Below are 72,089 nucleotides of genomic sequence, written 5' to 3'. Positions count from 1 at the left end.
GCAAAAATCATCCTGAGTGAGGTAAACTAGACCCAGAAAGACTAATATAATATGTACTCTATTTAATTGGATATTAGACATTTAGGAAATAATAACAAGTACACAGTCCACAACCTCAGATAACCTAGGTAACAAAGAGGACCCAATGACTGACACACATTTATCTACCTAGGATGGGAGAAATACAGACAGGATCTGAGTAAACTGGACAAATTTAGTACATGGAGAAAAGTAGAAGGGGAAGGTGATGAGGGAAGGGGAGTAGGGAAAATTATACAGCTCAACAAAAGCAAGTTCCAAAAAACGTAAACTGTTGTTGTAATTTTTGACTTTAAGTTTGGTTTCCAGTATGCATGTTGCAATCATTTATTAATTGATTGTATATATGTAGATATACAGATAGATATGTCTGTGTGTGGGTATGTCCTATGATATGAATTTGGATGAAAATTTGTTGAGTCTGTTCTTCCCTTTAGGTTTCTTTGCAGTGTATTTTTTTTTTTTGTTTGTGCTACTGCCTTGATCTTTCAAGGCAAGCTGTCTGTATCTGGAATTTTCTTTGTCCCATTCACTCCTGCCGGACTCATTTATCTCCCTCCCACTACTTACCAAATAACCACTCTAGGATTAATATTAATTATAAACTGTTGTGCCTATATTCTAAGGTTTATTATTAACTAGTTCTTGCAACTTAAATTAATCCATTGCTATTAATCTGTGTATTTCCATGAGGCTAGTGCCTTACCAGTGATGCTCATACATTTTTCTCCTTTGATGGCTGGATGGCATCTCTCAGACCCTGCCTTCTTTCTCCCTGCATCTCTCCTTGGATTTCCTGCCTGGCTCTATTATACCTGGATATTGGCGAAATCAATTTCTTTATTAACCAATGGTAATAAACGTATACACAGCATATAGAGACATATCCCACAGCAGCTGTCCTTGAGCCTCAAGCTGATTTTCCTGTCTCTGTTGCTTATCTTGCCTTAGAAGTGCTGTGATTATAGATTTTCAGCTGATTTCTGGAGGACAAATTCAAGAATTCAGCATTGAATAGCAAGTGCTCTTACACACGTAACCATCTCCTATGTGAGTGTGTGGTTCATCAGAAAAGCAGTATAGATTACAATATTTTGTCATGATATTAAAAGGATTGGCATATATATATACATATATATATATAATAAACTAGAGGCCAAGGAATAATATAGAAACATATTCCTGCTGAAGATTGCTTTGAATGTTATCACAATGAATGGAACTTGCAAGGATTATTATCATTGACAAACAACCTAGATAGATGACTAGTCATTCGCATGATGCTGCCTTGTGCTTGCATACATATTAAATTGATTTATCTACTAAAATAAAGGAAAACAAACATCTGGAATGTGCAGTTCATCGGATCTGATTTTCATATTTATTATGTCACATCATTAGGAGATGTAAATACTTTCTTTCCTCATATATCCTATGCATACTGCTACATATTTATAGACATATCTCAGTAGGAAAATATACCTGGAGAAAAAATATAAATTTCATTATCCCATTAAATAAATTCAATCCACTTAGATTTGTCTGTAGAATTATGTGTGTTTATGTATGCATTTTCAGGGAACATTAGTAAAGGCATTATAAATAAACTTATCCCAATATCAAGAGGAAAAATGGTACTGGAGTCTGGAGGAAACAGAAAATGGAAACTGCTCTCGGGTGGATGTAAACATTAATTTCTGAAAGATGAACAATTCTCTATGTCTACTCTCTCTTCAGCATTGTATAGATTTTGAACAATACTATGAACATTTCAATACTGGTAATGAATATGATCTCAGGAATGTTTTCAATCCAAGTAATTGATGATGAAACATAGGCATGATTTCAGTAGATGAAGTCCTAAGAGAAAAACCATCCATTCCATCTTAGATGCCAGTAAGTAGTAATATGATTTTATCCATACAACTTTGATTATCTAAGCTTCAGTATTCACATGCACATCATTATGACAGAGAATCCTTGCATTTAAAATTCGTGGAGGGGCTGAGACCTGGTTTAGTGATTAGCACAAGTTAAGTATTAGACACAAGAATCTTATTAACTTTAAAGAATACACACATTTTATATATTATAAAGAAATAGATGCACTTTCATTAACAATTCTTCTTATTGTATTCATTTAAAAACTGTATCTTCACCATGTTTACATATAATAAATTTCAGGACTATCACTCATTGATTTGCTTGTGTCTTCTGCTTCTATTTTGCAGCAAACATAAAGCAAAAGGCCTGGGCAAAAACAGAGCACATTAGAGTTAGAATTTCACAATCTTTCCCTTTAGGGAGCTCATAACATCCCACGAAAGAAACGCAGATCATTACATTCAACCAACTCCATGTAATGGAGGCTTTGCAGTCCTACCCAGAGGCTGCACTGGGACCCACATCCTGAGGAACTATAGAGTTCTGCAGATGAAGTGATTCCAGCAAAACTCATGTAGGAAATACAAGAAAATCGACTTTTAGAAAAACAATTCTGTGATACAGAAATATGTTAAAGACTAACCTGAATGTCTGGAAGCTAAAACAGAAATTAGAAAGAACAGTGAAGGAAAATACTGAAGTTCTACATAGGCACCTTTAAGCAGAGGCTTCACGTCAACATTTTTAAATTCAAAATTGTAATGTAGGAAACAAAAGATGATGGTGTCTTAAGCATAAGTTATATTTTTAAATGTAAAATACTTATTTTCTATTTTTATGCAATATTTTTACTTAACTTTTTACACATTACTCTCAGTTCACTCCCCCTCCCTCCTCCCCTGAGCCCCATACCTCCCAAACTCCCACCCCACACCATCTCCCCTCCACTCCCCTGGGAGGGTAAGGCCTTCCATGAGGGATTTGCAGAGTCTGTCATATATGTTACATTTAAAAATATAGAAAGACTGCAAGGGTCTTCTGGGTGTAATATTTGAACACTTGAAATTTAGACTGGATAATGAACAAAGTGTGACCATTAGTATATCACTACCTAAACACTCATAATTTCAAATGAAAACCTCAAAATCTTCTCTTCTAATTCTTATAATCATGTGATATTTTTAAATACATTTACTCTACTCTCTAATACAACACCACCATTTATAACACTTACCAATCTGCAACTGTGCTCACTGACTACCTGCTCTCTTACCACTTTTTTTAACCTTTCCAACCTCCCAGTAAGTACTCCTGTGTTCTGTACTTTATTAAAGCCCCTTGTTGAATGAGGAGTTCCACACTAAATATGTGAGGTTATTTGGTGTTATTCTTTTTGATACAATTTAAAACGTTTTTACTTAAAACAGTGGAAGCTCATTTTCCTAGGCCCTATGTATAAAAAGATGGTCCTTTACAATTATCTCTGTGTGTTTCTGACTGCAGATGAAAATGCCTAAAATAATGGAGTCAGTATACCACAAGGTCCACTAATTCCACTCTTAGGCATATACCCGAAAGATGTACACACATACAATAAGGGCATCTGCTCAACTATGTTCATACCAGCATTATTTGTAATAGCCAGAACCTGGAAGCAACCTAAATGCCCCTCAACTGAAGAGTGGATAGAGAAAATGTGGTGCATATACACAATGGAGTACTACTTAGCAGAAAAAATGGAATCTTGAAATTTGCAGGCAAATGGATGACACTAGAAGAAACCATCCTGAGTGAGTTAACCCAGTCACAAAAGACAAATATTGTATTGCTCACTCATATATGGATTTTAGACATGGAGCAGGGCATTGGCAAATTACAATCCCACCACCAGAGATTCTGAGAAGCAAGAAGGACTCTAAGAAAGATACGCATGGTAACCCAGAGAGGGTTATGAGATGAGATGTCCTAATTGGATTGGGAGAGGAGGACTTGGGAGACCAGAAAGGTTGATCCAGTGTCAAAATAGAGGAGAGAACAATGAGAGATACCATAATAGAGGGGGTCATTATAAGTTGAAGGAGAGATCTGGCAGTAGTGAGATCTTCGCAGATCTACATGAGTGACACCAACTGGCATTAAGGATACCTTAAATTCCCTCCCATGATAATGAGATTGATGACTACCTTATATGCCATCCTAGAACCCTTATCCTGTGGCTAATGGAAGCAGAGGTAGACACGCACAGCTAAAAACCAAAGTGAACTCCTAGAACCCAGTTGCAAAGAGGAGTGATGAACTAAGGAATCAGGACCCATCAGGAGAAACCCACAGAGGCAGGTGACATAAACAAGAGGGAATGCATGGACACCAGATTTATGACTGAGAGGTCTGCATGATACTGATACAGACAAAAGCCATCTCCCCCTGAACCTGGGTGTCAGAGAAGAGGCCTTAGCAATCTATGGGACCTTGGAGAGTAGATTAGTATTTATTCCTGGCATACAAATTGTCTCTGGGAGCCCATTTCTCATGGAGGGATGCTCTCTCAGCCTGGACACATGAGGAGGACCTAGGCCCTGTTGTGGGTGATATGACATTCTTTGAAATCCCTCAGAGAAACTCATATCCTCCCTGGGGTGCAGCAGGGGATAAAATGGGGTGGAGGGGATAGGAGGATTTGGAGGCCAGGGGAGGAGGGGAGGGAGAGAGAACTGAGAGTAACGTGTAAAAAGTTAAAGAAAAAAATAGAATGGAATTTTATAAAGGTTACTTTTGGACTGATAAACATCATAACAAAAAGCAACTTGAGAATGATAGGGCTTACTTGACTTACATACCCCAAGGCACAATCCAATGAATGATATTAAAACAGAAATTCAAAATTGTGAGGAACTTGCAGTTACTTACTGGCTTGCTCACATGGCTAGGCCAATCTGCTTCCATAAAGCACCTAGGACTAAAATTCCAAAGTTGGCAACACTCACATTGGGCTGCTACATCCTGTACGGCAAATTAATAAAGTGTTTAACAGGTTTGCCAACAGCCATATTTTATGGGGTCAATATTACAATTGAGCTTCCCTCATCATAGATGATTTTACCAATTACAAGTTCACATTAAATTACCCAGTGTAGTGATAAAATTCCTTGGGTTGATAATGGTTTCTCCAGAGTGGGTTGTGTTAGTCAACATTCTCTAAAGGATAATAACTAAGACAATGAATATATATATATATACATATATATATAATGAATTGATATTATGAATGTATGTGTGAGGGCTGGCTGTGAGTGTTGTGTGTGTGTGTGTGTGTGTGTGAGAGAGAGAGTGAGAGAGAGAGAGAAAGAGAGAGAGAGAGTGAGAGAGAGAGAGAGAGAGAGAGAGAGAGAGAGAGAGAGAGAGAGAAAGAGAGAGAGATCTCATAGACAAAAGAACAGGATGATAATCCAACAATTAAACCAACTTTTGGTCTCACAGAAGAAAGGGGGAAACACAGTACTTGTTCAGTCCAAGATACTGGATTTCTTTGCAGAGATAATCTGATGCAGGAGTCTGTATCTCCCTTGGTATCCTGAAGTTGTATTTAACCAGTGTCCAAAGCAACAAAATAGATGCATTTGCTAAAGAGAGAGAGGGCAAGCAGGGAAAAAATAAAAGTTTCCTTTGCACTCTTCTAAGGAGACTGATGTTAGAAGGTGTGGTCCACATTTAGGGTGGGTCTCTGAACATCAAATAACATATTCAACAAAATCCAACAGAGGTATGGCCATCAGCTAGAGTTTTAGTTGTTTCTAGATATAGTTGGAAACAATCAAGTCACCCATCACATGTGTGCTCTAATAGATGTAAATAATTATTTTAAAAATTGGGTTTACTTTTTATTAAATTGTCAACAATACAATGAACAAGTGTGTGGTGGAGACATGGGAGAAAAGAAGAAGAAAAACAGAATCTTTACTATGAAAAGAGGTATAATTGAAGATGAAACGGTGGTGAAATATAACATGATGTGAGTGGAATTGCCTACATTTTCACCTGAGATGACGAAGCTTTCTGCTACCAAGATCCATGACTGGGTGAATGGTGCTGTAGTAACAGTGACCTGGGTAGATGCTTATGGACAATATCACTAACAAAGGCTATGTTCCAAGGCTTCATAAGCCCCATCCCTTAGGTTCCATCCCTCACTAACTTGGATACTCCACTCTAGAAGCTGTCCCAAAACCTCAGTCTGAGCAGAAAAGAGTTGGACCTGAGTAACATGCAAGCAGGCCAGATGACATTAACCCACACTGGCTGCATCTCTTTGGAGAGCTTGCCTGTACCTTCACTGGGCAGCAGAGTAGAACTAGTTCTGGTGATAGTCCTGAGTTTCTGAGCTTCAAGGGGTTGACTTTCTTCATCATCAGTCATGTTATCATGTTTATGAAGGAGAGATCCCCACCTCGTCCCTAAAAAGCTACAGTGCGAGACCTGCTCTTTGCCTGGTATGGGCATGGGAGAACCATCCTGAAGGTATGGGAGCAGGAGATTCAGTCCTGCCCCTTGTTTGCTACAGCAGGTAGGAGAGTTGCTCCCATTCTTCACCTGAGCAAAGCTAGAAACCTAGACCTGTTAGAGTGGGCAGTTACAACACAGGAACAGGTCTAATGCTTTGAACTGGACCATCTCAATATATCTTCATTTACGAACTGCTGGAGCACATGAAGAGGCCGTTACTGCAGAATCAAAGCTATTCAATACCAGACCATATTACACTTAAATAATGATTATAGTCAACTTGAAAAAAAAAAGATCTAATACACCCTAGACCTATGAACTAATTAAAACATTATAGAAGTTTAATAAGATATGTGGAAGTTGTGTCTATTCATTTTGAAATATGCTGTGTATTCTTTGCAAGTTTCTTATAATTAATTTTATTTTTAAAAATTTATTGCATTAAAATTCCCCTGTACAAGTATGAGATCATAAACACTCTATAGACAAACATTGTCATCAGTCTTTTCTGAGTACAGTACTTACAGTAGTGTAACATTTTAAATTTAGACAGTTTTAGAACAAAAGTAGTTTTTAAAGCAAGATAATTTAATTTACCTCAGAAATCTTCCTTGTGAAAGCTGTATTTTCTGTTACCTCAACACACACACACACATACACACACACACACACACACACACGCACACACACACACAGACTTTACCAATATATTGATATAAAATTTTTAGTGTCAAAAAATGACTTTGTGATAAACACTGCAAGTATTAGACCTTTAGAAGTGCTGACATTTATTTAAACTCCCTCTTAGAGGTTTCTCTTTTAAAACGTTAAACACTTTTGGCTTTTATAACAGCTGGATATCAAGTCAAAGAGATCCCATGGTGCATGTGGTATCAAATCTATCACTGGCAGGTTTGCTGTCATTTCTGGCATTCTCAGTTTTAGTTATGATCATCCCAAGAACAGGGAAAAGTTATTTACAAACTGAATGCAAACCACAGTGTAATGAGACTGTACAATACAAGAGTTATCATGTAAGTGTTATTAGATTCAGTCTTTGGCTATATGATAGTTTTTCACACGTGTAAAAAGATAGGCAATAGAATATATTCAGTAGAGTACTTCTTTTGAAGCTAGAAAACTGGAAAATTTGCCAGACTTCATTGGTCTGAAAAAATTTGTAGCTCTGAAAAGAGATAGTCCTATAGTTACATACTGCCTGTTATTGACTTGGTGAAAGGACCACATGTAACATTAGTAATTTAGTGATATTTAAGTGTATTGCAAACTTCAAAGTGACACAGTGTTTAACATTTTAAAATGTGTCTCTAACTCTTTGTAAGCAAATGTTTGTCTTTTCAATAAGAATAATGTCAGAATGATATACTTACAAAACCTTGTACTTTTATTTATTTTAGGTGTATCAAATGAAGTCATAATGTATTATCACTTTAAAATACTCCAGAAAGAAAGCAAAGTATAGAAATATTCACTTCTAGTTAAAGAGATATGTTTCCAACAGTTTTTTGGGTTTGGTTTGATTCCAATGGCTAAGCAGCAAGAAGCAGAAAAGAATCCACAGAAATACTTTAAAACCACTGTGTTAGAAAACTAAGAACTTATGACAACACTGAAAGGTAAGTTCACATTTACTAAATCAGTTATTGGGACACAGTAGAAGATAATATGGGAAATGAAAATAATGGGAATATTTGATTCTCTGACAACCTCTAGGAGAAAAGCCTTTTGAGACCTATTTATTATGAGAGAGGGATATATGGCATTGTTTGGTGTATAAATATAAATTTAAAGGACACATTATTGAGATTAAACTTACAATGATTTGTCCATAATGTGCTCCAAAAATTGTCCACTGACACACTAGAGTTTAGACTCAGTAGAGTCTGGGAAACAGAATGAATATTTAACACCTACATTGTCGACAAGACCAGAGTCACTACTCAGACATGCTAATGACATGGGCACAGACAGTCGTTCTCTGGGTCCAACAGTCAGTCCCAGGGTGAGTCTTATGACCTAGAGCTGATTTGTTTGTTTATTGTTTGCTTTTCCCTCTTTTACATGTTGAGGCTAAAAAGTATGTAAACAGTGCTGTTCATTCTATGATGAGGAGTGAGAAGTGCCTTTCAGAGAAGGGGGCTTGAATTAGATTAGAAATACATGCAGAGTTATCTCAATACCAGTGGCATTGGAGCATCATAACATAAAATAAGTTGCCTTAGTATGGGTAATATATCAATTGTTACATACTTAACAGAAACTAGTGTATTGAAGAACAGTTACACTCAGTAAAGTACTTGCCACATAAGTGTGAAGTGCCAACTTCAGATCCCCAGAAAATTTCAGAAATGTATGCCAAAGCAGTACTTGCTTTCTATTAGCAATGATATAGAAGTAGAGGGTAGGATAACTTAGGATATCCAGTGATACTAAACAATTATGTGCTCAAAATAAATTTGGTAGGATAATGGGAAATTACTTCTATAAGTAATTTAAGGTTTTGATATACTCAGAAGGCTACTTGGTATTTCTAATAAAAGAGATAGGAGTTATATCAAATCTCAGTGGGAAACTCAACTTTGAGGAACGTGATAAAGTAGAAGAAAACAAAACAGATGCTGACATCAGAGTTTATGGACTATACTAATAAATGAGTCAAGGACAAGTCTTGTGACACATCAGTATAAGAAAACACTTAGTTTGTACTTTGCATTTATCTAAACCAACATAGCATCAGCCATCAATCACTCTAGATGGCTATTCCTATGTAGCTTCTCATATATTGCTTTATCCCCCAGAAATTCTACTGTTATCAAGTATATATATATATAAACAAACTGTAATACTCTCCATTAACTGAAGTTATTTCTTCAATAGTGGGGGAAGAGAACACACACATTCAGCGAACAGAGGTAGTTGGTAGCTTTCTTGTCCGTATCTGTACTTTCTTTTTTGAGACAAGGTCTAGTGTTATAATAGAATTTCATTGATTTAGCTGGAATAAATGTGGAAAAAGGCCTAGGGATCTTCCTGTCTCCACATCCAAGTGCTGAGATTACAAACCTGTGCAACTCTTCTTAGCTTTCTTATATTTGTTCTCAGGATCTGAACACATATACTCATACATTTGGGGAAAACTGTATATTGCTTAACCTAACTTACCAACAATAATTATCTATTCTATTCCATCTACCCCTGATTTATAGCCTGAATTTTATATTATGTTACATAGCAATCCATTTTAATATTCTTAATTTCTAGCTTATAAGGGTTAAGAAATTATCATAACCACAAAAAACAGAATCCAATATAAGGTGGAATAATTTCTTGTTTTGTTAAATATGAAGTTGAATTCAATTTTCTGTACTAATTACTAATGTTTAAATGTGTTTTCCATAAGAAGAGAGTACACATCTGGTGGACTGAAGATAGAAGAAATCTAGCAATATAGATAGATTTCAGATGTCAGACAAAATTCAATGAGTTCACCAGTTCAGAGATATTAGACATAACAAACCTCAGCTGCATCATTTTAGAGCAAATTTTTCAAATCAATAAAACTTTGAGTTAAAAGTCACTTATATTATATAGCATATAGTGATATTTTGGGGAAATACGAAAGTATAACTGATAGAATATTGGTTCAAATATACACATTAGAATCTCCTAAATGTTTCATGCAAATCATTACATCAGGCACATCATACTATAGAACTGAGTTTTGGTTCACTGAATTTCATGATCTTAACTGACAAATTTAAAAACCATTTATATTATTCACTAAAACCAAGTGATATCCATAATAGAACTCTTCTGTAGGTTTCAGTATAGATTTAAATAAATCTTAGAAATAATTATAATGTCACTAGCTGGTATGGCATAGATCCTGACCAAAAGAAAAAAAACCCACAGGAAAATATGTATAGCTTTCCTTACTCAAAATGCAAATATTTTATTTAAAAGGTGAAATTAGGAATATCTAGTAGTGACAGAGAATCCATTTATCCTTTGACCATTACATTGCCTGTTTGATGTATTTTTTTATGAAAGGTGGCAATCATTAAAACTTTGCTCAAATGTTGAGTGTGTTGTACATGCTGAAAGGATCCTAAGTTTTAAGATTTTATTAAGATTTATCTTTTTATTATCATTTATCAGAGACCTTGTCATTACAAGTATTCACTCAATTAAAAATATATTTATTGGTCTAGTTTGTCACCATATTATAATCAGAGAGCAATCGCTTTTCTATCCCTTCAAATTTGGAATGAAGAGTAGAATATCTGGAGTCATTCCTAAAATCTGAACTAAATCTCAGAAACAAGGCCTGATAAGGACTACCAAAGCATGGAGCACCTGTAACTACAAAGGAAGAAGAGGAAGGAAGGTGAAGAAAGAAAAAAAAGTAGAAACACCATAGTTAGTAAAATGGCAGTCTCAGGAATTCTCTAATTTGAAATTGTTTTTTATTCTTTCACTCAAATATTTCTCTATTTCCTTCCTCTCCTATAATGAGAAAAAATCACATGTCTTGCAGCACCATTAGTTAAAGTTCCAGAACAAGAATCAGACTTTATAGCACTCAAAAGATTGACAAATCTCAGGGACTTGTGATAAATTTTCAGGCCAAAAGGATGTTTGTGGTTACAGAGTGCAGCCTTCCTGCCAGCCTGGCTCCAGAGCTACATCAATCCCAAATGAACACACAGGAGGCTATATTACTTATGAATCTGTTGGCTGTTTGCTTGTTTCTTACTGGCTAGCTCTGACATAAGTATTTAACCCATAATAGGTAATATACGTATTTCTCTTACCGGAGAATAGGGTCTGGACCTCTTATTCCTATGGCGGCAACATCATGACAGGCTCTTCCTCTCTTTCCCAGAATCCTCCTTGACTCCTAGTCCCACCTATCTTGCTTCCCTATTAGCCAAAAGTGCTTTATTTAACAACCAATACGAGACAGATTTACAGAATTACAACTCCCATCAGGTGGTGGTAAGGACAAGACAGAGTAAACATGATTCAGACTCATGGAATTGTACATCCTTCAGCAGATTTAGCAGAAATGTGGATCTATGGCGGTAATAGATCTAATTTTGTATAAGACTTACAGGTATTGTGGAATATTCCTTAAGACTCTATGACGATGTGTATCTGGGATTGGTTTAATAAAGAGCTGAATAAACAATGGATGGGTATGAAGGGGCTAGGTGGGGCTTTTGAGTAAAGAAAGTACTGAGAGCATTCATGTTACAGTCTCAATGCTATCTCAGGGTCCATTCTCCATGCAAGACAGCAGGCAGGTAGTTTTTCTAAAAGGATTCTGAGGGTGAGAGTAAAATAAACTGGCTCATACATGTTCCTTTCATGGCTCTTTATTCTTTAAGAAAATGTTCTACCCCCCAAATTTCTCTCTCAAAAGCTCTCTTTAAGATTTTTCTCTACAACCTATTTTCAAAAGTTCTCTCTCTAAAAGCTCTCTTAAAATTTTTTTTTTGCATTTTTTTTGAATTTTTTTTTATTAATATTTTTTTATTTTCCATTTTAAATTTAGATAAGAAACAAGGTTGCTTCACAAGTCAGTACGAGGTCCCTCTCCCTTTCCCTCCCCTCCTCCCGTGCCCTCCCCCCCATCCCCCCCCGTTATCCCCTCATTCCCCCAGGGAGGGTGAGGCCCTCCATGGGGGTGTCCATAGTCTGTCATTTCATATAGGGCAGGGCCTAGACCCTTCCCCAAGAGTTCAGGGTGAGAGTGCACCTCACATTGTTCTATGGGAGTCCAGAGACCGTGTGTATACTTGGGATGGGTACTGATCTGCTGTCCAAGGCTCAATAGATTACCTAGGCCTCCTCACTGACACCCAGATTCAGGGGTCTTTTGAGACATAAAAGTTCCTTCTAAAAATTATCTTGAGTTTCCTATAAATAGTCTTTAAAAGTTTATTCTTCTAAAACATCTCATCAGGTCTCTCCTATCCCACAAGTCTTCTAATTTTTATACCCAGAAGTATATATAAAAGTCTCTGACAACAGGGCATCCATATCTCTTAGAACCATAAAGAATGACAGATCTTTAGAAAAGCAGGTGCCTCATATCTCTACATGGATGTGACTTACAAAGAATCCTGGCAAATTTAAGTTTCAGGCGAATATTTCTCACTGTTATTGTCTTAATAAAGATCTGTATGGGAAACAGCTAGGCAGGAAAAGATAAGATAAGACTTCTGGGGTCAGAGTGAACTCAGCAAGGAAAAAAAGATGGAATCATCATTAAAATACAGAGGAAGCAGGACATGCAAAAGGAAAGATAAAACCTATAAACCATGTGACATCATGTAGACTAATAAAAGTGGGTTAATGTAAGTTATAAGAGCTGGTTAGAAAGAAGCTTAAGCTGATCCTGAGGTTTTATAACAAATAATATATTTCCATATTCTTTTTTTTGTGACCTGGTGGACTGAACATAACAAAATTCTGCCTAAACACAGGTCTTTCTCACTGTCATAGTTGCATACCTCGTTGGGAAGTCTGAGGTGACATAACAAAATGCCTGACCCTTAGAGTGAGACAAGCGATCTAACTTCTTGCTATACTTGGCAGTCTTAAAAGTCAGTCACCTACTATGAAATTATGCACTCCCTTAATGCTGTATCTCCATTGAATACTGCAAAAGACATCACTAAAATTAAAAAAAAAGATTTTAGTTTTCAAATACATTGATTTAGATGAGAATGGCCACCATGAAATCATATGTTTGTATACATGATCGCCATTTTCTGAAACTGCTTAGTTATAATTGGGAAGTGTGCATCCACATGGGTATCACTGTGTCTAGATTCTGAGGGTTTAAAACAGAGCTTCCTTTCCTGGAATATACCTTCAATTCCGTTTTCCGATTGTGATCAAATTATGAGCTCTCACCTTTTCCTAGCATTATGCCTTTGTTCAATTATCATAAACTTTGATCCTCTAAAACCATAAGCCCTATTAAACCTGACCTTTTATAATGATTTCTGTGCTGTGTTCTGAAACATCAATACACAAAAAGACAAAAAATCAAAAGCAAGAAATAAAAAGCTTAAACAACGAACTAGATCCTGATATATAAATACCAGAGTAGAAACAAATACAACATGGGAACTGGAAAACAAAATCGTGTGTACTTCATGATTACCCAGTTCTAGAATAAGGGCACAAATGAAATTGGAACAACATGGCTGAATAAACAAGTTGAATGAAAATGAAGAGAGTATGAAGGGACATTGTCATAATCAGTATTCTACCGATGTGATGAAACATTAATACCAAGGCAACTCTTATAAATGAAGCATTTAATCAGGAACTTTGTTACAGTTTCAGAAGTATATCCTCTTGGCATCAGAGTGGGAAATGTGACAACATAAAATCCATTGAAGAGATAATTCTAGACAAATAGTTGAGTCTATAACCTGGTAATCATGGGCTTTTGAAACCTCAAATCTAAACTAAATGTCACACTTTCTCCAACAAGTCATAATTTCTACTATCTCTTCAAGTAGTTCTGCTTACATATGATTAAACATTCAAATACATAAGCCTACAGGGAGCATTTCTTTTCGAACCATCACATTCCACACCCTCACACCTTTGATCTGCTAGCCATAACATAATGAAAAAAAAGAATTCAGTAAAAATTCAAAGGTTACCATAGTCTTTCACAGTCAATAAAATTTAAAAGTCTAAAGTTCTTAACTATAACCATCTGGAAAATCAAAACCACGTGCAGATTACATAAGTCCGATATACAGTGTCACAGAATATATATTACTATTACATAAAGGGAGGAAAGAGTACTTAATGGGGAAAATCTGGGTCAAAAACAAACTCAACCTATTGAGAAAACTCAAAATTCTATATCTTTATGTCTAATGTCAAAGTGCTTTTCCAATATCCAACTCCTTGGAGCATGTTGAGAGAAAAGCCCTTCACTTTCTTGGTCTATTTTGACATGCTAATAGTATATTTCCTTTTCATTCATCCCATGTCTCTGGCATCTACCAAATCTTCATGTCTCCAAAAAACTTCAAATTTAACATCACAGCTGCAAACAAGGGCATCTCTCTGGGGCTTAATGTAGGAAAACTCCTGACATATATGATTTGTTTTAGTCAAAGAGGGAGATTTTACAACCCATTTATTCTGTCCTCTGACTCAAAAGCCAGAATACCATGGCTGAAATTTTCAAGGCTTATACTTGGACTTCTCTTTCAATTATATTTTTTTCTTCCAGCTTTCTGTTATTGATTATTACATTCCCAGCTTATTCTTTCCATTAATTACTTTTTATAAGTTGGAAGTTTAGCTGGAAAAAGACTTGCCCTGAGGTTACAACTCTGAGATTCCATTTAGCTTAGGGTTTTCTTTTTTCCTTTTTTTTCACTAAATGGTTAAATTTAGCAATTTTAGTAACTGCATGTAGTTATGCAACTAATAACATGGATAATTTTTTCCTTTTTTAAATATTTAAGTTAGAAACAAGTTTGTTTCACATGTTAATCCTAGCTCCATCTCCCTCCCCTGTTCCCCATCGCTCACTCCCAGGCTCCCCAGTCTCCCACCCAAACTTCCCTCTGATCTCCAGGGTTGATGAGGCACTCCACGGTGGATATCCATAGTCTACCATGTCATCCAGGGTAGGGTCTATGCTCTCCTAAAGAGTCCAGGCTGAGGGAGCATCCCTCACTGTGGGATAAGCACTTAAGTTCTATGTGTTCACCAGGGACAAAACTACCAAAGGCCTCATAAATTACCTAGGCCACCTCACTGAAACCCATATTCAGGGGGTGTGGGTGAGTCCCATGCTTTGTACTTGGCCATCAATTCCCCCTTGTTCAGGTCAACTGTTTCTATGGGTTATACCGGCCCAGTCTTAAATACTTCGCCCTTCCTGGCACTGGATTCCAGGATTTCCATTCAGTGTTTATCTGTGGGTATCTGCCTCTGCTTTCATCAGTCGTTGGATGAAGATTCTGCTTCCCAAACTCTCTGGGAATGGGATTCTATGCTGGCACTCCACTGATACATGACTAAATCCATAAGTGTGTGAGTACATACCATGTTTCTCTTTTTGTGACTGGGTCACCTCATTCAGGATAGTTTCTTGTGGTGCCATCCATTTGCCTGCAAATTTCAAGATTCCATCTGTTTTTTTTTGTTTGTTTGTTTTTTGCTTTTTTTCAACGCTGAATAGTACTCCATTGTGTAAATGTATTACATTTTCTCTATCCACTCTTTAGTTGAGGGACATCTATGTTGCTTCCAGGTTCTGGCTATTGCAAATAATGCTGCTATGAATTTAGTGGAACAAACATCATTGTAAGAATGTGCATCTTTTGGGTATATGCCTATGAATGGAATTGCTGCATCTTGTGGTAGATTGATTTCCATTTTCCTAAGGAATCTCCATAGTGATTTCCAAAGTAGGTGTACAAGTTGGCACACCCACCAGTAGTGGTAGAGTGTTCACCTTTCTCCACATCCTCTCCAACATAAGCTGTCACTGGTGTTTTTTATTTTATCCATTCTGACATGTGTAAGATAGTATCTCAGAGTTGTTTTCATTTGCATTTCCCTGATGGCTAATGATGTTGAGCACTTTCTCAAGTGTCTCTCAGCCATTTTAGACTCCACTACTGAGAATTCTGTATTTAGGTCTGTACCCCACCTTTTAATTGCATCATTTGGTGTTTTGGGGACTTGCTTCTTGAGTTCTTTTTAAATTCTGGAGATCAGCCCTCTGTTAGATATGGGGTTAGTAAATATCTTTTCACATTCTGTGGACTGACTTTTTTCTTATTGACTGTGTGCTTTGCCTTACAGTATCTTCTTAGTTTCAGGAGGTATATTTTTTAAATAACATTCCCTTTTGCTTACCAAGAAGAGAGTCATCAGGGGAAAGTTTTCCTAACACAATAGCCATTTCATGTATGTTTCTAAGAATGTGAAACTAGAACATCAATATAATTTGTGTAGGTAAATGACAGAGAGCAAGCATCACCTATGCTCCTGAGGTCATGCCCACACTTGTACAACAAACTGCTCATTGGCCTTGTCAAGAAAGGGTTAAATACTCCCAGGCCTAGCCAAAAGAAGAACTTGTTCATAATATTTGCAGGCCTTGTACCCTGAAGAAATCACATGACTTCCAGCAAGTATTTATTTACTACATTTTTAAAACAATTTTGTGTTTTTGAAACATTAAATAATATATTTAGATAGCCAAAAAATTGATCAGCCATGTATCAAAGGAAAATATATGATTGTCTATGAAGTATATTAATAGTTGCTCAAAATCAAGTCATTATTAGTCATGTAACAATTTAAGAATTAAAACAATACATTTATTCCAGTTCAGTATTTGTTGTAAAAACCCAAAAATCATAAATTAAATTCACAATATTGAGGAAGTGATCATCTGTTTCACTGAAATAGAATTGCAATAGTTCAGTAAATATCAAGAAACCACGTGGATATATTTAAAAAGGAACTGAATGTAGAATTAATGTACAAACAGCCACTTAATTTCTTTGGAAAAATATTAAAAGTAAAGATAATTAGATAGCTAGATTATAATGTTTACTGTGGTATTTTCATTAATATGAAGATATGAAATGAAACACAGTATTTGACCCTGAAAAAATGATCAAGGACATTGTAAAGTTGTACTTGATATTATCTGTACCTTTTGAACCTAAGAAAGATAAAAATACTATCATTTGTGCCATTATACAGAAATATTAATATTACATATCTCCTAGTAGAAAAATGCAGATGGTTAGTTTTAGGGTTTGGAGGAAAAGGGAAAACGATCTCAGAAAAATCAATGAGACATTTGCTAATATAAACATGACTATTTAGTTTATTTGAGAATATGGGTCTATATGTTAGGAATTGTCTTCACTGCAAATGCTCTCAGGTTGAAATGAAGATATTGTCTATTTCAGAACCAAAAAAAAAGTCCCTGAATTAGACTTTTTAACCCTCAGCAGTCTCCTCTATGCACTTTGTCCCACACACTATGTTGAACTAAATCCCATGACATAAAATTCCCACTATGATGACAAGGTTATGAAAAGTAAAACTTTGCTTTTAGCTTGGGAAACTGTTGCAAGATTTCTCCCAGAAAGTTATAGATAATATGTTTTGAAAGCAGATACAGCAGTGACATCTGGCCTCCCCTGTCACCTCTATCAAGCAAGTTGTCTGTATCTTGTGCTTTCTATCTCTCTCTTATTTTGACTCTTAATGGACCTCTTTTGCAGGATTTAAAAAAATGATAATTGCCTTTGAAACTTCATTGTGTATAGGTCTCCATATATACCTTCATTTAAGTCTAATATGCCCTGCCTAAACTCAAGTTTCAGTCATAGCTTTGATGAGTTTTAATTTGAATATGCCTGATATTTGAAGGAACTGAGAATCATTTGTCAGTATCTTTTCCTCCACAACTACCACAGATCTGTTTTATTTGTTATTAGAATTTGAAATAGTTTGTGGAATGTTACTGAGTCAACTGATTCTTTGAGATTTATTAGTCTCTGTAATACAATTTACAATTGTCCTAGAAATTAAAATTGACAACTTTAGTTGCTCAATGGAAAAATAACAGATCACACAACCTTTATCTTTTGGCAGCTGCCATAGACTATGAAAATATATGGAAATATTATTATTGGAAATGAAGTTCAGCAAGTAGTCAGACATGACTACAGAAGAGAAGGCCTTCAGAGAAAGAGTGCCTGCACTTCCAAGACCACAGGAAACTATTCCTTACCTTTGGCATGTGACTGATAATTTGACAAACAAAAGTGTTATATTGTAGGAATATTGATAAACCTGGACATCATAATATTTAGCAAAGAACCCCAAACATAGAAGGTAAATAAAAATGCATGAATAATTGTTTTCTTATGTGGATCTTAGTCTAAATATTAAGGTATAGTCTCATAAAGAAGAGTCATTGTGTATTTAATGTAACCCTTAGAAAGGAGATCAAGCCAGAGTAATAAATGGTTATGGGGAAGGACAAAATGCAGTCAAAAGGTTAAGTGTCATGAACGTGGATTAAAGCTACTTTTCCTTGTTTAAAATCCATAATAACTTCGGTTTTTTATTGTGTTAAATAGGTGCATAAAATGTAATTAATTGTGAAACTGTGAAGCCCTAACCAAATTAAGACTAGTCATTCTCACTATATAGATAATTGTGACTATAGACTAATGGGTAAATATTTTCGTGACCTTATTTCTTCTCTCCTTTTACCGAAAACAAAAAAAATTTACCTCTCACAATATGTCTTTATTGCAATTCCCCCTTCCTCTACTCCTCTGTTTCTCTAAACTTATCCTCACATTGGGGTCCCCATTTTGAGTGGCATTTTTAATTTAGAAGTGTGATGATTTTATTTTAATTTAAAGAAAATTATATTTACAAGATAAGAGAGCAAAGCTACTGAAATAGAAAACTCAATGGGTAGACAGTTTATTGGTGGTCAAACTCTTAAGCTATCTCATGAAAGTAGAGAGAATCAGCTAGAAGGAAAACAAGTGGATATTATTTGACAGTAAGCAGGTTAGAAATCTTTGAGCCACATGTTACCTTTGTCAGTAGGCTGTCAGAGAAAAATATAGGAAGTAGCAGCTAGCATGAAAAACAGAAACATACATTGTGTGGTTTCTTAGGAATTCTAGGTTTAGTTTATTTAAGACAAGAATCATTCTGTTTACTGGAAAGAATCAATACCTACTTATCCAGTAAGAATCTGCCCTTGATTGAGTCCTGGTCATCATCTATTTTTTTTTTTTTTGGTTTTATGAGACTGGGTTTCTTTGTTTTGTTTTGTAGGCTGTCGGTCCAGCCTGGCCTTGAACTCACAGAGATCCGCCTGCCTCTGCCTCCTGAGTGCTGGGATTAAAGGTGTGTGCCACCACCACCCGGCCCTGGTCATCTTAAGATATTGTTAGCAGCACTGCCACTGTGGAACTGCTCCATGACCTAACTATTTTATAACAGAGAAAAGAAAGAGTGACTTTTTAATATAATCGATTCTTTGTTTAGAATTACATAAAGTGATTATATAATAGTGTTATTTAACATGAAATTTGAATTGTATATATAAAATAAACTATGATATGTTTAATTTAAAAACAGGAACAAGAAAGAAAAGTAAAAAGTCAGAAATGTGGGCAGGCTTCACAGTAGACATTCCACAATGGTGCTTTCCATGTGACTGAACCTAATTGATAGTGGTTCTGGAAAGCAAAGGGCACTATGTTGCTAAGGATGTGAATATCTCCCTAACCTCTGTTTTTGTAATTTGGATGTGAGGCTTCCATATAGGGATAATAATTGAACTTAGAATAATATCCCGATACCATCACTTTTCTAAATAATAATTTAAAGTACACTGAATGTCATAACTGAAGTTTACAATTTTCCCTTATAAAGAAAAGAGTAGGTGGAACAAAATCTTCAGTAGCCTGAGAGAACTATAGCCTTTTGTTTAAAAAGACTAATGATTGCTGTAAGTAGTGCTTAGTGATTCATGACATTAGGAGATATGGGCATCACAATATTTAGAGAAATATAGACAGTGGTAACAATCTCATGAGATTTCATTGAAATATAATCACCTCATTAGAAATTGCCTACTACCAATGACATAATATTATAGAGAAAAAAGGACTTCATTCTGTCTATGATCTGAGCATTTCACTGAGGTTGATTTAAAGATAATTGACTAAATTTTTGGTGGAAGTAATTTCCAGACATGATAACATTCAGGATATGTCATGATTGCTGTTCACTGCTCTCATGCAGAACAAAAGTGAGAAAATGCAGGAAGTGAAAGAGAAAGATAAGACACTGTGAAATTTCAGTGAGGGAATACGTGAGAGCAGTTTTAAAGTGTCAGACAATAAGAGTGAAGATGATTATGCATCTATAGATCTCTTTTTTTGGTTTTTCGAGACAGGGTTTCTCTGTGGCTTTGGAGGCTGTCCTGGAACTCGCTTGGTAGTCCAGGCTGGTCTCGAACTCACAGAGATCTGCCTGCCTCTGCCTCCCGAGTGCTGGGATTAAAGGCGTGCGCCACCAACGCCTAGCGCATCTATAGATCTTAAAGAGAATAGGTACTCAGAAGATTATCTTTGACCTTTGCATTTGGACAAAGGGAAAAGTTTCCTATGAGCAATTCATAAACATTTAAGACTATAAGTAGTAAAAAGGAAAATTATTTGAAATTCCTGTTTAAAAACAACTCACTTAGTAACCATTTCACTAGGGTTAATATATAAAGAACAATAAATATGTAGTCTATGAGTATCAAGTTCCATTTTCATTTTGAAGGTATATCTACATGTCATTATTTTGAAATCATGTAAGATGTAATATGTAGGATGCCATTTAATCCCTCATCATGGTTCTAGAAATCTTTGAACTCAGATTTTGTGTGGAGTACTTGTGTCTCAGTAAGAAGACCCTCAGAGACTGCCCTTTGACACATATATAACTGTGGGAATATATGTCTGTTCATGATTTCAGATTCATAGGCTAGCCATCAAGGAAATCCAATGGCTTGGAGTTGAGCCAGACCAAGAGAGAAACCATGCATGCCATGGGAGTTAGAAATATGTAGGTGATTCCAAGCAAGTATTTTAGAGTCCTGAATGGAGCTGCTACATGTTTGTGTGTGCCTCTATGTTTGCTTTCAGTCTTGCTTTAGTACAATAACTGATTAGTGTTTTCCTAACCCCCATTTTTAATGAGTATGTTTATCCTATGCCATTGTATGAATAATATTTATTTTTTGCTTTATCTTTCATATATCCATGAAACACAGTGAAAATGTTGTCATTAGTCTTAGTACTTGGGCTTTGGAATTTTAAATAGTGTTGGAATTGGTGAAGACAGGAATTTTGAAGTAGGACTGAACTAATTTTGGAATTTACAACTTTGCAATGTGCCCATGGTGACATGTACTAGGATATCATGGCTTAAGAATGTTTCATTGGGCTATCAAGTTTACAAGCATTGCAGATGTCATGATATATTAATGAAGGTTCTCCAGATGAAGACAACTGATAGTACAGATCTGTGTATATTATAGGTGAGTTAATTGGAGTAACTTATGAGCTGGAGTACAGATATTCAAACAATGTTCCAAATGGAAAAATCTAGAATTTTCTAGTATTTTTCAGTCCATGTGTCTAGATGTTTAAGCTGGTCTTCAGTATATGCCAGTATCACTAAGATGAAAAAGATCTCTTCAAACTAAGTTATAACTGATGGGGAAAGTTAATATACCCTTGAGGTAAAACTGTAAACACTCACTCTGGCTTTGACAACTGAAAGAAAATTGCTTCTGGTACTCTTTATAGATACTGCTTATGTTCCTGAAAATAAAAGCATTTGTAGAACAATAGCTGCATACCATGACCAAGAGATGTAATAATTAGCTAATGTAAGGACACTAAAACTAGTGCAGATTTGATCTTGTCAATTTCATGTGATTTAAACTCACCATGGAAATAAATCTCTTCCTCAAATACGGAAGAGATTATGTAGATCAGGTTTATTATGGATGGAAGACCCATGCCAAATACCAATGGTTGAGGTTCCAGTTTTATAAAAGGGAAAATAATGAGTGCATGCAAATGAAGTTCTTTGTTTCTTACCTGTGAACAAAGAGTGACTAACTCCCTGCTTCCTTTCCTGACCTATACCTTACTTGCCAGGGTAGGCTGCATTCCTTAAAACTAAAAGCTGAAAAAAATCCTATTTTTCTGAAGTCACAATGTTCAGGTTTTATATTTTTCTCCCTATTATGAGAAATGTAACTAATATCCCAAGATTTCAATAGTTTTTCATTACTGTCTTTTTTTCCACTGTCAAAATGTAATTAGTATTTTGTAGTCTTCTCCAGTTTCTGACAACTACTTACTCATTTCTTTGGAAATTCCAGTGTTAGACTTAAATTATTTAGAATATTTTTTTGTTTTTTTGCGTCAATATATGTTTTTACTTAAATTAGAAACATGAATGCTTTACATGTCAATCCCAGTTCCATCTCCCACACCTCCTACCTTGTCCCTCTACCAGCACCCACCAGCCTCCCACCCCAACCCCACATCCTTCCCCAGGAGAGGGTAAGGCCCTCCTTGTGGGGATCTCCAAAATCTGTCATTTCATTCAGGGCAGGACCTAGGCCCTTCCCCATGTGTCCAGGCTGAGAGAGCATCCCTCTATTTGGAATGGGCTCCCAAAGATCATTCATACCCCATGGTAAACACTGATCTACTATCCAAGGCCACAGATATTTCTGTGACCTCCTCACTTGCACTACATTCATGGAGTCTGGATCAGTCCTCTGTTGGCCTCTCAGCCATTAGTCTGGGATTCAAGAGTTCCCCCTTTTCCTGTTAGCTGTCTTTGTGGGATTCACCATCATGGTATTGATCCCTTTGCTCATCACTCCTCCATCTCTGTCACTATGTTCTAGGAGTTCAGTTCAGTGTTTATCTGTGGGTATCTGTCTCTGCTTCCATCAGTTACTGGATGAAGGTTCTAGGATGGCATATAGGGTAGTCATCAACCCTATCATCAAGGAGGAGCTACTAATATATTCTCTCCACTATTGCTTAGTTTTCCGGTTGGTGTTATCCTTGTAGATCTCTGGAGAACTCACTAGTGTCAGCTCTCTTCTCAAACCTCTAATGACTCCATGTATCATGGTATCACTTATGCTGCTGTCCTCTATTCTTACGCTGACTCAACCTTCCTCCTCCCCCATGCCTTCTTGTCCCCTCCTCTCATCCCCCTCTTTTTCCTGGTTCCCTCTCCCCTCCCCCGATGTTCCCAATCTGCTCAGGAGATCTTGTATCTTTCAACTTCTCTGGGGTATCATGCATCTCTCTTGGGAACCTCTCTTTTTCCCAGAATCACTGGCACTGGGATTATAGGCTGACACTACTCTGATCCATATCTAATATCCATATATGAGTGAGTATATATCATAATACTATATTTGTCTTTTTGTGTCTGGGTTACTTCACTCAGGATGGCTTCCTCTAGTGCTTCCATTTGCCTGCAAATTTCAAGATTCCATTGTTTCCTTTTTCTGCTGAGTAGTACTCCATTGTGTAAATGTACTACATTTTCTCTATCCATTCTTCTGTTGTGGGGCATCTAGGTTGCTTCCAGGATCTAGCTATTTTATATAATGCTGCAATGAACATAGTAGAACAGACAATTTAGAATAATTTAAGTTTGCCTGGACATACTAAAACTAGCACACATAGGTTCAAACCCAAACATTTTGAGAATTTCTACATATATTTTCAGAAATATGTACTTATGAATCAAAATTGTTTTTCTTTTATAAATGGATTGAATATAAATGAGTTCATAATTTTACAAAATACATATAAGGCTGTTGCTTAAACGGCTTGCCACTTATATTGAACTACCTGATCCTATTTAAATAAATACTATTCTTGGTAATACACTTACTATATTTGAAAAGATAACAACTATAAATCCCTTTATAGAGAAATTTCTAAAATGATTTCAATAAAACTGAGAAATGATGAGTAATCTTTGTCTCTATATTATTGCTGTGAAGAGACACCCTGATAAAGGGATGTAAAATACAAGAAAGCATTTTAATTGGGGCTCTCTTACACTTTCAGACGACTAGTCCATCAACACGATGACAAGAAACATGGCAGCAAGATGAAGACATTATCCTGTAGAGTAGCTGAGTGTTGTGTATTCTGATCTGCAGAAGAATTTAGCAATTCTGTTCCCATTGTGTGCCTCTGAATCTTCAAAACTCACACTAGTGACACTCTTCCTTCAACAAGCCCACCTTTAAATTCCTTTCCAAATAGTACCACTCCCTGAGGATTAATCGGTGAAATACAGAAGCATGTGGGAGTCATTCTTATTCACACCTATTGTGTGATGTGTTGATTGTATTGTGACACTTCTGATACTGACAATCAAGTGTACTTTAATTAAATGCTGGAGCTAACTAATAACTGAACAAATTATCCATAGAAGTTTTGGATGACTGAAGACATACAGTGAAAAGCAGGAGGTTGTAGAGTGGGTCGTGAAAATATTCTTGACCCCTTGGGATCAAGGAAGGAGTGGAAGAGGAGATCACTGGTTATTTTTCTTATCATTTGAGTTCTTTCCCTAATACCTGACTCCTGATTATTTATTGATATAGAAAAAATAGCTATATGCTCCAAAAATCAAATAGATGGCATGATGAAAATAAGTGGCTAATTTCAACACATGTCAGTATACTTTTGTTTTCTGTTTAAATAAGTCCTACATTTAATAACTTTATATCACATGAAAATTTTAATATAATGTACCTAGTGATAATTATATCACATATAATGCTATTTATAATGAACTGTTTTGTGAAATTTAAAGGTATCAATGTCTCTTAAAAAGACCAAATATTCCACTGAAAATGTAAATTACTAAATATAGCCAGGTCAAAAATACATAATTATACACCATATGACAGATTTGAATAATTATAGTTCGTAATACCACATTTTGAGTCATCTCAAGTCCTGTTAATTATAAAACATATAAGAGCAACCAATGCAATTGATTTAGTTACCATTATATTGGTGGAAAGAGATACAATATTGAAGGCAACTCTTGTAATAATATGTAATTAGGGGCTTGATTAGATTATTTCATTATCATCATGGTGGGGTACATGGTAATGTGCAAGCAGTCATGGTGATGGAAAATTAGCTGAGATCTTTATATACTGATTCACAGACAATAAGCAGAAAAAAAAACAAGTGAGAGATAAATTAGGGTGAGACAGTGAGAGGGAGGGAGAGGAAAAGTGAGTGGGGAGAGAAAAAGAGAGAGGGAACAGAGAGAGTGAAAGAGAGGGACTGAACTTGATATGGGTTTTTGATGTCTTTAATCTCACCCATAGAGACATACTTTCTTCAACAAGGCCACAACTCTTTGTTAATTCTTCTAATCATTATCAAATGTTTCTGGGGACCAAATATTCAAACATAGAAACATATGGGTCTATGGGTGTCAGAAGGTTTTTTCTTTCAAACAATCTCAGTAATTTACCTCACTACAATAAAAAAACCGAAGTTTGATAGTTTCTTAAAGATTTATTTTCATAAATATGTAGATGTTTGTGTCTCTGAAAAGGATTGCCACATGTGTATATGTGTCTATGAAGTATGGAATAAGGTGTCAGGTCACTTGGACCTGGCACTACAGGAGGATGTGAAAATCTTGAGACAGTGTTAAGAACTGAACTCATCTTCTTTCCAAAAGAACCAAATATTTTTAGTAATTGAACCATCGTTCCATGTCACCATCATGTGATGTTTAAAAAGATTGCCTAAACAGATATAGAAACACACAACCATATCTTTCATTTAGAGTAAAGACTTTGGAACACTCAGTCACAAGGTTTGTAGAACAGCAAGGAAACAGAGTCCTCTAAATCATTACGAGCAAATCTCATATTCACTCACAGATTTAAATGGGCTTCCACAAGTCCTGTGCTATTCTGCATCAACTTCTCAGAAAATTTATTATGGCTTCCAGTTTAGTTTTTTATACGATTCCTGACTGTGCAAAAAATTTGATCTGATTCAGTGCCTTTTCTTAGTTTCTTTTTCTTCTGGTGGTTGGTCTTATGCAACTTTATTGTGATAGTTTGTTTCATCTTAATATATTTTATATTGTTATACATTTAAAACAGTTAAAGAAAGAAAGAAAACCTAGCCAATAGGGTAAACATTAACTCCTCAATTATCACTTACACCTACTGGAAATGGGAAAATTGTTTTCTTTAATAGAGTGACCAACCAATGTATGCCAGTCCTCATATGCAGGAATAGTTGACCAACATATAATGGAGTTCATAAATTTTTGTCCATGTGTATGTTATATTATTTGGTAGATAGTTTTGTCTTGTTTTGTTGTTGTTGTTGTTTTGTCTTTCCTTTTGTTATTTTATTTATTTATTTATTTTTGGTTTGGAGATATTTTTTGTTATTTGTTTTTGCCTCTTAATTGAGAAAGGATTTAATGTTTGTTGGGTATGAAGGGGCAGAAAGGATCTAAATAACATTTCAGGAGTGGAAGAATATGATCAAAATTATTTTACCCAAAAATTGTTTCAAATTATAGAAACCTAATTAACAATGAAACTGAACATTATGTAGAGTGAACTTGTGACAGTGTATAATGCAGGAGAGTGTAAAGGTTTCTTAATATTGTTTCTTATTCAAGCCATTTTAAGTCTGTCTACAATTTGACCTCCTTGATAGAAAACACCATGTAGTATTATCCAACTCTGTTCTAGGAACCCAAGGTCAAATTTCATCAGCTAATTTTTCTTGGCTTCTGTTAAACTATCTGCTTATGCAAACCTCACCCTCTAGCTAACTGCTTATGTTGGCTTCTCTTAAACTGCTACATTGGACAAAACTTTCCCTTTCAACATCAGAATAACTTATCAAGAGCTAGATTTCTTTGATATTAACAGACACTCAGTCTAAATGATGGGGCTAGAATACCAGTTTAATCCCACCAGCCTGGAAGAAATACTTTCATTTCACAAGAAAAAGAAAATATACAGATTTGTTCTTCACTAAAATTTGTCATTTTCAAAAGATAAGTGCAAATAAACACTCTAAATTTAGTTCATATGAATAAGGACTCTTTAATTAAGCTTTAAAATATATGTTTTTGTAAGGTAGAATTTTCATTCAAATAAGTTTTGCCAAAGTCTCCATTTCTCCTACATTTCAGAACTCCATAAGGGAGCAATTTTGGGTGGTAAGAATTTTCATAATTTGTTTTAAATATTATATGACTAAATTTTCTCATTGGCCAAAATCAAGTTATAGCCTGTGTAGATCAACCATTTGCAACTGGAAGTAGGAATTAATAGATAGTTGAACATGATCACATGATTTCTGGGCATGTCAACTAAAACAAAGCTACGAAAATGTAATAACTGAAAATCATTGATATATTTTAAATGTAAATATATTCATGGGAAGCACAGAAATAAAAGTTACAATGCTTCATCATAATCTTTTTTTCTATAAATTTGAAATAAGCTTGTTTTAGAAGTCAATCCCAGTTCTGCCTCCCTCCACACATTCCTTGACCCCCACTATTCCATTCCATTTCTGCTCCACAGTGAGGGTGAGGCCCTCCATGGGGGAATCTTCAAAGTCTGGCATATCATTTGGAGCAGGACCCTCCCCCATGTGTCTAAACTGAGTGAGTATCCCTCTATGTGGAGTGGCCTGCCATAGTTCATTATTGTACTAGGGATAAATACTGAGCCACTTCCAGAGGCCCCATAAATTAACCAGACCTCCAAAATGAAATCACATTCAGGGGGTCTGGAACAGTCCTATGCTGGTTTCCTAGCTATTAATCTGTACAGGTCAGCTGTTTCTGTGTGTTTCCCCAGCCTGATCTTGACCCTTTTTCTCATTACTCCTCCCTCTCTGCAACTGGATTCCACAGCTCAGCTCAGTGTTTAGCTGTGGGTCTTTGCTCCTGCTTCCATCAGCTACTGGATGAAGGCTCTAGGATGGTGAATAAGGTGGTGACAAATCTCATTGTCAGGTAAGGGAATTTAAGGTAGCCTCTCCACTATTGCTTAGATTCTTTTTTTAAGATATTTTTTATTTTTAAATTTAAATTTAAATTAGAAACAAGGTTGCTTCACGTGTGAATTCCAGGTCCCTCTCCCTTTCCCTCCCCTCCTCCCTTGCCCTCCCACCAAACCCCAATATCCCCTCATTTCCCCAGGGAGGGTGAGGCCCTCCATGGGGTGTCCATAGTCTGTCATTTCATCCAGGTCATGGCCTGGCCCTCCCCCAAGAGTTCAGGGTGAGAGTGGATCTCTCATTGTTGGACGGGACTCCAAAGTCTGTTTGTGTACCTGGGATAAATACTGCTGTACTACCCAAGGTTCAATAGATTACCTCATTGACAGCCACATTCAAGGGGTCTTTATCAGTCCCATGCTGGGTTCCCTGGCATCAATCTGGGACCCAAGAGCTAACCCTTGTCAGGTAAGCTGTTTCTGGGGATTAAAACAGCGAAATCTTAATGCCTTTGGTCATCAGTCCTCCCTCTCTGTCTTAGTTGTAGATCTCTGAACATTTTCCTAGTGCCAGATTTCTCTTTAAACCAATAATGGCTCCCTCTAATATGGTATCTATTTTCTTGCTCTCCTCTATTCTTCCCCTGACTCAATCTTCTTTCACTCTCATGTCCTCCTCTACCCTCCTCTTAGCCCCTTCTCTTTCTCATAACTCCCTTTCCCCTCCACCTATTAGCTCAGGAGATCTAGTCCTTTTCCCCTTCTCCAGGGGACCATGTATGTCTCTCTTAGGGTACTACTTGTTTCCTAGATTCTCGGGCAGTGTGGATTTTAGGCTGGTAATCCTGTGCTGTGTGCCTAAAATCCATATACGAGTGACTACATACCATGTTTTTTTTTTTTTTGTGACTGGGTTACCTCATTCAGGATGGTTTCTTCTACTTTCATTCATTTGCCTGCAAATGTCAAGATTTCACTGTTATTAGAACATTTCACAAGGATTTGTATATAGCTCCTCAGTTTCCTTAAGGCACAACTATACAGACTCAATTTTCCAAGACGATTGACAGTCCTTAACTCTTGACACAATTTTAAAAACCTTTTTGCTCTCACACTAAGGAAAGAACTTTCAGATAAAATAATAATTAATGTTTTTCCAACAGTCTTACATACTTTCTATAAGTCATATGTCATAGTTTGCACACATAAAATTATCTACAATTTATGCTTAAGTAATTTGCACATATTTTTATTCTTATTTTAATGTGTACAGGTACATGTCAGTATGCAAGCATGACTAAAGGTATGTGTGTGTGTGCATTTATATATATGTTTACATATATGCATTCATGTGTGAACATGTGAATGTATGTATGTGTGTGAGCATGGAAATGCTCTTGCAAGGATGTTCACATGCCAATATTTTTGCACGTGTGTGAGGGAATGTGTGTATGTGTGAGTGTCTGTTTGTTTGTGTCCTAGTTAGGGTTATTAGTAATATGATGAAACACCAAGAACAAAAGCAAATTGTGGATAAAAGTATTTAATTCATACTTCTACACTATAGTCCTTGAAGCAAGTCAAGAAATTAACTCAACCAGTTCAGGAACCTGGAATCAGGAGTTGATGCAGAAACTATGAAGGACTGCTGCTTATTTCTTTGCCCCTTATAACTTGTTCAGCTGCCTATGTGTACCACCCAGAATTACCAGCCCAGGGTTCATTCTACCTGAATCCTCCTCCATCAATAATTCCTATTTTTTCTCAACCTATTTTAATTTCAGAAATAGGAGATTGTGTTTTGACTTACTTAATGGGGTTTGAGAAGCTTATATGATGTTTGGTACCAATCATATATTCATGAATAATATGTAAATTAATCAAACATAAATATATACAATCTGTAACTGAAGATGAGAGAAGAAAACATCCATGCAGATGTGTAATCTGGCCAAACACAAATATCAGAATAAATATCTTGTGGATAATAATAAGCTTATTTTGAAGCTAAAAAGTAATTTTGAAATAAATAAAGAAACTAAAGCATATTGCAAGTTTATTCATAATAATGTAAATTCATACTATGAATGGATTGAAGCTGAAATGTGATTCATTAAATATTATCTTTTAGAAACTAAAGAGTGAGGAAGATTAATTTTCATTGAAAGGTAATGAAATAAAATTTGGTTCTCTATTTCAGAAAATCATTCTTGACATGAATATTGTTTTAATTAGGATTCCCATTGCTGTAAAGAAACACCATGACCAAAGCAACTTTTATAAAGTAAAGCATAAGATTGGGGTGACTCACTTACATTTTCAGAGTTTTAGTCCATTATCTTCATTTCAAGGTGCATAGCACATATGCAGACAGACATGGTGTTGGAGTAGTAACGAGGGATCCTACATCTTGCAGGACACTGAAAGTCAACTGACTCTTACACTGAGCAAAATTTGGGCAACGGAGACTTCAAAGCATGTCTAATACCAGAGTCACAGACTTCCTCTAGCCATGCCATACATATTTCTGTGTGCAGGTATGTTTCTGTGTGTTCCTGTGTTTCTGAACAGATTGGATCAATTTAATTTGCAGGTTTGACAAACACGTTAGTGGTGCCATATATAGAGATCATCTTCCTTCTTTACCAACTAAATTGTTGTGAAAATGATCCATATAATTTAAGTTAATCCATCAAAACTTTCTCAAAGCACATTAGAATAAGACAAAATAACACTTAATCTCAAATAAAGAAGTAAAAGTTCATGTTTTTATATGAGTGTCTGTAAGGTCGGATTCCCATCTTGTGTGAATGTATGTTCAACTGGAAATGAATGTGAAAGTGTTTCTTCCAGATAATAGGCTGGTTGCATTTTTAAAAAAATGAATTATATTAAATATTGAAGTATTTTAGTTGGAATGTGCTGTCTATATCCCACAACTCATCTAAATCATTGTTTTATTTTTCTCCAATTAATATGTTCTCTTTCTCACACACTAGGTTTACTTTCAGTCTCTTTACCTATGACATCATTGTCCGCAAATCCTGTTGTTTTCTCCATTCCTAATGACCCTGATCTCACTCGCACTCTATAGGCTTCCTTTGTCAATGGCAATCTATGCTCAATCTTTCCCCTGTAATACAAAAATCACCAGTGAAATTGGTATGTTAGTGACACAGTGATCAATTGTGCGTTTCATAGTCATTTAAATATACAGAAAACAATTTAATATGATAAAATTTTGTTTTGGAAAGAACTGCTAACCTAATCTTTTTTGTAGATGAGCAATGTTCCTTTTAGTGGATAAAAACTCCAAGTACCATCAGCATCAAGGTTGCTAACTTACTGATCATTGCTCTGGCACAAGGTTACATTTCAAATTACTGTTTTAACAGATACTTAAGATAAAATAAAATGGGAAATAAAAGTTTCATATGAAGTAATTCATTTTTCAACTAGATTACTTTCTAAAGTTGGTTTCCTATTATAGGCCTCTAGGGCAAATTTATGTGATCTTTATAATACTTGAGAGGCTTCCAAAAATGATAAATAATAATACCTTTAACACACAGAAGCACAATACATTTCTAAATATATGTTAAAGTTTTGGTCTTGTATGCTTCATATTATCTAAAATATTGTCTTTAAATCTATGTCATTTATAATCAATAATCAATTTATCTATCTACCTATCTGTCATCTATCTACATATTTATCAGCATCTTCAATGTATATATCATCAATCTATAGTAATATAAAATATATATAATATATATATAATATAATATCTACATAGATATATAATTGATTCAAAAACATGTCATGTGAATTATCAAAAGCTAAGTCTTTATTTGCTAATCATTATTCTGAAAAACGTAGGCAGAAAAAATGACTGCCTCTATAAAATTAAATTCACTTTTTAATGGACAAAGTAGATTAACACTAATTTAATAGTATTATTTTCCTTAAAAGTCTTCCTTGGTTTCTCCATTTTCCTCAGGAGCCATTTGCTATATACCCAAGAAGACCAAAGGAGTACAATCATGGAGCAGTATTCAGATATCTGTGAGCATGATGGAAATGACTTTCCAAGTGAACTTCAGAGAAACACCTCCGTTTGATTAAAACAAGGGGGCTTGCTTTTCTAGCTGAGTAATGATGGAGGGGAGAACAAATAAACATGGAGGGAATACAACTGATTTGCTTTTGCAAATGTTAAGGATGCATCAATTCAAATACCACAGGCATGGGAAGAAAGACAGAAACATATATGCTGAGTTATACAGCATTTGCAGAGCCATCCTCCAAATAATGTCAGACATCTGAGCTTGGGAACACTCTCCAAATAAGTTTAGACATAGAAAGTGTGTCCTATTGAGAAAGGGAGTTTAGTATTTTGCACTTATTTCAGAGTGCTATCTGTAGACAGTGAATTGCAACCTTAAACACAGGGTTCTCTAAAAGTTTTCCACTTAATTACAATTAAATATCAATTTTTAATACACTCAAAAGATTTCTTCTGCGTTTTCTGCTTTTAAATAACACGTACTTAACTATGAGACTGCATGCAGAATGACAGTATGTAACTGTGTTCGCCTCTGTAGTTTGTAAATGTATCTATCTATTGTACAAAATGCATATAGCAATCAAAACTGTTTTAGTTTATGTTAATATAGAAAGTGATAATTTACAATAAATTTCACATTTCAGGTGTTATTAGTTCTTTCTGTGCATGCCTTTTAATATGCCTCTTACTAAATATTTGAATGAGTAACAAGAAAACTTTCAAAATACAAGATGTAACTCTCAGATGTTCAAAGAACTACTTTTGGTGTGTGGAGTGACTTTTACAAAGTACATTAATGACTAGTTAAAACACATACCTTGTTAAGAAGAGGAATATGGAACCAAATAGGAACCTATCTAAATTCTATTTTTTCACTGAATGTTCCTTTGTAATCTGTAAATCAATAAATGTGTATGTATTTCAAACTCAAATTTAGTGGAAAGTATTTTAAAGGTACAGTGATAGCATGATGGACATTTGATTTTTACTTTTGGTGGTTGAGCTACAAAGCTAGTTACTTCCTTAAGTATTCATAACATGTTTTTAGGAAGTTATACCAGAAGCTTAGAGTGGAGTCTGCTCTTGTTAGTGGCTTGAAGAATTTGTCTTGTCTCATTCAAGTCCTCTGCACTAACCAGTGGTTTTGGTCATGTCCTACATGCAAGAAGTTCATAATATGGACCTAGTGTCCAGAAGTACACCTTAAATATGTAACTCTGAAAAGTTCTATGATATTTTAGAAAAAGCATGAGGTATAAATGTCTTTTTATGTTAGATATCCTTCATGTTTAAATCTTCACTAACAAATTTGCTTCACATTTGTAAAGGAGTTAAATAGTTCTTATTAGCAAGGGAAAATAGAGAAAGAAAATAAACTAAAATAAAGTGATTGTAATCTTTGTATTAATGAGTATATACATACAAGTATTTCAATATTGATGAGGATGAAATACAGGAAATATGGGAAATGGGCAATTCTTCTATACCTGAGCTACATTATCATGTCTCTGTTTATGTTTATTAATGCATTAATTTCCTTTTGCCTTTCTATACATGTACAAAAAAACTATTTTGTACTGTTCTTACCTACTATTTTGACACATTATGACTTAATCTGATTTTAAAATACTTTGCTTATCATTACCTAATATATTATCATTTAATTGATTTAATGCAAACTGCTGGAATATTTAATGTTTACTTCCATTTCTTGGGAACAAGGAAATTCAGCATACAATGAGCAGATGCAGTATTCTTTAATGCAAAATGGAGTATATAAAAATAATTGTGTTTTGAGAACTATGCGTTTGTTTGAAAATGGGCATTTAATGTGCTATGGACTGGAAAAATCTATCTTAAAGGAGTTTGAGATAAGCAGTTGATCAGCAAGTAAAAACCCACAACCAGAATCTCCAATAAACAATAAAAATAAAATAAACATTCCCTTTTTTATCCATTACATAGAATGGAAACCATACAATATATAAAGAACTATTTAACATTCCTTATTGAAGTAAATAAACAAAAAGGACTGAGAGTTGTGGATACTTTATATGTGTGTATTGATAACTTCAATATTAGTTGAAGCCATCTTCACTAAGTCTTGGACTGAATAATATGGATCACTAAAGAGTTTTGAGTATTAGGAATGACCACAGCTTTTTTTCCAGTACATGTTGAACAAATTGTATTCTTATCCATTACTCTTTCTATCTGTAATCAATAATGACAAGGTAAAAGCTTCTATACATTTTTGAAACTTTACTTTGATACAAAGCAATTTTTGTGATACTGTAAGAGATTAAAATATTTAAAGTAAGGTCACTCATTTATCAACAATATCATATTGCTCCACAGATGATTTCACATATATAGTTAAAACTACTATATTGATTTGGTGTTAAAAATATTGGAAAGTAGAGAAAGATTTTTGGGGAGATTGGCTTGATTATTCCCAGAAAGATAAACCTCTTTATGGAAATGACTACGTTTCTTGCTTGCAGCTATAACCACCTAAGAAGTTAGTTTCTCAGGAGTGTGGACCTTCTGTAAATAACAAATTTTCTTCAGAAACAATTGATCTCCAATTTCTCTTCAACATTCCTTCCAAATGTATCTGGGTTGTGATTTCTTTTAAGCATTTCTCAGTCGTAATGGAAAGTTTTCTGTTCTTGGAGCAACTACTCATGTTGCCTTCAGAGATTCCCTTTAACCTCCTACATATTCAACATTTAATAGCTTTGTGTTTCTGTCTCACATATATTTCTGTATTCTTATACTAAATTCTTAATATTTCTCTTTTCCTGGCTTTTCTCCCATCCATATTCTTTATTCACATTAATTTCTTTTCAGGAATTTGAGTGAATCTTTTCATGTTAAAACCTGTGTACATTCAATTTTAAGGAACATTTACTTTATTCAAGTATCTACACTCTCATTAGTTAAATATTGTACTTACTTTATATCTAAATTTAAAAGGTTTTCTTGACAATTATCCGAAACTTACAATATTGCATACTTCATTGTCACATTCACAATAACAAAGACTAAGTCATTTCTGAATATTTTCAATCAAAATATCTTCCTATATTGAGCTAAGCAATCTCCTTGTTTTCCATCTATCACTGTGTGTGTGTGTGTGTGTCTGTTTACATGCATAGGAGTGAATATATATATATACATATATATTCTTCATAAAGTATAAAATAAATATAAGTCATTTGGCATCATTATTAAAACAAAATGAATACCACTGAGCAGGTTAATTGAAAATTAAGAGTACTAATTAAAAATATATGATTATTTCCAAAATTTTCTGCATAATACTAATAGAATATGGCATTTGTATGCATATGTGTATACGTATAATATATAATGTAAATATAAGCACATACATTGGATGAGAAAACTTCACTATAGAAGTTTCTTGACAAAATGTCACAACATATTACCACAGAGAAGTCTCTGTATTTATACATTTGAAAGACTGTTTTGTCATTTTGGTGGTTGTTGCTAAGATAATAGTATACCCTGGTTAATTCAGCACTTACAGCTTGATACACTGACATCACTTTTAAGCTTCAAGATTTTATCCTTTTTCCTGTTGGCTTATGATCATGATAAATGTAGTATAACTTCAGTAAAACCTCATAAATTCCAGAATCCTTTAGAGTCACAATAAATATAAAAAAATCCCCAGCTTCTTAAAGGAACTCGTATAAAATCCAAAAACATATTTCATTCTTTCAACACAAAATATTACTCTGTAGACATTCTTACTCAAAAATGGGAAAACAGTGCTTATCAAGGATGATGACTGAACTTAAGCATAAAAAATATAGAGCAGAAATAACACCAAATGAGTAAGTTCAGTTTCCTTTATCTGTTGTTCATAATGTAATCAACTGCCTCAGTAATGGATTAGCTAGCCTCAACCTTCCATCTATATATATATATATATATCAATAGACTTTTGTCTTCAGTCAGTTCTGTTACATACATAGAGCTTTCTTCGGCAAGTATCCAGGACTCTGGCATTTCCAGCATCTTAGTGTTTACAAAGGGAACTACCCGTTGGCTATAACATACAGAACACTTGTCTGGACTTCTTTGCAGGTCCTTCCTTGTCCTCAGTAGTTCTTTGTAAACATGTAGCCAGATCTACTCAACCTCCTATCTTCCCAGCTACCAAAACCAGTAGCACATTAATGTTGCTGTCAAATTTTGCTACAAGCTCAAGTGGTAGCCTGTTTGTCTTGGTTGACACCTAAATGAGATTCTAAAACAGACCTGGAGAAAATTCTTTCATAGCTCGTTTCTTTGAGGAGATATGAATCCTTTCACTTTATGCTTTCTTCTCTCAAATGAATTTCAAACTTATCAGACTCTTATGAGACTCTGACGGGTGGGTTTCACTGTTCCTTTTCAAAACTTTTTATTGTCCTATCCAGTAATATATTTTTTTCAGAGGTGATGATTTATTTACCAATGATAGCTGCTTTCTTAACACCACTCTGAGTGATCTTCTGTTTAGACAAATTTATAAATTATGTTTAAATCAATTTCATATAAATTATCAAAATACAGGCAGAACAGAGTCAAAATGTTAACACCTAGTTTCTGGAATAGTCCTTGCTTTTTCTAGCTCAGAGTTCCACAATCATCTAGATGTTTTCCACAACCAGTTTTTGTAGCCTTAGAAGCATGTACAAAGTGTTAGTTAGTTTTATATCAACTTGACATAAAGATAAATTCATCTGAGAGAAGTGAACCACAATAGACAATGAGCCTCCATGAAATTGGACTTCAGGCATTTATATATGTCCTTTTTAAAATTAGTGACTAATAGGAGAGTGTCCAATACATTGTGGTTGTTCCATCCCTTGGATGCTGGTCAATGCAAGCCATGGGGAGCCAGCCTGTAAGCAGCATTCCTCCATGGCCTCTGTATTAGTTCTTGCCTAATTGAGTATTGCCTAGTTCTTGCCTGTTGAGTACTTGTCCTGACTTCCTTGTTAAAAAACAATGATAAGGAAGTTCAAGCTAAATAAACACTTTTTCTCTCAACTTGCTTTTTGATCACGGTGTTATATGGTAGCAATAGGAAACACAACTAAGCCACAAAGCAACAGAGCCACCAACAATTTTCTGTTTCTTTGTCTGTAGTGATTACATTCTAACAAAAGCAATTCAAAAGAGGAATTTTTCTCAGTTTGTACTTTGGCAGGGAGGTGGCAGACCTTAGAATACCAAGAATAAGTTTTCCTTGTGGCAAGACTTTGGAGAATCTGACACATTTTTTGCATGGAAGATGAATAGTTCACTATGTAATTCTGGGTATGACACAAGGATCATGTTTGCTAATTGTTCTCCTTACTTACTTTATGTAAACCATATTGTTGTTTGCCTCTAGATTCATTTTCTCAGAGCTACAGATAAAATAGCTTTTACAAGAGAAAACTTCCCGTGATGAGTCTCTGGATGAGCCAGAGAGGATGCTGTTATAAATAAAGAGTAGATCCAATTCAACCCTGAAAACCATTCCTTTTTATTCACTGTAACCATTAATTCAGGCTTATTAAGAACAGGATGCTTCCATGGCAATGTAACTGGTGAGTAGTCTGAAGAGTCACAGCAATTCATGACAATATTCATAACTGTTCTGGAGAAAATGATTTTAATAACAAGAGTCCAGGGGAAATACAAATATATAGATGATATCAAGAGTTAATGTGATCATTCTAGGAATAGAGAATGAAGTGGAATCCTAGAAACACACAATCTCATCATTTCTAATAGCTGTGCCAATGTTGTAGGATGGTGAGTAGAAGGGGACATGAAAACAAAGGGATAAGCTGTGTGAAATATTAAGTAGAAGGTTTTAAGTCATGTTGCTTACAGGATTATAGGAGAAAATCTGGTATATTCCTCACAGAAGATAGAGTAGTATAGAATGTAGTAGCAGCATCATAAAACTATGAATCTAAAACATTTCCCTTTCAATAAAATTTTAAAATCAATAAACAATTTCTTAATAAGTGTGGTTTTCTGTATTGTGCAATCATTGAGCCTAGTTCATCATAGTTATACTATCAAAACAACTCCTGAATTTATATGCTTTGACAGTTTAATTACAATTGTCTTTCCTAAATATTTACATGACATCATCCTTCATAAATATTTCACAGGCCTAAAAATATTCTAGCCACCACAATCCACAAATTCTTGAAATGTACATTCTCCTAAATGTGTACAAGAAAGGTAATCTACACTACACACAGATTTCAAATAAACAAGGCTACATACCCTAGACACAACCAACAAATAAACTTTGTGTTTAAATTTCAGTTATTGATATTATGATTATATTCATGGAGATTTCAAAAATGAATAACTGGGGAACTTCTTATAGATAAAAATTGATATCATAATATATATCTATATCATATCCAATTAATAGTAATCATGCTTTGTAGACATACATATTACAAGCATATTTTATTTAAAATTTTTAATAAAGTATCTACCACACAAATACTTTTACTATGTGTGAAGCAATAGCACACATGTGGCTTAGGATTTAGGTGAATAGTTATAACACATAAAATTTAAATTATAAGACATATAGTAAGAAGAATACCACATCTCTAGTTATAAAAAAGAAGATATTTAAACTTATGAATGAAAAGTAAAGCATTATAACCAATTAGGAGTCATAACACCTCATAATAATAATAAAATATAAATATAAAATAAAATAGAAAATTAGTCAAAGCCTAAAACAATGAAATAAAAGGTTAAAGTTGCTATCACCAGAGGCCATGTTGAAATCTTGGTACTACACTGTTGTTGGGCCCCTGCTGGTATGTGATGCCTATGCTATGACCCAGGGACATGGTGACATGTGGGAATAAGCTGCTGCTGCTATCCACATCTGGATCTGTGATCCTGCTGCTGAAGGGTTCTGTGTTGATGTCCAACATTATCAGGAGAGACATTGCAAATCATGTGTTGAACCATGTGCTGAATTAAATTCAAAGGCTGGGCTAAGCTGTCACTGATCCTCCCTGACCTGAGCAGAGCTGCCACCCTCACAAAAGGGATGAACTTACCCCTTACTGGGATAACTCAACCTACTGACCCAGGTACTGGAGAGCTCATGCTACCCCTCATATGAAATCTTGCATCATACTTGGAAAATTGGGCCTCACCCCTTACCTGAAGGGAGTTGTCCCAGCAGTCCAGACTGACCAATGCAGCTCCTATCCAGGCACACATCCAGGCCCCTGAGTTGGCACTCTCCAGCATCTAACCTGTTGTAGTATCATCTTTATGTACACTGTGAAGATATATCTTGGAAAATGACCTTCTACTTGGTTTAATAAAAAGCTTAATGGACAATAGCTAGGCAGTAGAGAATACATAGGTGACCCAGACATAGATAAGAATTTAAGGAGTAACCCAGTTTTACCAAAAAGAAGATGAATAGTCAGACATACAATATAGAGGAGTGGTAAAAATCCATTTGGCAGAATGAAGATTAATATAAATGGGAAAATTTAAAGTTTAAGAATTAGTTGGGAACAAACCCTAGCTAAAGTCAAGCATTAACAATGTTTGTCTCCATAAGAAGTCACTTATGTCATTACTTGGGACCTGGTGGTACACAGAATTTCCAACTGTACTACCCCATTTGTGACCTTCTGGAGCATGTAAAGGGACTGGTATTCTAGAATCATAGTTTTAGGTTCTCCATGGCTCAAAATAGCAAGATATCTAACAGAAGTTTAAAGAACAATTCAGAACTTAATCTGTACCAGAAGCCTAAGACTTTGAAAACAATGAAAGACATATTACAAAATAAATATTTGCAAGCAAACATGTTTAGACAAATAGTATTCTATATGATAGACTCCATCATCCAGTGCTACTAAGATGAGTGAAGAGGTGATGTAAAGGCAATAAAGATGAAGGAGAACAGTGTATTTGTTTATTTATAAAATTAATATTCTTATTTGCTTTTTTATTTTTATTTAATGTTTATAATTTTTAAGTTTTCCTTTTTTAAATGTGGATCCAAAATGAAAGGACAGATACAGGGGAGCTGGGAAATTAGTGGCATTTGGGTGTATATTGTGTAACTATCAAAGATTCAGTAAAAATTTGTTTAAAAATCAGATTATATAATTTCTAATTTGATGCTAGTATTACACAACTTATGGTAACATAAAAAGTTGCACTAAGATAACAAATGGAGATCAAGGGAATACAGATTGGAAAAGAAGAAGTCAAACTTTTACTATTTGCAGTTGATATGATAGTTTACACAATGGGACATACCAGAAAATGCAAAGATCTTCCATGCTCTTTGTAGGATCAATACAGTAAAAATGTCAATCTTGCCATAAACAATCTACAGATACAATGTAATCCCCATCAAAATTCCAGCACAATTCCTCACAGAGTTAAAAGAAAAATAATCAGCTTTATAATGGAAAAAAAGACAAGGATAATAAAAACAATCCTATACAATGAAAGAACTTCTGGACGCATCAAGCTCTATTATAGAGGCATAGACCTGAAAACAGCCTGGTTTTGGTACAAAAAAGACAGGTAGATCAATAGAATCAAATTGAAAACCCTGATATTAACCAGCACACCTAAGAACAAATGATTTTTCACAAAGAAGTTAAAACCATACAATGGAAAAAAGCATCTTCAAAAATTTTTGCTGGCATAACCCAATGCTGTCATGAAGTATAGTGCTGACAGATCCATTTCTATCACCATGGACACAATTTATGTTCAAATGGATCAAAGACCTCAATATAAAACCATACAAACCATACCTCTTTGAAGAAATAGTGAGAGGTAACTTTAAAACCTTTTATAAGAGAAAATGGGAAGTACCCTTGAATGAATTGTTACAGGAGATTGCTTGCTGAACATAACACCAGTAGCACAGACACCAAGAATGACAATTAATAAATGGGACTTCCTGAAACTGAAAAGCTTCTGTAAAGCAAAGGATAAAGTCAATAAAACAAAACAGCAGTCCACAGAATGGGAAAAAATATTGATCAAACTCACATCTGACAGAAGGGTGATCTCCAAAATTTACAAAGAACTCAAGAAGCTACTCTCCAAAATAACAAAGAATCCTATTAAATAGTGGAGTATAGAACTAAATAGAGAATTCTCAGTAGTGGAGTCTAAAATGGCTGAGAAACACTTAAGAATGTGCTCAACATCCTTAGCCATCAGGGAAGTGCAAATCAAAACAACTCTGATATTCCATCTTTTTCCTATCAAAATGGCTAAAATTAAAAGCACCAATAACAGTTTATGTTGGAGAGAATGTGGAGAAAGGGGAACACTCCTCCACTGCTGGTGGGAGTGCCAACTTGTATAACCATTTTGTAAATAAATATGGAGATTCCTCAGGAAAATGAGAATCAGTCTACCACAAGACCCAGCAATTCCACTCTTAAGCATATACCCAAAACATACACATCCATACAATAAGGACATCTGTTCTCTGAAAATGAGAGCCAAAATGGATCTTGCAAGAGCATTAGAGGTAAGCCACAATCTTTTTGCAATGCTTAGTATTATAGAAATGTGTTAATAATAAGGGGGAGTTAGCCAATAAGAAGTTTGAGCCTTCAATTACACAGTTTGTAATTAATAAAAGCCTCTGTATGTCAAAGTGACAGGAAAATGAATAATATAATACACATATATTTGTAAACAACTGTACAATTTCATCAAAACTAAATGACTTAATAGAAAAATGTACAAGGACAAAAGAACAGTGAGCCTCAGATGAGAAAAATAAACCAATATACGAGAACCAGACATACCAACATAAAAATTGACAAAGGTTTTTTATGGTTCCACTGTCTAAAATTTTCTGAGTTGTATTCTTCATTACTGAAACTCTCCAATGCACTCCTTTCTCCTTTTCAAATTTATGGGGTCTTTTCTGCATAGTTCAAGAACCCTGCAGAATCTTTCCAAATTTCAGCATAAATAATTAGCATTTTCTGTCCACATTGTTGAAAACATGTGAGGAAGGGGTATAAAAAGATGGAAATTATAAATGATGTAAGTATAACCAAGCAACCCCAATCCAACACTATCTGCCCTCTCCACTCCTGTGAGGACAGAGCATTTTTCCCATGGAAATATGAAGAGGAATCTATACCAGGGCCAAAATATTTCTATCAGTAAAAGTGCTGGCTTCTTTAGACTCTTGCTCTATTTCCCAGTGACATGAAGCAAAGAAGATAAAGCAGAATCTTCTATGGATTAATGTCAAGTACCAATGGTTATTGTTTGTACCAAAATTGGTGGTGAATATGATACTGTAGCTAGGACCACTGTGTATAGTTTATTTAACAATTCATCAATACACAAAAATTTTCAATCAGCTTTATCTTAATATTTCTCAGAAATTATGCACACCTCTGTTCACTTTCAATTTTATGACATTTTTTAAAATAGTCATTAAAAATAAACAGATAAATGCATGCATAAATATGTATAGAAAAAATATATTCTGGTCCAAATTCCTAAATGTATAAATAAAACCTGCTCAGTTCACACAATGTATGTATAGGATCTCAGAAGTGACCACTTGTCATAAATAACCAACTGATAGGATGGCTTTAATTTTTATGTTTCTAAGAATGAGGTTTTTGCCTTTATGTATTTAAGTGTACTGTGTGAGTACCTGATACCCAGAAACATAAAACCTAACCAGATATCTTGCAGCTGCCATTATCAAAATTCTTATATAATATGTAAGTGCTGAAAAGTGAACCAGATTCATGCAAATACATTGTGTTTTCTTAAAAGCTAAGACATCTCTCTGACTCCTTATCAATAAGCTTTTAATACCAAAACATTCAATTTAATGAATAATCTGCAGGAATCATCAGATATTGAAAAATAGTCCAAACAAACAAATGAACAAAAATTATACAAAAGTCACAATATAAAAACTAGTAAGTCATTCAAATGATTTATTTATACTATTTACATAACTTAGTAATTGGGAATATTATATGATTAGGGACATAAAAACACATACTTAAATCATATCCTTCATATAAATCATGGAAAGACTGGTAATATTTTCTATTACTACAAAGTACACTGCAGTGATATTTTTTGTGAAGACTATAGTCATTATGATCTGTTGGAATAATGACTCATAAAAACATTTTTTCTGTTTTTACATGTTCATGTTATCCCAGAGTGGGGCATTGATATTTAACTGCTTGCCTTGTCATGCTACATCATTTAACTTCATCCTTCAATCTTCTGTAACATGACAACACAGAAAAATACCACTGAACAAGGCTTCACTCTTAGTTTCCTTTTTACTTTAGGTATTTTTGCTTAAGGGAAAATTTTTTTTCTCTTTGTTGTATGTTGTTCTAGTATCCTATAACCTGTTTCTGATTAAGTTTTCTTTCCACTTCAATGAGGAAGTGGGAATGTATTTCAAAATAATTTAGAACTCTTACCCTAAAAGTTTCCCATTGTTATTGTCAAATTGCAAATAATATTTATTATTTTAGACATGTTATTCCCATCACAATTTTACCATAACAAATTTTTCCACACATTTGTTCAGTGTTTAATCGATGAGTTACTCTAGTAATATGTTATAAATATCTTTAAAATTTTCCACAAATATGGATTTTATAGCCATGATTGTCATTGTAGTTCTTGCTAGGGCTGTTAGTTCTTTGTCATGTTTCAAGATTTCACGGCACCTTCTGGAACCATGAAAACTAATCTGCTGACTCTGCTTTCTTCTTCTGGATTCTGAATCTAAAATCTATATTCAGTAAGAGGATTATAACTTGGACTTCTAGGGTGCAACCAAGAACTGTTAGCCATTGCCTGTCTTTTAGAGATCCAGGACAAACAAAGCAAAGTGGCCTTTCTCATGCTTCTCATTAGGGCTTCTACTGGATAATCTATGACTCTTCTGGGAAGCATTGTCAAAACAGTTGAAAAAATTATTTAAACTTAAACACCAGCTTAGAGATGTTAAACCTATTTCCAATAGATAGATAATACTATGATTCCTTGTGAGTTTCTCAGGCATCCTTAGTGTTATTTTACCCTCCTCCCATATTCTTCTGTATTTACCTGAATCCTCTTTAATTAGAACCTCCACATTTTAATCATTTACCTGTAGTCATTTGTAGTCTGATCTCTGGCTCCATTTGTTTTTCACTTATAGATCCATTTTATTTTCCTTGTTTGTGCAATTATTTGATGTCATAAGCTTACATCATGAAACTTTAACCTTGGAAGTGAAAGTGTATATCATTCTGGGTTTGGGTTAGATAAATCAATACTCTCTTTTCTAGTTCTACCCTTCTGCCAACGAATTTCATTCTCCTCTATGACTAGTCAGTATCATGCAACATACTTGTACCACATTTTTGTCGTCCATTCACTAGGTAAAGCCATTTATATTTTCTTTTCACATTACCAAGCTGTTGTAAATTGAGTAGCAATGAACATGTGTATGCAAGGAACTATAGAATAGAATGTCTAGCACATTTTCTAGCTCATATGCAGAGGAAGAGCAAAGCAATATCATATGGTATATTTATTTTTATCTTCTTGGGGATTATCCACAATAACCTCTACAATTTCTGTAAAAATTTTACCATCATACAAACAATGAATGGGTTGCCCTTTTTACTCCATCTTCTCCAAGGCTTGTCATTAGTTGTTCTCTTGAGTTTGTCATTATGACTGAGGTAAGATGATATATCAAAGGACTTTTGAATTACATCTCCAAAACTGTAGGAGAAAGTGAAGATTTTCTTCTTAGATATTTCATGACTACTTTTAGTTCTTTATTTGAAAATTCTTGTTTCAGAACCTAGGCCCATTTTCTTGAATGAATCTTTGTTTCTTTGAATCAACTTATTTGAATTTTTATATAACTGGATATCAATCCCCTGTCATAAGCATATCCTGCAAAGAATTCTTTCCCATTTTTTGGGCTTCCTCTTCACTTGATATGTTGTTATTTTAACTACAGAATATTTTTAATTTTATGAGGTCTTGTTAATAATTGGCCTTAATTAATTGGCAAAACAGATCTAGTCAGAAATTTCATTCATATAGTTGTATCATCTAAGGTAATGCCCAGGCTTTCTTCTTGCAGTTTCAGAAATAGCATTGAGTTTTGACCCATTTGTATTTAGTTTTTGGTAGGTGCTAGATATTTGTCCGGCATTCTGTTTAGCTTTATTGAAGACATTTCCTATTCTCTGATGTTGCATGTGCTCATGAATCAATTTTTCTTGTTGTTCCATTTATTTATTTGTCTGTTTGTATACTACATATTTTTATCACTGTGTCTTTGTAAGGTATCTTGTGATCTTTGATGTCTTTCCTCTAACATGATTCTATTGCTTAGAATTGCTTTGGCTACACAGTCTTGTTTGTGATTCCTTCTGAATTTTAGAATTTTTTCTATTTCTTTGAAGAATAAGACAGAATTTGATTCAGATTCATTAAATTTGTAATTTTCCTTGACTCATTGCAGTTTTCATATTATTAATTCTATCATTCCATTTCTTCAGTGTGTAATGCCTTTCTATATTCTAATGCTTCCTTTATGTTCTTTAGAGGATTAATTTATCATTGCAAATGTTCTTCACCTCCTTCTTTATGTATACTTCAAAGTATTTCATTTTATATGATACTTTTTCTTTCCTTTTTAATTATTTATTATTCTCCCATGTAATACATCCAAGCACAGCCTCTTCCACAGGCAATCCCCCAGTTTCCTCCAGATCTCTGTTTGCCCCTAAATACCTTTTTCCCCTGTTTCTCTTCAGAAAACAGCAGGTCTCTCAGGTATGTCAATAAAACATGTCATTAAAAGACACAAAAATACTGTGTACAAACCATCTTATAAAGTCTGGATGAAGAAATTCACTAGGAGGAAAGGGCTTCCAAAATTATGAAAAAATGTCAGAGACACACCCACTCCTACTGCTTGGAGTCCTTCACAACTACCAAGATAAAAATAACAAACACAATTATGTATGCATAGGACCTAGCACAAACCCATGTAGTCTCCATGATTGCCCCTTCTGTCTCTGTGAACCCATTATGGACCTTGGTTAGTTGATTCTGTTGGCTGCATTATCCTGCCTTCTTCTAACCCTCTGTGTTTTAATATTCTCTCTCTTCCTGAGTATTTGCCAAGCTCAACTTAATGTTTGATTTTGCATCTCTACATATGTTCCCATTAGTTGCTGGAGAAAGTCTATATAATGATGATTGGGCTAGGTACCAATCTATGAGTATAGCAAAATATCACTAGGAATCATTTCATTGAGTTTTCTTTTCCAGTTGTGTTTGACTTTACCCTAGGCCTCTGGGCCATCCACCTTCCACTGAATTGCCCTCCAGTCAGTATCAGATATTGGCTCCTTCTCATGGCATGGGCTTTAAGTTAGACAAATCATTGGCTGGGCTGGTTAGTCCCATAACCTCTGAGCCAATATTGAACCAACACATATTGCAGGCAAATTGTAGTTGGAAGAATTAATTACTGTTAGTATCCCAATCCCACAACTGGAAGCCTTGCCAGTACAGTAGATGGTCAATTCAGGCTCCATATCCTCCATTACTAGGAGTCCTCACTAGGGTCACCCTCATAAGTTTCAAAAAGTTTCCACTGCATTAGATTTCCACATTTCCTTGAAATGACCTTCATTTGCTGTTGTCTCTACCCATATATTCTCTTCCCTCCCTCATTCCCACATTTGATCTCTCCATCTCCCAGTCCCATTCCCCCACAGTCCACATACAAACTTTGTGCTGTTTCTCATTCCCAGGGAGATCCGGACATCCTCACTGAAGCTCTACTTGTTACCTTGTTTCTCTGAGTCTGTTGATTATTGCATAATTATCCTTAACTTAGCACCTAATATCCACTTATAAGTATATAATGTTCATCTTTCTGAGTCTGGTTTGTCTCATTCAGTATGTTTTTTTTTTGAGTTCCACCTATTTGCCAGAAAATTTCATTATATCATTATTTACTTGTTTGTTTGTTTTATTGAGAGCTGAGTAATAACTGGTTGTGCTAAAGTACAACTTTTTGTGCATTCTTTGGTTGCAGGACATCTAGGTGTTTTATATTTTTGACAATTAAAAATAAAGCCATTATGAACATAACTGAATCAGAGTCATTAAGGTAGGATTGAATGTTCTCTGGACAAATTCTTAAGAGTGGTATAGCTCAGTTTAGAGGTTGACTGACTTTCAATTTCCTGAGGAAGAACCTTCCTAATTCTGTAGTTTCTGTACACGTTTGCACTCCTACCAGCATGGAGAAGATGTGCTTGTACCACATCCTTGCCAGCATAAATTGTCACCCGTGTCATAGAGCTTATTCATTCTTACAGGCATAAGAGAGAACTTCGAAGTACTTTTGATTTGCATTTCTTGTGGTAGCTAAGGAAGTTGAACAGTTCTTCAAGGGTTCATTGGCCATTTGGGAATCCCTGGCTGGGAATTCTTTGTTTAGACCAGTACCCCATTTTTAACTGGAATATTTAGTTTGTTAATGTTGACTTTTTTAAAAAATATATTTTGGATATTAGCCATCTATTGGATGTGGAGTTGGCAACTATTTTACCATTGTGCAGGGTATGGTATTATACTATTTATGGTGTCCTATTCCTTACAGAAGCTTTTAAAATTCATGAGGTCCCATTTGTTAATTACTGATCCTAGTGTCTAAAGTAGTAATGGTGTTTTGTTCAAGAAGTAATATCCTGTGTCAATGCTTTCAAAGATATTCCCTACATTCTGTACTATCAGGTTCAGTATGTCTGGTTTTATATCTTTGATCCACTTGGACTTGAGTTTGTATAGGGATATATATATAGTTTCCATAGGTATATTGACTTATGTCTCAGTTAGATTACATTTCATTGATCAATAGTATTATGGCTGTTATAATGTCATATAGATTTTATTACTATATCTTTGTAGTACATCTTGAAAGCAAGGATGGTGATGACTTTGGAAAATATATTGTACATATTCTTTTAGCTCTCCTGTTATTTTTTAATTCCATATTAAAATGGGTATTCTCATTTTAGGGTCAATAAGAATTGTGTTATTAGTTTTACAGGGATTGCATTGAATATGTAGATTGCTTTTGGTAGGGAGACCATTTTTATCATGTTGACCATATCTATCCATGAGCAGGAAATATCTTCCTATATTCTGATATCATCTTCATTTTTTCTTCGAAACTTGAAAATCTTGAGAAAGAAATCTTTCAATTGTTTTGCTGAGGTTATCTCAAGATATTTTATATTGTTCGGGAAGGCTGTTGCTTCTCTGTTTTCTTTCTCAGTTCATTTGTTGCTTTAATGGAGAAGGACTACTGATATTTTAGGTTAGTTTCATATGCAGCAACTTCAGAAAAAATGTTTACCAGCAGTAGTTCTTAAAGAACCCATGTACCTACTGAATCCAAACATTAGGCACAGACAGATAACACCTGAACACCAGTTTCCAAGCATAAACCAAATAGAGGGAGATCCATTCTTGAGCAAGGCAAGGAAACAAGATGAGTAAATTGAAATTAAACAGAAACTGCATCAAATAGTTTTGCAAGTGATAATTTGTAGGTGACAATGAAGGAGACCTGTGTTAGAATGAGCTGATATGCATTGGTAAGTTCTGATTTAGTAGATTAATTAGGGTGACCAAATGGATATTTTTGACTCTGCAGCATAAACTTTCAGTAGCGTTTTTTATCTTACCCATTCTGTTAGGTGGAACAGGTTATCTCAGTGTTGTTTGATTTGCATTTCCTTAGTGGCAAAGGATGTTGCATAATTTCTTAAGTGACTTTCAGTCACTTGAAATTCCTCTATTCAGAATTCTTATTTAGATCTCTATCCCATATTTTTGCCAGAACAAATTTGTTTTCATTGCTGTAGCTCTATAGTAGAACTTGAAGTCAGTGATGCTTGTTATGACTCTGCAAATTCCTTTGTGGGACAGGATTGTTTTGGCTATCCTCGGTTTTTTGTCTGTCCAGTTGAAGTCGAGTATTGTTCTTTCAAGATCTGAGAAAATCATGCTGGGAGTTTAATGGCGATTGCATTGATTCTTTACATTCTTTTTGGTAGGATTGGCATTTTTACTATGTTGATACTATCTATCCAAGAGCATGGGAGATCTTTTCTTTTTCTGATATCTACTTTTATTACTTTCTTTAAGGATGTAAAGTTCAAGTTGTGCAGTGGTGGCATGCACATTTAACCCCATCACTTGGGAAGCAAGAATTAGTTCCAGGACAGGTTCCAAAGCTACACAGGGAAATGCTATCTTAAGACATCTCCACAAATTATGGGACCTTGGAGAGTAGATCTGAATTTATTCTTGGCATACAAAAGGACTCTGGGAGCCCATACCACATGGAGGGATGCTCTCTCAGCCTGGACACATGGTGGGAGGACCTAGGCCATTCCTGGGATTATATGACAGACTATGAAAATCTCTCATGGAAGGCCTTATCATGGAGAAGTGGAAGGAAGATAGAGTCCCATGGGGGGTTGGGAGAAATGGGTGCCCAGGGAAGAGGGGTGGGAAAGGGAACTGAGAGCAATATGTGTAAAAAGTTAAATAAATAAATGAATAAATAAATCAAACAGAAGTTAATCTATATATGAAGTTGGAGAAGGAAGAGAAAAAGGACTTAAGTTCTTGTCTAACAGGTCTTTCACTTGTTTGGTTAGAATCCCAAAGTAATTTTTTGTTTGTGGCAATTGTGAAGGGTGGTGTTTCTCTGATTTCTTTCTCAGCCCATTTATCATCTGTATATAGGAGAGCTACTAATTTTACTAACTTAATATTTCATTGTACCACATTACTAAAATATTTTTTATCAGCTGTTCTCTTGCAGAATTTTATATGTCATTTATATATACTATCATATTATATACAAATAATTAAGTTTTGAATTCTTTACAATTTTTATTCTCAATCTTCTTTTGTCATCTTATTCTTCTAGCTAGAACTTAAGTACAATCTTTAAGACACATAGAAAGAGTAGACAGCCTTGTCTTGTTCCTGATTTTAGAGAATTCACTTTGAGTTTCTGTTTATTTTGATGTCTGCTGTATATTTGCCTTTATTATGTTTAGGTATGTTCCTTGTATCACTGATCTCTCATGAAGGGGTGATAGATTTTGTCAAATACTTTTACACATTAAATGAGATGATCTTGTGTTTTTGTGTGTGTGTGTTTATTTTGTTTATATGGTGAATTACAATAGAAATTTTCATACACTGAACCATGTGCCATCTCTGAGTTGAAGCCTACTTTATGATGGCAGACGGTTTTTCTGATATGTTCTTGGATTCAGTTTGCCAGTATTTTATCGCGTATTTATTGAGATTGATCTGTAATTCTCTTTCTTAGTTGCATTTTCCTGTGGTTTATGTACCAGGGCAATTACACCCAGTTATATCCTTGTAAAAAGAGTTTGGCAATGTCTCTTCTGTTCCTATTGTGTAGAACAATTCAATGAGCATAGGTATTAGTTCTTCTTTGACTTTCTAGTATAATTCTATATGGAAGCCATCTACTACTATGCTTTTTTTTTTGGTTGGAAGACTTTTGATGACTGCTTTTATTTCCTTTTATGTTACAGGGCTATTTAAATGGCTTATCTGTTTTGATTTAAATTTGATATGTGATACCTATCCAGAAAATTGCAAATTTTCTTTAAATTTTTCAATTTTGTGGAATATACACTATTGAAGTTTGACCTGACGATTCTGTGTATTTCCTCAGAGTCTCTTGTTATGACCTCCTTTTCATTTCTGATTTTCTTGATTTACACATTCTCTCTCTGCCATTTCATTAGATTGGATATAGGTTTGTTTATCTTGTTGGTTTATTGATGAACCAACTCTTTTTTCATTGATTCATTTTATTGTGTTCTTGATTTATAGTTTATTGATTTGACGCCTCAAATTAACTACTTGCTGCTGTCTACTCCTCCTATGTGAGTTTCCTTTATTTCTGTTCCTGAGCTTTCAGGTATGCAATTAAGCCACAAATGTGGGAGTTTTCCAGTTTCTTTATGTAGGAACTTAGTGATATGAATTTGCCTCTCTTTTGTGTTTTATTTTTATGTTTAAATTTAAATTTAAATTAAAATTAGAAACAAGGTTGCTTCACATGTCAATCCCAGGTCCCACTCCCTTTTGCTCCTCTCCACCCACGCTCTCCATGGGGGTATCCATAGTCTTTCATTTCACCCAGGGCAGAGCCTAGACCCTTCCCCATGAGTCCAGGCTGAGAGTGCATCTCTCATTTTTGGACGACCACTAAAAGTCCATTTGTATGCCAAGGATAAATACTGATCTACTACCCAAGGCTCAATAGATTGCCTAGGCCTCCTCACTGACACCCACATTCAGTGGGTCTTGATCAGTCCCATGCTGGATTCCCAGTCATCAGTCTGAGGTTCAAGAGCTAACCCTTGTCAGGTCAGCTGTTTCTTGGGGTTAAACCAGCTCAGTCTTAACCCCTTTGCTCATCAGTCCTCTCTGTCACTGGGTTCCTTGAGTTCAGCTCAGTGTTTATCTGTGGATGTCTGCTTCTAATTCCTCTTAACACTGCTTTCAAAGTATCTCAGAAGTTTGGGTATGGTGTGAATTCATTTATTTTAATTAATTAATTTATTTCTGCATCAATTGAGGGGTGATTCAGTTGAGCATTGTTCAATTTCCACACATATGTAGGCTTTCCACAATTTGTGTTGTTGTTGAATTCTAACGTACCATGTTGACATAAGGAATTATATCAATTTTTGTCTCTGTTGATGTTTTCTTTGTTTTCAAGTATGTGCTTTATTTTAGAGAAGGGTCCAAGAGGTACTGAGAAGTATACACAATCTTTTGTGTTTGGAATCAATGTTCTATAGGTGTCTGTTAAACCCTATTGAGTCATAATTTCTGATAGTTCATTTATTTCTCTGTTAAGTTTCTGTATGGTAATCATGTCCAGTGGTGAGAGTGAAGTGTTAAAATCTTCCACTATTAGTGTGTGCTGTTTGATGTGTGATTTAAGCTTTATTATGTGGATGTCTTTGTCTTTGGGGCAGAGATGATGAGAGTTTAAACTTCATGATGGAATTTTCCTGTAACAAATCTTAAATGCCATTTATCATGTCTTTTGATTAATTGTAGTTTGAAGTCTATTTTGTTAGATATTAGGATAGCTTCAACAGCTTGTTTCTGAGGTTCATTTGATAAGAAAATATTTACCCAACACTTTCCTTTGAGATAATGACGTTTTTTGTTTTAAGGTGTGTTTATTTTATGGAGCAAAAAATGAATTCTGTCTTCATATTCAATATGTTAACCTGTGTCTTTTTATTGTTGAGTTTAGAGGTATTAATGGACAGTGATTACTAAAGCTTGTTATTTTTGAATTTGTTGGTTTTGTGGTATTTTCCCCTACACTGGGTTTTATTAATGTGGGATTATCTATTGCCTATGTTTTGTGCATATGGCTAATTTTCTTGTGTTGAATTTTTCCTCTAATACATTCTGTATGGCTGTATTTATGGATATATTTTTTCAAACTTGGTTTGCATCTATCCATTAACTTCTGGCTCTTAGAATTTATACTGAGAAGCAAGGTGTGATTATGATATTTCTGCAGTTTTGTTACGTGGCCTTTTACCTTTGTAGTTTTTAATATTATTTTATACTCTAAATGTTAATGTTTAGAATACTATGTGTTGAGGATATGGTTTTGTTGTTTCGTCCAGTCTATTTGTTGCTTTATATCCTTCTTGTAACTCCATGGTCATGTCCTTGTTTAGATTGAGGATGTTTTCTTCTATGATTTTGTTAAATATATTTACTCTGCCTTTGTGCTGGAATTCTCCAACTTCTTCTATCCCTCTTTTTCTTAGGCTTGGTCTTTCCATGGTGCCCCATATTTTCTGGATATCTTGTGATAATACTTTGTTGTATTTAATGTTTGGTTTAGCAGTTGAATTTATTTCCTCTATTGGATCTTCTATACTTCAGGTCTTTTCTTCCGTCACTTGCATACTGAGATTTTTTCTATTTCTAGCATTTCCTTGGTTTGTGTTATTGGCTCTATTTCAGTTTTCACATCTTGAACTGTTTGAACTTTGTCCTTCACCTGTCTGATTGTTTATTCTTAGCCTTCCTTGCCTTTTTGGAGGATTTGTTGATTTCTTCCATTATTTTTTTTCTTTTTCTCCATGTCTTTAAGGGAGTTTACCATTTCCTCTTTACAGGTTTCTGTCATTTCCATAAAGTTATTTTTAAGGTTCTTTTTTTCTGACACATCTGCATTGTGATGTTCTGGTCTTGTGGGTACAGAACCCATACTCTGGTGGTTTCATATTTTTCTTTATGTTGTTGAATGTATTCTTGTACTGTCATGTATCCATCTCTTCCTCTAATAGGTATAGGTGGGGCCTATGTTTTAGGGGGTCCCAATTCTTCCAAACAATGTAGGTGGGACCTGTGGCCAAGGTGTTCACTCTTCCTACAGGTATATCCAGGTCCCTGCTTCAGGTATATATTGATACAACTGTCTTTGTGTCTTTCAAGTGTAAGTGTGTACAATTCTCTGATGGTGGTATATGTGGTGGGAAATATTTTGGGGTGTGGGTATGCCACCTCCAGGTCTCTGGGACTTTGGAGTTTTGGGGTGGGAAGTGACTTACTAGAGCCTTTCACTCCCAACTTTTTGTTTTGTTATTGTGTTTCTGATTAAATGCACATTGATTTTCTTGTTACTCCCTGATGCTCTGGAATGAAGATTAATTAAAAGTGAGTCATTAATTTAAAGGAATTAAAAGTGGAGATGTAAAAAGAGTAAGAGGCTCAGAAGAAAAGTACTAAATTCAACATGCTTTGTGTCATAGAACTGGGAATTTTCTTGATGCCACAGATCAATGATTGCTTCATGCAAGTCATCTTGCTCATGAAAGATCATTTCTATAAGCTAGGCATTCTCCTAAGGATGTTCGATGAATGTCCCCACGCCCATATGGGGTATTCATGGACTAGATAAGGAAACAATATCATCTTCTGTAGTGAGAATTTAGTAACACCTAAAGAATAGATGGTTAAATATTTGATTATTGAGTAATAGATTTTTTCTTAACAGAGGAAAATTTGTTAAGTAACAGAGGATCAAATATTACCACATGTGTTCAGGCTGAGAGAGAATCCCTCTATGTGGAATGGACTCCCAGCATCAATTTGTATGCCAGTGATAAATACTGATCTACTCCTCAAGGTTCTATAGATTGTCAAGGCCTCCTCTCTGACATCCAGTTTCATGGGGAGGGTGAACTGAATGAGTCCCATGCTGTCCTCTCTGTCATCAGCATGGGATCCATGCATACACTCCTTGTTTAGGTCATCTGATTGTGGGTTTTGCCACACAGGTCTTGATTCCTTTACTCTTCACTCCTCTTTGCAACTGGATTCCAAGATTTTAGTATGGTTTTTAGCTGTGGGTTTCTTCCTCTGCTCACATCAGCCACTATATGAGGGTTCTAGGATGGCATATAAGGTAGTCATCAATCTCATTATCAGGAGAGGGCAATAAACTTACCCTTAATGCCCATTGGTATCATTCTTGTAGATCTCTGAAATTCTCACTAGTGCCAGATATCTCCTCCAATCTAAAATGGCTCCCTCTATTATGGTATCTCTCATCATTCTGTCCGCTATTCTTACCCTTACTCAACCTTCCTGCTTCCCCATATCCTCCTCTCCCTCCTCTTCTTCCCCTCTGTTTCTCCCATCACCCCCTCCTTTCGCCTTCCCCCCTGATCCCAATCCAATTAGGAGATCTCATCCCATTCCCGTTCTCCAAGTTACCATGCATATCTCTCTTAGGGTCCTCCTTGCTTCCTAAACTCTCTGTGGGTAGAATTTGAGTCTGGCAATTCTCTGATTCATGCCTAAAATCTATACATGTGGGAGTACATACAATGTTTGAATTTTTGTGACTGCGTTACATCACTCAGGATGGTTTCTTCTAGTGCTATCCGTTTTCCTGCAAATTTCAGGATTCTGTTTTTTCTTTTTTTCCACTGAGTAGTATTCTGTGGCACCCAAGCCACAAGCAACTCCGAGGTATCAGGAAAAGAAAGAACAGATGTCCAGCTCTTTGTACTAAGAAGTGTCTTTATGTTGCAAGTGCTAAGAGGTCTCTCCCTTGTAGGAGGGAGCAGTCTTATATATATAGCATTACAACACAGAAGCAAAAGCCCAGGTGGAAGGGAGCATGTTTTCCTCGTGATAGAGGTCGATGTCAGTGGGGCAATGCGGGGACAGTAAAGCCAGAACTAGAAAACAGGATGCACCTTTGGCTATCAGCTGGCAAACAACTCAGAGACCCTGTGGGGGCTAGGCCCCAACAGTATTCCATTGTTAGATGTGCCACATTTTCTGTATTCATTCTTCAGTTGACAGGCATCTAGGTTGCTTCCAGGTTCTGGCTATTACAAATAATGCTGCTATGATCACAGTGGAACAGATGTCCTTGTTCTATCAATTTGCATCTTTTGGATATATGCCCAAGAATGGAATTTCTGGGTCTTGTGGTAGAGTGATTCCCATTTTCCTGAGGAATCTCTATAGTGATTTCCAAAGTGGGTGTAAGAGTTGGCACTCACACCAGCAGAAGAGAAGTGTTCCCCTTTCTCCACATCCTCTCCAGAATAAACTGTCATTATTGTTTTTGATTTTAGCCATTCTGACAGGAGTGAGATGGTATCTCAGAGTTGTTTTGATTTTCATTTCCCTGATAACTAAGGATGTGGAGCATTTTCTCAAGTGTCTCTCAAGCATTTTAGACTCCACTATTGAGAATTCTTTATTTAGTTCTGTACTCCACTTTTTAATTGGATCCATTGGTCATTTGGAGACTTTCTTCTTGAGTTCTTTGTAATTTTGGAGGTCAGCCCTCTGTCAGATATCGGGTTAGTGAATATCTTTTCTCATTCTGTGGGCTGTCATTTTGTTCTGTTGGCTGTGTCCTTCACCTTGCAGAAGCCTCTCAGTTTCAGGAATTTATTAATTGTCCATCTCAGTGTCTGTGCTACTGGAGGTATGCTCAGGAAGTAGTCTCCTGTACCAGTTTGTTCAAGGGTACTTCCCACTTTCTCTTCTAAGAGATTCAGTGTGGCTGCATTTATGTTGAGGTCTTTGATCTGTTTGTACTTAAGTTTATTGCATGGTGATAGATAAGGATTTATCTGCTGTCATTTACATGCCAGCATCCAGTTATGCTAATACCATTTGTTGAAGATGATTTCTTTTTTCCATTGTATTGTTAAACATTTTTGTCAAAGATCAGGTGTTCAAAGTTGTGTGGGTTAATATCATGGTCTTCAATTTGATTCCATTGGTCTACTTCTCTGTTTTTGTGCCAATAACAAGCTGTTATCAGGTTTATAGCTGTATAGTAGAGCTTGAAGTCAAGGATGGTGATGCCTTCTTAAGTTCATTTATTGTACAGGGTTGTTTTGACTATCCTGTGTCTTTTGTTTTTCCATATAAAGTTGAGCACTGTTCTTTCAAGGTCTGTGAAAAGCTGTGCTGGGGTTTTGATAGGGATTGCATTGAATCTGTAGATTGCTCTTGGTAAGATTGCCATTTTTACTATGTTGATCCTACCTATCCAATTGAATGGGATATCTTTTCATTTTCTTGTATCTTCTATAATTTCTTTCTTTGAAGACTCAATATTCTTGTTAATACAGGTCTTTCACCTGTTTGGTTAGAGTTACCCCAAGATATGTTACGTTGTTTGTGGCTATTGTAAAGGATAATGTTTCTCTAATTTCTTTCTCATCCCCTTTATTATCTATAGATAGTAGAACTACTGATTTTTTTTAGTTAATTTTGTATTCTGCCACCTTTCTGAATGTGTTTCTCAGCCTTAAGAGTTCCCTGGTATGGCTGCATGGTGGTGGCACACACCTTTAATCCCAGGACTTGGGAGGTAGAAGCTGGCAGATCTCTGTTAGTTGGAGAGTAGCCTGGTCTACAAGAGCTAGTTCTAAGACAGCCTCCAAAGCCACAATTTTTTGTACCTATTGAAATTTGCTTTATTACCAAGTATGTGGCTGATTTTACAGAAGGTTCCATGTGGTGCTGAGAAGAATGTACATTCTTTTTTGTTTGGATGGAATATTCTATAGATATCAGTTAAACCCAAATGGAACTAACAGAAGTTAGTTCTTTGTTACGTTTCTGTCTGGTGGACCTGTTCAGTGGTGAGAATGTGGTGTTGTAGTCTCCCACAATAAGTGTGTGGGATATGATGTGTGATTTGAGTTTTAGTAATGTTTCTTTTATGAATGTGGGTGCCTTTTTGTATGGTGCATATATGTTGAGAATTGAGACTTCATCCTGATGGAATTTTCCAATGATGAATATGAGGTTACCTTTATCATCTCTTTTGATCAATTTTAGTTTGAAGTCTATTTTGTTATATATTAGGATAGATACACCCTCTTGCTTCTTATACCCATTTGATTGGAAAATCTTTCCCCAACCTTTATCATTGAGGTAATGTCTGTCTTGAAATTGAGATGTGTTTCTTGTATGCAGCAGAAGGTTTGATTCTGTGTTCCTCTCCATTCTGTTAGCCTGTGTCTTCTTATAGGTGATTTAAGACCATTGATATTCAGGGTTATTAATGACCATCGATTGTTGATTCTTGTTTGCTTTGGATCCATTTTTGGTGGTGGTATTGTGTGTGAGTTTTTCCCCTATTTCTGACTTATGACAAGGTTAGATTATCAATTTCCCCTGTTATTTTAAGTGTAGTTAACTTCCTTGGGATGGAATTTTCCTTCTAAACCTTTCTGGATTGCTAGATTTGTGGATATGCATTGTGTAAATCTGGTTTGCCATGGAATATCTTCTTTTCTACACCTATAGTTATTGAGAGTTTTGCTGGGAATAGTAGTCTAGGTTGGAATCTGTGGTCTCTTATTGTTTGTAGAACATCTATCCTGGACCTTCTGGCTTTCACAGTTTCCATGGAGAAATTGTGTGTAATAAAGGTTTGCCTTTATATGTTACTTGGTCTTTTATTTTGCTGCTCTTAATATTCTTTCTTTATTCTGCATGTTTGGTGTTTGATTATTATGTTATTATGTGTACAGTGAAGTTTTTTTGGTCCAGTTTATTTGGTATTCAGTAAGCTACTTGTACTTTCATAGGCATCTACTTCTTCATGTTGGGAACGTTTTCTTCTCTGATTTTGTTGAATGTGTGTTCTGCACCATTGATCTGGGCTTCTTTGCCTTCTTCTACACCTACTATTCTTAGTTTTGGTATTTTCACTGTGTCCCATATTTCCTGGATATGTTGTATTAAGGAATTTTTGGATTTAAGAATTTCATTTGTTGATGAACCGATTTCCTCTAGTTTATCTTTAGCGCCTGAGATTATGTCTTCCATCTTTTGTTTTCTGTTTGTTATGCATGCATCTGTAGTTCTGGATTGTTTATTCAGCTTTTCTATTTCCTGCATTGCTTCAGTTTGTGTTTTCTTATTGTCTCCATTTCACTTTTCCGGTCTTGAATGGTTTGAATTGTTTTCTTCATCTGTTTGATTGTTTTTCTTTGCTTTACTTGCTTTTTTAAAGATATTTGTTGATTTCTTGCAGTTTTTGGTAGGGTTTTTCTTCCATTACTTTAAGAGATTTTCTTCTATCTTCTTTGAGTGCCTTTATCATTTTCATGAGGTTGTTTTGAAAGTCATTCTTTTCTGTTTCATCTGTGTTGGGGTGTTCACATCTTGCTGGTGTAGAGTCTCTAGACTTCGGTGATGTTATACTAGTTTTGCTGTCATTGACTCTCACTGTCTTTTTATATTGCAGTCTTTACATCCCTACTTTCAGTGGTAGCTCATGGGGTCTCTTCCTCACCTGGTGGGTTTGCATCTAAGTTTCTCTTCCAGTGCATTTATATTGGTCCAAATTTCTGATGGGTCTTATGATGAGTACAGGTGGGTCAGAGACACTCTCAAGCACAGGGTGGAGACAAGAGGGTACTGGAGACTCAAGCTCAGGGAGGAAACCTGATGAGACTGAATACTCAATGACAGGGTAGGAACTGGAGGGGACTGAAGACTGAGGTGTGGCCAGACTCAGAGTGGTTCTATCTGGCAGGATGAGTCCACTCTAGATGTGGAGCAGACCCAGGGAGATGGAAGCAGAGGGGATGTCAGGAGTTGGGGCCCAGAGCAGAGTTCCCACTCACCTCGAGTACAGTACAGGGGCCACAGGGGACCTATCCTTCTTCCTTTTTTATTAAAATTTTTATTTAGAAAAAATCTTATTTTACATATCAATCCCCCTATTCCTTGTCAATCCTATCCTCACATGCCCCCTATAGACCCCTCCTAGCCACTCACCACACCTCCCCCAGGATAGTGAGGCCTTCCAAGGGAGATCATCAAAGTCTGTCACATTATTTGGGGTGGGGCTAAACTCTTCTCAATGTATCTAGCCTGAAATACTATCGCTCCATAGGGAATAGGCTCCCAAATCCATTTTTTGCACTAGGAATAAATACTGGTTTCACTGTTAGAGGTCACATAGACTGTCTGTTCCTCCTAACAAGCACCCACATTCACAAGATTTAGATTGGTCCAACACTGGTTCCCTAGATTTACAACTGTGGTCTATGTGCTCTCAGTAGGTCAGGTCAGCTGTTTCTGTAGGTTTCTCCAGCACTGTCTTGATTGCTTTTCTCATTCCACCTCTCTTTCTTTTTTCGGTAAGCTCTGTTAGATTATGATGTGGCAAGTGAACTTTCTTTTATTATCCAATATTTTTGTGTTCTGAATGCTTCTTATCCCTTTAAATGCATCTCCTTCTTATGGTTAGGAACATGTTCTTCTATGATTTTGTTGAAGATACTTTCTGTGAATTTGATCTGGGATTCTTCTTCTTCTGCCATTCTTATTATTCTTAGGTTTTGTCTTTCCATAGTTTCTGGGTTCCCTCCATGTTTTGTGTAAGGAAAGTATTTTCTGATTTGATATTTTTTTTTGGCCATTCTATTCATTTCTTTAATCATACCATCAACTCAATTCTTCCCTCTATCTCTGACATTCTGTTGGTGTTGGTACATCTGTCTTTTTTACTTGCCTATATTTTTCATTTCAGAAATCCCTTAGTTTGCTTCTATTTTCATTCTCAGATCTTCAATGGTTTTGTTTATTTCCTTCTACTTTTTTTCTTGGCTTTTTTGAAGAGGTTTATTAAATCCCTCTATTTTTTTGCATTTTTTCTACAATGCTTTTAAGACACTTATTTACTTTTTACTTAAGGAACTCTATCATCTTCACAATATTTACTTTAATGTCTTTTTTTGATAATGTATTCAGATCTGTTGGAATATTATTGGCTTTCCCAAGTAGAAATGCACTACTCCAGTGGTAACTCATTGCTGAGGCTGTTTGTGATTGTGGTCATACGTTGGCATTTAAGCATCTAGACATGTGCTAATTAAAGGTCTAGTTGCCAATTCTAGGTTTGTATTGTTGGGTGATTATTTTGTTTCTTTGTTTCTATTTCCTTCCAATTCTTGTAGAATTTATGGCCTGTAATAACAAGGAGTCTCCACCCAAGCTGGAAGCTGGATTTCCCATGGTGGGTGTGGTCTCATATGGAGCAGAGTGTGTCTGTATAAATTGGGGGACTGGGTGTCCTGTTTGGTCTTTAAACCATCAGGGAACCTCTGCTCAATTTAGAGGTTGGTACATACCAAACAGAAGTGGATAGGTACTGGTGATTGTGTTTGGGGGAGGACATTGAGAGTTTGGATGAGGTCTCTTGTTAGACAGAACTACCTGGTCTTTTGTGGGCAATACTTGTGGTTGGATGAGTAAAATCTGTCTGATTGAATTAAGAGTGTGCAGTATACATGGAAATGTTGTCCTCCTTTTTATTCTGCATCGCATAGCCTGTGATATGATATGGGGGGATTTTCTGATGGTACTGCAAGAGGGTGAGGTCTGTGCATAGATGGACTGCCTCATCTTCTGGCAGGTGTGGCTAGTAGTTGGGCATGGGGTATGTACCCAAGAGAAATGAGAGAGTGTGAAATATACACTGAAGGCTGCCATAATTAGGTTTCTGTGAGGCAAAAACTGTGGTTTGGCAGGGAGTTATCTGTCTAGGAAATTAAGTGTGTATAAGAGGTTAGTGAGTAGCTGGGCCTACTTCATTTTCTAACAGGCATATCTTGTTCATAGGAAATGCATGTCTACCAGTGGAAAAATGATGAGTGAGAGAGACCGTTTTGAATAATATTCTTTCTCTCCATGATATCATTTTCCTTATGTTTGTTGTTGGAGTACAAGTTTATTCCAAATCGTAAAACATTGTTCAATTTATATATTATTTTCAGTAGTTTTGTTTTAAATGTTTGTTTTGTTTCAGAAAATATCATGCTAATACTTCAAGTGGAAGAAAGCGCTATGTATATCCAAGAGAATGGAGTAATAATCAAAGTCCAAGTAGCAATTAAAGTAGAAAACAAGAGCAAATAGCAAACCCCCAATGAGTGAAATCAAAACATATTTTAATACTAACGCTAAACATTAATGACCTCAATACTTTAATCAAAAATAAGAGACTGGATAAACTATATCTACCAGTTTTAAAAATAGGCACAAACAGAGTAAAATGATGGGGAAAATACTAATCAATCCCTCTAATCTGTCACATTCTGGGAAAGACATATGACCAAAATTTAGCAAAAACAAAAATAAAACCAAAAATCAGATTACATAGCATCATACATCAAATGGCCATAAGACTGTGTTTTATCCAAGGATCCCTAAAGGCTACTCAATGGAATACAGAAGTTCCTGTAAGTTAGAGCACACTTTGGGAGCATTCAGTCCTTAATGAGATATCAACATCAAAGTGATCCCTTCAAATCAGATGAAGTTCTAGTAATGAGGTACAGATGTGGACACAGGTTCCCAAGATTAACCAAGAAGGGATTTGAAATTGATAATTGTTTGGAAACAGAAAATCAGTCTTCTGCAATGAAGTAATGCTCAGTAATATCAACCATGCTCCATGACAAGTTTCATGCCTAGAAGTAGTTCACCAGAATACAAAAAAAAGAAAGAAGCAAAACAAAACAATACAATGCAAAACAAAGTAAAACAGGACTTCATGCTTTTATTTTATTTTTGTTATTCTTTGTGCATGTATGGGTGTTTTTTCTGGTCCGTTACTTTGGTTTTTTTTGTTGTTGTTGTTGTTGTTGTTTTATGCAGTTTTCACATTTTCTTATTGGTTTTCTATGTGCTAGCTCATTTGTTTTGACTGCTAATATGATTTTGTTAGTTTGTTTTAAGTTGTTGAGATATAGAGAAAAGAGGAGAGAGATAGAAAGAAAAGGAAGAAAAAAGATAGAAAGAGAGAGCCTATAAATTTGGCTACGTAGGGAATTATATACAGTAGGATCTGGAAGGAATTAAAAGGAAAGAAAGCCATGATTAAAATATACTGAATACAATTAAATCAGTGATCATTAAATTATCAGGAAGAACACAAATAAATGGGAGTAATGTAACTCAATGTTTTAGAAATACAAAAGCAAAATTGAAACTTAGCCAATGGCTAGAATCAACCCAAAAATTAGTAAAACAGAAGCTAAGGAACAATAAAAAGAATAACCCAATAAACTAAATGCTTCTTGGTATGCTCCACAGTCTAACATCCTGAAGGAGAAAGCAATTTTCTAGTTTTTATATACATCAGTCATTCACACTTGGACCATCAAAGAAGACTTTGACTTCTTCATTTTTACCAGGAATTGGAGAAGGGTTTGTACTTCCTCTATGACTGAGGCATTGAATATTTTAACTTGCCTATAAATATGACCAAAATACACATTTACCTGGATCTTAACTTATTCAGGGACTTCTCTGCTCCTTATGTCCTCAGACTTATGTGTTATAATTCTAATATGTTATAATGCAACTCACCTCATAATTCAAATTTCATGAAATTTTGGTCCTTCTGTATTGTAGACCTAAATCATAAGTCTACCTAAATTTAAATTAGCTAAGTAATACATCTATAGTAAAATGTTAAAATATATTTTATATATTCATTTATATATATATATATATATAGGAAGAACTACATATGAGGCTTAACATTTTTTTCTCTTTTCTATTTCTATTTTAGTCACAATAATATTTTATATATCAATCCCCCCATTTCCTCACCCTCTCATTCTCCTATAACCCCAACGGCCCCCACTGCCACTCACTCCCCAAGCATAGTGAGGCTTCCCATGGGGGATCATCAAAGTCTGTCACATCATTTGGGGTAGGGCCAAGGCCCTATTTCATGTATTGGGGCTGCAATAGCATCCTCCCATAGGTAATGAGCTCTCAATGTCCATTTATACACTAGGGATAAACATTTGCCCCACTGTTAAATGTCCCACAGACTGTCGAGGCCTCCTAGCTGGCACCCACATTCAGAGAGCTTGGTTTGGTCAAATGCCGGTTCCCCAGCTTTAGGACTACTGTCTCTGTGCTCTCACTAGGTCAAGTCAACTGGGGCTGTGGCTTTCTCCAGCATGGTCTTTGCTCCTTTGCTCATCTCTCCTCCCTCTCTACAACTGGATTCCAGGAATATAGCTCAGCATTTAGCTGTGGGTGCCTGCTTCTGCTCCTGGATGAAGTCTCTAGGATGGCAACCAAGGTAGTCATCAATCTTAGTATAAAGAAAGAACATCAAAGGCAGCCTTTATTATTGCCTAGATTCTTAGTTGGGGTAATCCCTTTGGATCTCTGAACATAGTCAGGTCTGGCACAAGGTTTGCTGTTTGTAACAAAGAAAAATACTTGGACCTTCCAATTTTTCATCTAACATGAAATTACACAAAATGCATTAGCTGAATTGAATTGTAAAACTGGTTGTTGTATTTCACAGTGACCTTGGTAATTCTCTAAATCACCTTGGTGTCTAAATTTCTTCATTTTTTGAAAATATGCTGTATCCTCCCAACAACCCTTTGCTATGTGCTTTGTATTTTAAGTCAAGTTAGAATTGCAGGATGTCTTCTTTGAGGGAAGAAAGAATTTTAGTTTTTACCAAAAATATGCACGATATTCCACAGCAAGGGAAATTTTGCCTAAGTTGATTTTCAAAAACATACTATCACAAGGGCAGTGGTCGGGGATCTCTGTGACTTCGAGGCCAGGCTGGACCGACAGCCTCCAAAACAATATAGAGAAACCCTATCTCATAAAATCAACATAAAAAAACCATACTGATCACCCATTCATTAAAGTATATTAGACAGAATTTGAATCTTTAGAATAATTTGAAAAAAGACAAACTAAAGGAAATTAGCGACAAATATTTTATAAAAATCAATGATTTTCATGCAGTAATGATCAGTGTGCCTAGAAATAAATCTCTTCTTGGTAAGTCTATAAGTGAAAAAACATTTGAACATTTCTAAAATCTGGAAATGATAGTTTGAAATGGATAGTTGCATTTACAAAAATCTTATTAAAATAAATTAAGAAGCATCCAATATTATATTAATAATCAAATTGTCAATAAAAAACTATGAGCTAACCTGAACATTCAGGTGAACTTTATGAACAGGGATTCCAGGGTAGATCTATTGAAAGTGAAGTCCCTATAAGGTGGACAGTATTGCTAGCAGTAATGCATATTACTAACTTTCACTTCAGGCAAATTGCTAGATAAACTATAGAGGGAGTCTAGGAACATGGATTTCAATAGGCTTCCCTATGGAATTATGCTGTGTAAAGTTTGATGCTAAGAATAGAGGAGAATGGGATGAGAAATACCATAATAGTTGGAGTCATTATAGCTTTGAGGAGAGAGCTGATACCAGTGAGATTTCCAGAGATCTACAAGGATAACACCAACTGAAAAACTAAATAATAGCAGAGAGACTACATTAATAGTCCCTACCTAATTATAAGTTTGATGACTTCCTTATATGACATCCTAGAACCTTCATTCAGTGACTGATGGAAGCAGAGACAGATACTCACAACTAAACACTGAACTGACCCCCTGGAACCCAGTGACTGAGATGGAGGAGTGATGATCAAAGTGGTAAAGACCATGCTGGTGAAACCCACAAAGACAGCTGACTGGACAATGGGGAGCTCTTGAACCCCAGACTGATGGCTAAGAGGCCAACAGGGGACTACTAATCCAAACTCCATGAATGTAGTGTCAGTGAAGAGGCCTCAGAAATCTCTGGGGCCTTGGGTAGTAGCTTAGTGTTCACCATGTCATACAAATGAACTACTTTGGGAGCCTATTCCACGTGGAGGGATATGCTCTCAGCCTGGACCCATGGGGAAGGGCCTAGGCCCTGCCCAGAATGACAGACTATGGAGATCCTTGGAAGGAGGGCCTTACCCTCCCTGAGGAAAGATGTGGGGATAGGGCTGGGGGTAGGGGTGAGGCTGGGAGGGAGAAGGGGGGAACTGTGATTAACATTTGAAGCATGCATGTTTCCAATTTAAATGTAAAAAAAGGAAAAAAAGTTTGAGGAAATATTTTAGGATACAAATCACTTATCAAAATTATTAGTATATGATATCTGCAATATGACATATTTCTTTGTTGTTAAAAGACTTATATGTGATTGTTTATCACAAAAATGGCATTTCAGATACATGTGAAAATGTAACATGTAACAATTTGGCTCACCTAGCCAGGCAGTGGTGGTGCACGCCCTTAATCCCAGCACTCGGGAGGCAGAGGCAGACAGATCTCTGTGAGTTCGAGGCCAGGCTGGACCGACAGCTTCCAAAACAATACAGAGAAACCCTGTCTGGTAAAAAAAATTGGCTCAACTAAAGCACAAAAGGGTTAAGAGAACAATTGGCTACTTTGTGGAAAATTAATGCGTGCATATATATTGAATAAAGAACTAAGACAATGTTTATGAATGTGCGAATATTAACTACCATACATCTTTATTCGTGTCTTTTTATTTTGTATTTAAGAATATTTTTATTTACTCTTTGATAGTTTCATATGTGTAAACAATGCACCTTTACCATATGTAATCCAAATCTCCATCTTACTCCTACAGTATTGGTCCATACTTCTGCATCTGTACTTATTTCTTACTTTACTGAAATAAATTATAACTCTCTGAGTACAGTTAGTGTTGCCTATATGCATATGAGTAAAGATGCAGCCACTAGAACACAGGCAGCCTATCTTTGACCAGAACCTCTAAGTAAACTTAGTTTCTCAATTACAAATTGGTTTTCAGCTAAGTGTGGAGCCACATGATTCCTTCTCATATCCATATGGAAGCATGTAGTTTTCTTTATCTTGTGAAGGTCTTATACAGATAACTGTAGTGTTACTAATTCATGAGTGCCAAGGTATTTGATCTCTGAAAGAGATTCTATAGAATCCCCCCACTTCGATCCTTTAAATTTTATTTCTGTTCCCCCTTGTAAATTGTTTTCTTGGAAAGAAAAAAGTGACCATTTCTCAGCTTCTTGGTGTATTATAAGCCTCTGTATTAACTGACATTTATTTGAAAAGAATAGGGTATCATGAAAAATAAAAGACACATGTTGAGGCAAGTTTCCACCCCACCAGCCTGGTCCACCAATCAGTTGAGCCCCAAATATAAACATAGACATGCTATATTAATCTTTTAACTATTGTCCAATGAATAGGGTGTCTTATTGTGTAGCTCTGTATCAATTACTAGCCCATTTCTATTATTCTAAGTATTTCCACATAGTCTTTTATTACCGGAGAAGTCTTTTCCTGTTACTTCATTGCCTGCTAAATGGCGATTTTCCTGGTGGGCTCTCCTGCCAACCTTTCTCAGACTCCTCCACCTCTGCTAGTTCTGCCTATCTTTCTGCCTCATTGGCCATTGACCCAACAGCATTTTATTCTTCTACCAATAAGAGAATAATATACAAAAGGACATCCTCCATCAGACCCAAGGACAGACATTGTTGTTCATACTTCAAGTTGAAGATCAAAAAAGAACTAGATCTAGCCAATAGATCTTACCTTTTCATCTGGCTGGAAGGGCTGATCCTGCCTACACAAGCTCTCCAAAAGTTCACAACCTGATGCCTAACCTCAGTGTGGTTGGAGAAAAATCTCAGAATCTAGCCTGAAACACTTGACTACCATCTTTTATACACCTCTCTAGAACTAGAATTAAAGGCTTGAGCCCTGCTAATCTTTTAGACTGATTCATTCTCATGTAGCCCTAGGTGGCCTTGAACTCACAGATGTACATCCTATATCCTTGGATTAAAGGCATGTGCCACCATTGCTTAGCTTCTATAGCTAATTTCTGTGGTTGGCTTTGCTTTCTACACCCTCAGACAAGCTTTAATGAATCATAAGTAATATATTGCCACACAAGGTTGAAAGTACTGCTTATTTATGGTTCTAAAAAAACAGGAGGCAATTTAGAGAAATCCTTCAGTTCCATTTTACTACCTGTGACCTCCCAATTTGTGTAATTTTGAAAAAGTATACAGAGTCAGATATGAGTTCCTTCCTGGAGAACAATCCTCAAATAAAATCTGAAAATGTTTGTGACGCTTGTACTAAGAGTATGTATTGCTGCCTTTATTGCCAGGAGAATGTGTGTGTGTGTGTGTGTGTGTGTGTGTGTGTGTGTGTGTGTGTGTGTTTACTGCAAGTGCTAAGAGGTCTCTCTCTTTTGTAGGTTGAAGCAGTCTTATATAAACATGCTGATAGCACAGTGGAAAAACCCCAAGTGGAAGAGAGGTATTTTCCTCCTGCTATATGTTGATATCAGTGGGGCAATGTGGGAGCAGTAAGCCAGGACTAGAAAACATGATTCACCTGTGGCTATCAGCTGTCAAACAACTCATAGACCCTGTGGGGGCTAGGCCCCAACAAATGTTCACTTACGATCATAGTTGTCAAGTCACTATTGTGCCATTAGGCACATTTTACTTAGCATTTCAATATTTCAACCTGTACTGTTTTTTGTGGCTGAAGTTCACTTAAGTTTTCTTCCATTATCAGCCTGCATAGTACATTCTCATACAATCTCCTTATTTTTCATAAAAATTATACTCTTGCATCCCTGTTTAAGATTTTAATCCCAGCTATTTACATGCTCCATATAACATATGTTCTAAAATACACTCCCAGTGTCATGTTGCCTTCCCTTATCTCTTCTCATTGGACCTTTAGAATTTCATGACTGTGCAGGCACTATAAATTTAAATACAAAAAGCTAAGTCATCACAGCAAACATCTCCATATGAAATGGAGAATACAGTGTTTGCCTTTCTGGGTCTGAGTCACTTCACTCATATTTGTTGACATTTCTGAACACAGTAATTGTAATTTATGATTCAAATACATGCATACCACATACTGTGTTCAAATCAGAATAACTAATACTTGTATCTCCTCACTTTGCTTTGGTGTTGGAGCATTTATTTTTCTCCTCTCTATTTATTCACAAAATGTATGATACAGTATTTTTATAGAGATCATCATAACAATTTACAACATATTGAACTAAATGTCAAATTTAGCAAGATTATGGGGTAAACATTAAGTTTAAATTGTTAATAGTAGCAGGAATTTCAGATAACTAGAGCACTATAAAACCAAACATGCACACATATAACTCAAAAGACTTGTAAAAGGAGAAAGCTACAAAGTAGACAGAATACTATTATCAATTAGAAAGTTCATTCATTGTGATGTCTGTTCTAAAATTCATTTATGAGCTCAGTGTGCTTATTATAATTCCAATAAAAATTCCAGTGTTTTCAAAGGAATTTTGTAGTCTTAGTCTAAATTTTACCTGGAAATATGAGAAAAGTTCATGAGAAGTAAGAATAAAAAAAACATAAAAAAGCAGAAGAGGGTTTATTTTATATCTGATTTCAAGACTTAGAATGAAGTCATAAGAGAGGGTGATATTTGTGAGTGTTATAGACATTAGCAATTAACTCTAAGTCAGCAACAGTGCACAAAAATCACATCACAGAAAGAAATAAAAACACTTCCCCTGGGAGTCTTTCAACTGAAATCAGGTTCTGATTTCAATTTTTTACTTCATGCTCCTTGTGTTTTCCATGTCTGTCTGTTGTATGACTGTTTATCAGTGCCTCCACCTGTATCTGTATCTTTTTTTTGAGTGTCTGATTATGTGGTATTGTTTTATGTAAGGTCATAAAACTATGTCTTGTTCATTCTGTCTTGAACAGCACAGAAAGTGTCATATGGGAAAGGGAGGAGGTATTTTACAGAAAATTTTAACAGAGTTTATAAACAAACAAGTCAGATCCACCTAATCTCTATTGAGCCACATAACAGACAGGATTGTATACTAAGTAACATCCATTAATTCTTGTTTCGACCTTATGATAAATTTTAGGAACCTGATTTCAACTTCTGCATGTTCTGCTTTCAGCAAATGAAACACATTCATCATCTGTGTCAGGGCCAGGAAGACCCAATAACTGAAGATTATAGTTGTGCATCAAGTTGGAAACGTTGACTACATGGGAAATTCAAGACAAATAAGCTTGACTTGTACAGTGTCCTCTTGATTAAAGGTTAAACAAACAGGTTCAGAACAGAGTAAGTTAGAAGTCTTATGTCTTAAGTAGAAATGTAACATTAAGTTTGTCCAGGAAAAGTTCAACTCTCTTTTTCCAGAATTTAAGTTATTTACAGAATATTGAATAGCCACAAGATTGAGAAAATGAGGACAAACCCTCTCTTTCAGAGTACCAGTCAAGCAGAGATTGTATGCACATGAGTGCTTTAACTTGCATGATTCTAGTATAATAACTGTTTAAAAATTGATATCATTTAATATTGTGAAAGATATCTATTTTCCAAATAATTAACTATAGAATAAATAGTTGGGGGTACTTTTTCCCAGAAGTTTATGTTTTTTAGAAAAGCCACTGAAGGTATGAAGATGATACAGTGAAGTTTATTCTGGAGTGACAGAAAGTGCTTTTAGTATTAGTTACAGATAACTGCCTGCTACCTAGAGTAATCAAAAGGCATATATCAAGATTATAGTTCTAGAATTTTGAGCTGTCAATTCTACTGTAGTAAAGGCATATGGGTGACGATATGGGCACATTTCTGTTTCCGTGTTTTAATTACATCACCACTGTGAAGATATTGGTGCAGTATTTCACTATATCCCATCCAATTTGGGACTTCCATGGGTATATTCTATTCTCAGGTTCAGGACCTTTGTCCATGCTTCTGCTGCCATTACTGGATTTTCAGACTCTCTGTATGCAAACATTATAATCCTATTACAAAAATGGATTTACCTTAATCTTTGTATTATCAGGGATGCAATAATGGACAATTCCTCCATAGGACTCCCCATGCAAGGTGCTTGATCTAGAGCTAGCAATCATCCAAGTTCAAGTGTTTTCTCCATTGATTTTTATTATGACCAAGCATCTCAAAAGCAGAACGTTAATCTCATCTTGAAAACTAATGAATTTTAATTCCACCCTGTGACAATTCAACTCTCTTATGCTTTATTCAACTCATATTGGATCTACCATAGGACGTATTTGCCTTTATAAACTGTATTTCTCACTCTGGCTATATGCATAGCTTTAGTGATCCTGTAACTTAGCTGAAATGCTTCTCCTGATTGCTTGCAGTAACTTTCAGGATGGATCCTCATATGAATGGAACAGTATACCATTCATCACTCTAGATTTGTATCTCACAAATAAGCATCACTCATTTTTTCATGTTCATTAATTTTTATTACATTTGTTCATTGAGATTTTTCTTAGCCTATACAGTGATATTTCAAACATAATTGAAAAGAAATTTAGGAACATTATTCGTAAATGGGCATGTTACAATCATGGAAATAAAAATGTTGCTATTTTTTTTGTCGTGATATTGCACTATGAGCTTCTAAGTGTTTCTGATACTGTTTACATTACTCCTTCTCTACATCATGGCTCTTTATAGTATCAGTTATTCTGTAATAAATGGAGAAATCTCATCCGTTTTAGCCGCAAAGTTGAAGCATTCCCACTTTCACTGTCCTGCCACTTTTAAATTTTTAAGATGTTGGTTGAATGCCTCCCTTTAATTCTTCCAGGAATGTTTTCTCACACAGTATTTTCAGGGCAATACTCTGATGATTTTCCTTTCTCTCATAGTTGTAGAGAGGTCTGTAAATGTTATTCAATAGCTAGCTTTATATTGTTTGGAAAATAATAACTTACTTGTATAGAAATGTCAGAGATGCCATATCTGTATAAAATGTCATTGATTTTATAATGATAGTGTTGTTTATAGTTTTTCTAAGTTTTGAAAGCTCTGTTTAGCAAGTCCTGCAAAGATATTATCAGTTAGTGAAATTTTATTCCTTGGAACTTTTATTGACTCCCAACTCTGTAGTAACTGCAATGCACACACATACATGAATGCACACACATACACACACACACACAAACACACACACACACACAATTATCTTTGCTGGTATACTTGTAGAAATTTCTGGAATAAATAATTCACATGAATATATCTCTTAGAGGTATTATCAACGTTGCCCAAAGTTAAATTTCTTAATTAATGGTATTCAAACTTTTGTTCCACATTTTCTTCAGAAACTAAAAACATTTACTCTTCTGTCCTTTTTCTATTTCCTTTTCTTTTATCGCTTTTTGGGATAGTTTTTTCTATGGAGCTTT

Source organism: Mesocricetus auratus, unplaced genomic scaffold, assembly GCF_017639785.1.
Source record: "Mesocricetus auratus isolate SY011 unplaced genomic scaffold, BCM_Maur_2.0 Super-Scaffold_100029, whole genome shotgun sequence".
NCBI classification, from domain to species: domain Eukaryota; kingdom Metazoa; phylum Chordata; class Mammalia; order Rodentia; family Cricetidae; genus Mesocricetus; species Mesocricetus auratus.
This window is presented reverse-complemented; position numbering follows the sequence as displayed.